The 60,686-nt window shown below is 39.0% G+C and overlaps 4 protein-coding genes across 7 annotated transcripts; all 4 read left to right on the forward strand.

The window, feature by feature from the left end:
* The first annotated feature begins 616 nt into the window (after nt 1–616).
* srsf5a (serine and arginine rich splicing factor 5a) lies at nt 617–13,758 on the forward strand. Of its 3 annotated transcripts, none has more exons than XM_041812592.1 (8): nt 617–741; nt 5,484–5,618; nt 5,708–5,778; nt 6,343–6,453; nt 7,743–7,812; nt 10,763–10,836; nt 10,919–11,023; nt 12,558–13,758. In XM_041812592.1, exons 2-8 carry the CDS (start codon nt 5,493–5,495, stop codon nt 12,895–12,897), a joined length of 897 nt encoding a protein of 298 aa, XP_041668526.1. In that variant the 5' UTR covers nt 617–741; nt 5,484–5,492; the 3' UTR covers nt 12,898–13,758. The 3 variants fall into 3 exon arrangements, with proteins under 3 accessions (XP_041668526.1, XP_041668528.1, XP_041668527.1); XM_041812594.1 differs by having other exon boundaries at nt 12,561–13,758; XM_041812593.1 differs by having other exon boundaries at nt 620–741; nt 5,487–5,618.
* Nucleotides 13,759–21,532: 7,774 nt separating this feature from the next.
* Nucleotides 21,533–29,179, forward strand: LOC121526165 (polymeric immunoglobulin receptor-like). Of its 2 annotated transcripts, none has more exons than XM_041812588.1 (7): nt 21,533–21,630; nt 22,992–23,336; nt 23,732–24,055; nt 24,163–24,243; nt 25,732–25,830; nt 26,002–26,042; nt 26,296–29,179. In XM_041812588.1, the coding sequence occupies exons 1-7, from the start codon at nt 21,591–21,593 to the stop codon at nt 26,344–26,346; spliced, it is 981 nt and encodes a 326-aa protein (XP_041668522.1). In that variant the 5' UTR covers nt 21,533–21,590; the 3' UTR covers nt 26,347–29,179. The 2 variants fall into 2 exon arrangements, with proteins under 2 accessions (XP_041668522.1, XP_041668524.1); XM_041812590.1 differs by having other exon boundaries at nt 26,330–29,179.
* An 847-nt stretch (nt 29,180–30,026) lies between these two features.
* Nucleotides 30,027–38,433, forward strand: LOC121526163 (polymeric immunoglobulin receptor-like). Its single transcript, XM_041812586.1, has 7 exons — nt 30,027–30,513; nt 34,264–34,608; nt 35,004–35,324; nt 35,432–35,500; nt 37,636–37,734; nt 37,906–37,946; nt 38,200–38,433. The coding sequence occupies exons 1-7, from the start codon at nt 30,390–30,392 to the stop codon at nt 38,302–38,304; spliced, it is 1,104 nt and encodes a 367-aa protein (XP_041668520.1). The 5' UTR covers nt 30,027–30,389; the 3' UTR covers nt 38,305–38,433.
* A 3,308-nt stretch (nt 38,434–41,741) lies between these two features.
* Nucleotides 41,742–48,970, forward strand: LOC121526164. Its single transcript, XM_041812587.1, has 6 exons — nt 41,742–44,044; nt 44,893–45,216; nt 45,326–45,394; nt 47,646–47,744; nt 47,916–47,956; nt 48,387–48,970. Exons 1-6 carry the CDS (start codon nt 43,642–43,644, stop codon nt 48,489–48,491), a joined length of 1,041 nt encoding a protein of 346 aa, XP_041668521.1. The 5' UTR covers nt 41,742–43,641; the 3' UTR covers nt 48,492–48,970.
* The last annotated feature ends 11,716 nt before the right edge of the window (nt 48,971–60,686 follow it).

A 60,686-nucleotide genomic window follows, 5' to 3' on the forward strand; every position in this document is an offset into this window, starting at 1 on the left:
CCTTAAATATACAACGTCCCATGTCTTGTTCGTGGGTATCGGGGACGTTTAAGTGTTAATGCAAAATAATATGTGTGATATTTTGAAAGCGAGGAGGGCAACGCATTCAACTGTGACCGGGCAATAATTATTAACTCTGGCAGAGAATGGCTAATCCCAAACTGGCAACATGAACAGCAGCGTTTCCTGTAAACATCTTGCGTTGCGTTCATGTACTCCTCAGATACTCGGATTTTACATAATAAAAGGGCGTCTTCGTAGTTTATACGCTTTTAGCCGGAAGGTAAAAGCTAAACATAGACACACACTGGAGACATGTTTAGATTTTTTTTATGAATTGTACGAAAAAAAAAACAATAAGTTGAATTGATCAATATTAACTGTGTTACACTTGAAATATAACCTAAATTATAGCCAAACGTGAAATAATAATAGGCTCTATAACCTAATTTGGTGCAACCTGTAATTTGAAAACATTATGACACCTTGTCTGTGTTAAGTGTGTCGGTTTCCCCCTAAGATTCCAGTCGTTTTCTAATTCTAGAGAGCCTCTACTGGCTGATTATCGTTTTCCCGATTATCAACGTATCACTGAATGCTGCGTCACTCCCCGTTGCTCCTTGGACTCGCTCGCCATTTTGATAAAACGCTGATCGTGGAGAGCTGGAGACAACTCTGTTGAAGTTGCAGCCGATCGACACGTTGTGAAGAAAAATCTTCGACACTGAGGAAGAAAACTTGGTAAGAAATTAAGTCGATGCTTTTAGAACAGCCACGCACTCAGATGAAACATTCAGCAGTAGTTAACCGCGGCTCTCCGACGTTATGTACTTATAAGTGGCCTTTAGCTGCTAGCTTAGCGAACCAGCTAGCTGCTGAAGTCGACCTCGAGGCGAGCAACAACCGTTGGGACTCACCGAGCAAGATATTCATCTGTTTGGAGTTTATTTTCTCTGAAAGCAGGGGTGTTAAATTGTGAAAACCTTTCCCCACGAACAATTTTCCAAGTAACGTTTCTCTTGAACGATTATCGAGTCCAGAGGGCGGTTAACCGACATAAATGAGACATATTTACATCACCACATTGTGTTCTCTAAGCTATCAGCTAGCTAGCTAAAGTTAGGCCCAAAACTTTGATCTTTTACAAAGCTAGATAACTTTGTCGATGTTTTTGATAGTACTTGATAAAAACTATTGAAGCCATACTATTCAGATGATGCACAATGTCGAAAGTGTCTTAAGAATTAAAAGTAAACATCTAGTTAATAAGTCATGTGACCAGCGGAGACTGAATCTAACAAAACTGCAAAAAAAATCCTGACACAGTGTCAGCGAATCGTTGCCAATGTCTGAATGCATTTTGGGCATCTTGCCTGCATTTTTCGACAAATAAAAACAGAAAATTTGCCAGTATTGGGTGTCTGACCAATACTTTATGATCGATGTATCTTGATTTTTTTTAAAAAAAATTCTTAACTCTGGAATGTTTGTTTGTATTTTTTTACAGATAGACCGATAAAATGAATGTAAATGCTTTACTTGCATTTTATTGCACACAAAACTAACGGGGTAAAGCACTGATTAAATTCAGAAAAGGAGGAAAAGAAGATGTTGTGGTTTTAAGTGTATCCTTTGGTTTTAAATGTCTGCAGCTGTTAAATCCATCCACAAAACAATGAATATTGAAATAGTTTTAGAATAACATTTGAGCTGTTTTACTTTCATAATTATTAGATATTTATGAAAAGGATAAGGTTGGCTGAAGTGCTGCAAAAATGACTAGATAAAGTGGTGAAAATAGGTTAGAGAGTAGCAAAAATAAGCGTTGGAGTGGCACAAAGGGGCAAAAATTGGTCTAAGAGGAGAAAAGAGGCAAAGAGTATCAAAAATTGTTTACAAATGACAAAAAATAGTGCAGAAAGCTGATGAAAGGGGGTTAAAAGTAGCAAAAATGGATAAAAGAATGTCAAAGGGGATAAAACATGCAGGAAAAGTGGTTTGAATGGGTTAAAAATGGCAAAAATTGTATTAAAGAGGCAAAAAATATCAAAAATTGGTTAAAAGTTGCAAAAATTGATGAGAAAATGTCATGAAAAGTGGTTAGAAAGTGGCAATAGAGGAGAAAAGTGGCAAAAATGGATAAGAGTGGCACAAAGGGGATAAACTATGCAGGAAAAGTGGGTCAAAAGGGGTTAAAATCTTGCAAAAAATGGTTTAAAGAGGCAAAAAAGTGTCAGAAAGGGCTCAAAAGTGTCTAAAATAGGTTAATACTGGTGCTAAATCACAGTTGTGGAGGGCTCATTCTCTGTTGTCAGGCCTGTCTCCTTGTGTCCTGCTGTGTTATAGATAATAGGGATAGATCTCACTGGTAATGCATAAAAAATTCCTGCGTTTTGAAAGAAAATAAAAATACTACTATAGTGATATTTCAGTCAGACCAAAATATTTATGTAATTTTTGTGTATTTGAAAGTCCGGCCCCCCAGAGTTTCTGTCGAGAATAAATCTGGCTCTTGTGCAAATGTACTTGATGACCCCAGTGGTAAAGTATTGAACATGGTATCAGCTCAAAATTACACCCTTATTTAACTGTTGCATAGTTTACTATTGCTTACAGAGGACTATAATGTGATGATTGACTGGTCAATCGATTCTAGTGGTTCCAAGCTAGTCGTAAATGGGGACACTAAATTTTAAGACTTTTTTTAAGTTAAGCATACAGTTTTATTTAAAGATGCAGTGCAGGAAACATTTGCATTATCAAATAGTCGGATTCAAGATTGCGATACTCACTTCTGGAGGCAACCATTGCTACCTGTGGAAATTTTCAAAAAGGTTTCTGCTATTGTCTCCCTTCTTGTTATGCTATAGAAACATGTAGGATGCAAACATCCAACATGGTGGACTCCATGGAAGGGACCCTCCTTATGTATGATTATAAGGCTCATTCTTAGTTTAAAAATAATATAGTCAGGTGATTAAACAATTATTTAGATTGGCCTGTTTTTATATGTTTTAATTTTAAGTTTGTTTGGGTGAACACTATTTAGCAAAATATTACACACTGCACCTTTAAGGAAAAGTGTTTCAGTTTGGAACCTAGATGAAACAAGGGGACGGACCAAAACATGCACAGTCACAGAAAAATGCACAGTCATAGAGGGACGTATCCTTTCAAACAGGGGTGTCACATCAGATTTAGGTCTAACCTGAGAGCCTACGAGGGTCAACACAACCTTAAACTGCCACACTCATCTTCACCAGTAATAAAATATGAAAAAACAAAAAACAGCACTGATGATAAATCATTAAGAAATTAAAAAAAAAAAAAGATATGTTTAAAAGCTCAAAATCTGAGATAAAAAGTCCTTTTTATTAGTTTAAAAGTTCAGGACACGGTATTAAAATTAGTAAAACAATGTAAATTAAGGTCAAATCAAAGTTAAAATTGAAATCTTGAGTTTAAAAGTTAAAATATGACATAAATTTTTGAATTGTTAGTCTGATAGGTCAAAATATGGGATTAAAAAGCCAAAGTTAGGAGTTGAAAATGTCAAAATATGAGCCAAAATTCAAAAATAATGACTTAAAAAGTTATAGATATAACTGAAATTTAAAATTGAGAATCTTAAAGGTCAAAATATGATATAAAAAGTCAAAATTAGGAATTTAAAATGTCAAATTTGAGAAAAATGTGAGATCATTCGTTTAAAAGGACAAAATATGGGATTAAAAAGCCAAACTAATGAGTTGAAAATGTAAAAATGTGACTTAAAACTTGAAATTAAGAATCTAAAAGATAAAAAATGACATATAAAGTCCAAATGAGTTGAAAAGGTCAAAACATGAAATAAAAAGTCAAAATCACAAGTTTGAGTCATAATCCTGAGATGCAAAATTGAAATTTTAAAATCACAAATGAATCTCTTTTTCCACTTTCCTGACTTTTTACTTAATTGTTCTTACTCCTTACTTTTCAGATTTTTATGGCTTCACAAGGATATTTTTAAATAAATAAAGTCAAGTTTACATTTTTATAAATCTGCAGACCTCATACTGGTGGGCCAGTTAGTAAGAAATATGATATGCTCTCACGGGCCAGATAAAACTGTCCACGGGCCTCGAGTTTGACAGCCCTGCTTTAGAATTAAGGACACCATAGGCTTGCTGCAAGCTTTGTAGGTACACATCTGCAATCCACTTTGGGGTCCAGATTCACCCGTTGAGACCCAAGGCTTTATTTGATACAATTGATGGTCCAGATAACAGACACTGTATTGTTTTTAGCAGGTGGTATGGTTAAATGTCCGAGTGTTTGTTGCACAATGTGCCTTTACAGTCAAGGCAAACCCAAACAGTACATTATGTAGACATTGCATAGATGCAGCAAGCTGCACCAAGAAGAGAAACTCCAAACAGTGAAGCATAATGAGGATTAGAAAGAGAGGCATTAAAAATAACTGAAAGAAACGCAACTATAAATGAATGTAGGTCAATAAGGAGTGTAAGCCATAAAAATAGGACAACACATGAAAGGCAGTCAAATAAAAATGGGCTATAAGGAAGGATTAGAAAATATGTAACTGATTCCTCAAACCTCATCCTCTAGCCACGTCTTTCTCAAATGGTGAAGCAAAAGCAGGTTTCTGTCAAAGCCTAGACTAGTTAAGGTCTATTTAAGGACCTTAAAAGGGCTCATATATTAACATTTCTGCAGTTTGACTCAAACCTAGATCAATAAGTGCTTAAAAAGTCAGCTGAAAAGTCTTGATCAGTTCTTAATCCAAAAGGGCAGGCTTTGGGAAAGACAAATATCTGAGTTTATGCAAAACAATTCAACAGCACCTCAATTTACCATGTGAGCTACATGTTGATGTTGAATTTGCACCTCTGTGTACCAGGTCCAAATTCCTTTTATGCCGTCATCATTCAGGGCATTGGAGCTTTGTGTTTAGTTGTTTGGTTACCTGCAGGGCTAAGTGTTGACTGGAGGCATTAGGGGATTATGAGTTTTAGACCTAGGAAAACAGATTGTGATTGAAACAATACTGAAACTGGTCCGACCAGATTTGCATGATCATTCAGCCTTGATCCTCTTTACTCAGTTTCAGTTGAGTTGCTTTCACCCTGGCTCTGCGTCAATGTGATACTTCTCTACGCTTTCATGACTGTAAAAGTTCATTTCACAGATAAGGAACTGATTTATACACTTTTTGAGATAAAATTAATGTAGGTATTTGGTTCTTCAGCCATCGTAAGACTTACTCCTGCACAGCGACAGAGCAATAAGACTGTGTATCTCATCAGTAACAGATCTGTTACTAATTAAGCTCTGAATGTGACTGTCACTCTGTGAAATGTCTAAAATTAAATTTTGGCAGAGCAGAAGTTAACATGCTGTCCTTCAATCATCAAACATTAAACCATATTTACTCCTTGTTTTTCTATTTCCTGTTTAATGTTAACCAGGTTTTCTTTTCTCAGCAGATAATAATGAGTGGTTGTCGCATCTTCATCGGCCGCCTGAGCCCGCACGCCAGAGAGCGAGACGTGGAGAAGTTTTTCAAAGGATACGGACGGATTAGAGAAATCAACCTGAAGAATGGATTTGGCTTTGTGGTAAGCCTGTTTTTTCCCACACTGTCAGTAATGTGGTCTGGTTATATCCTGACTTCGGTCAATAACCTCTTTGTTTTCTGTCTCCTCAGGAATTTGATGACCACAGAGATGCAGACGATGCTGTGTACGAGCTAAATGGAAAAGAACTGTGCAGTGAACGGTAATAAAATAATCTTTAGATGTTTTCTTTGTGGTCTGATCCCCTTAATCCAGCATGCTCACAGACACTTAACAGCAAATCTCTAAGCAAAGCAGCACAGAAGCCACTGTATGGTGAGCTAATGCTTCAGACATTTCACTGTTCCTCTGGGAAAACGATTTCTCAATGATTGTAGCGTTACAGACCTCCTATGTGTCTGTTATTATGGTCTGCTATATATTTATATTTGAATGCAGCTTTTACACTATGAGTAAGAAAATATACCCACATTGCAGTAAAGTCAGCAGCAGATTTACTGGCATGAATCATTTTTCACCATGGGTGTCTTTGATGAATCACTGCAGTGTTTCTGTTTACTGTGAAGCAGCAGCGCTGATGTATTTCATAGTGTATATCTGCCCCTTTAACCTCAACTGTAATCTAATTACTGATTCGTCAGCTCCCTCACAGCTGTAACAACACTGCTGTACATCTCTGACTAACATCCCACAGGCCACACGTTTGGGTTTGAATTCATTCTCCCTCAGCAGGTTTTATCTGAAGGATTTCTCCCTCTCCTTTCAGGGTCACGATTGAGCATGCTCGCTCCAGAAGAGGAAGAGGTGGCGGACCTGGAATGGGTCGTTTCGGTGGAGGTGGTGGCTATCGTTCATCCCGCCCAGCTCCTGGATCCAGGTACTTTAAAATGTGCCACAGGAAAACCTCTCATGGAAGTTTGAAGCTCTCAGTCAACCAAAAAATTCAGCACTTCTGAACTGGTACCAGAGGGTTCTTCAGGTCTGAACAGGCCTGCTTATAGATTAGCCTGGGCCCCTTTAAAACCCAGAGGATGATATCAATGCATGTGTGTTAGACCAATAGCATTGGTGCTAGCTAGTATTCTGGCTAACAGTTACTTCATTTTGGAGTTGAGAAGTGTGTTAAACTGTTTTTTTGGGTTCTGATGTTGGAATTATTTATTCATGCTACTTTTTAAACCCTTTTCAATATGTTCTCTGCTCATTTTTACTTCCTCTTTTATTAAATTTCTATCCATTTTTACTGTTCTTTTCCCTTTTCAACTTTTTTTTGCCACTTTTGACATATTGTTGTCTTTTTAACATCAGTTTTCCCAACTTTTTTGCCACTTTAAACCAATTTTTGCAGTTTTTAACCTGTTTTGCAGGTTTTCAGTCTTTTTTGCCACTTTAAACCCATTATTGTTTTTTTGCAAGTTTTTTGGCCAGTGTTCTTCCACTTTTGCCACTTGGTGCCCATTTTACCACTTTTTTGCCCCCTCTTAATCCATTTGTGCCTCTTTTTTGCCCTTTTATGCCACCTTTCGCCCATGCTTGGCTCTGCTTTTTGCCAATTTTAACCAATTTATGCTGCTTTTTGCCTATGTTTTCTCTTCTTTCCACTACTTTGTAGTTATTTTCCATTAAATGTCTCTACTGCTTTCTGGCAACCTGCGTTAGTTCACATCCTGGCTTAGCTTGAAGTCTGACATTACTTTCCAAATGGTTGAATTTTATGCATCCATCCACATTCCTATCATTACCAATAAAAAGGTAATTCTGTTAAAAGAAAAGGAGTTCACATTTGGAAAAAAAAAGCCATATTTGCTCTACAGCATGAATTAAAAAATAATTTTTCTTTCTTTGGTTAGAAAGGTTATCATTCAGGTTAAAAATAAAATACAGTTATCACAGCCTAACTTGACAGTGGACAATGATTTTGCTGGCCTCCATGTTTGGCCCCAGTTTGGCTAGGCCCCAGAAAACTCCCCTTTACACCCCCTTGGTTCTGAAATAGCCTTCTGGCTTTATACTCAGATGTTGAGATCTGGACCCCAGTTGAACAGCAATACTACTAAATATTTAGTTATTAGGTTCACAGGTCCATCAGTTTACAGTTGAATGAGTGGTCTCAGGGTTAAGTTAACTTTTGCACTAAGACTCCTTCCTTTGCTGTTGCTTGAACAGGTATGGCCCTCCTGTGCGGACAGACCACAGACTCATTGTGGAGAATCTCTCCTCACGGATCAGCTGGCAGGTAACGGATCATTTGAAATGATGTCTCTCATTACGTAGGCTTTAAATAAATGTATAGTCCCTTTCATATCTTTATAAAGCAGCCTTTTTTTTTAACTGGCGGATGGATTTTTCTATAGTTGGATTTTAAAAAGTCATAGTTAATTGGCCAACAACCATGAAAAGCCCTATTTTATTTCTCTTTACCTCCATCTTTATTTTGGTTCCAGACAAAAGCTCAATTTACTGCTGCTGATGGGCATTTGAACTAAAAACATTTAACTACTTTTTAACAGCTGCTCTGATTTCTCAGAGGTGACTGCACATCCTCCATGGAGGTGTCAAAAGTTTGTAGCGCCCTCTCCTGGTTATTTTTTTTCTGAATAGTGTCCATTTGGTGCCTCTCCTTACACGCAGTTGCCGCCGGTCTAAAGTCTTGGCTGGGCCCCGTAGCGGGTGAAAGTGGTCTAGCGCAGGATACGGTAGCCTTAGGAGGTCCGTAGCCACAGTCTGGAGGTTCTGTGGGCTGGCATCCCCGACTGCTGTAACCCCCCTCAAATCCAGGGTCCCTACACTCTCCCGTTTGGGTCTTTTTCTGTTGCTGATGGAGCTGGGGGGGGTGTTGAGTCGGGCGCACACCCCTCCCCCTACTTGCTCTCTGGTGGTTCCTTACTTGTGGAGGCCGGATGCTGAGTCAAGGCCGAGGTCGTTTCTCAAGGGCTTAACACTGCATTGGTTCCCATTTGGTTTTTGGACAAGTGGCTCTATGCTAATATCTTCCTGGGTTTGGAGCGGTAAGTAGCATAAAACTCATGTGATTGGGTTTGCTCAGGGTCGGGGGGATAGGGGGTGTAGAACCAGTTTCACTATGAAAATACTTAGACAAATAATTTTAGAGGTCATATTAAGAAAGAAAAGAAGCCATAGGGCAGACACAGTGTTTAAGAAGTGGACACAGGCAGCACAACATCAGCCATGATGAGGCTTTAGCTCTCACCAGTTTGTTTGTTTTAAGCCACACGCTGATGAGGGAAAGAAACTTGAGCAAATAAAGTCAGACACATCAGCAACTTTGGGAAACCTGTTTGTTAAAGGCAGGGAGTGGCATCTGGGTGGAGCAGAAGTGGCTGATTCTCATGGATCACTATAATTCTCAATGTATTTATCTAGTAGTCCCAAAGATGTCAGTGAAAATTAGACTCACTTGGCTTAACCTCCAATTTCCACATACAGCAGCCGCATCAATACCCGTCGATCAGAGAGCTCCAGAAGAGGAAGTCACAATCGTACAATATCTGGTTCTTTCAAAATACAACATAATGCACAGACTCCCGATCGTAAATCATCACTTTATCAACATTATTTCTCATCTTGCAGCGAGAGCAAAGGGTCACCAAGAGGTCAGTGGGTCACAGAGCTACAACGGTGCCATTGATGAGGAAAAGTTAATTTTTGGGGATATTTAGCCAAAGAATTTTGCATAAAACCACAGATCCTTAAAGCAAACATTAACCTTTTAACTTTCTTGGGTACTAACCCCATGGTGGATGCAATAATATCATGGACTTGTACCGGAAAGGATGATAAATTAAGCCCTAAAGGTAAAATATTCTGCAGTGCAGCGCTCTAGACTTGCTTTCAGTGGGCGAGGTCGCTCGCTTTCGGTCAGAGCAAACCCGCTGCGCTTCGGTGGGCAGCGCAGTCCTATGTGGAAACTGGAGGTAAGACCTTTGGGCGGGTACTCTATACTCAAAAGGCATGAATCCGTTATCACACAGGGAAGAATGACACGTGGGTGTTTATTACTTTAATTCTTGTTAAATGTTTTTAAAAGTTAACAGGTAGTACTACCAAACAGTAGAGGAATAACCTGGAACTTCACTCTTAGCCCACAATTCCACCAGCTGCTTGCTGGGTCCATCACTGTTTCAGTTTTACTCAATGAGAGTGCTCCCACCAGCTCCACTATGTTGTGTCTCTGCTCTATCTTGCAGAGACACAAAGTACTCTGGTGTCTTGGTCACCAAGACAGTTCAGGAGAAGGTGCAGGTTAACCCTCTTGATCCAAAACCAAAATTGTTTCTGAAGATCCAAGTATGCCTGTGGCTTATAGCACATGTTCAAACAGCTGCAGTAGCTGGTTCAAACCAGAAAAGCTCAATGTTTCCTGCAGAGTTCCTGCAGCTAGGTCAGATCGAGGTTGAGCCATGTTCTTACAACAAACTGCACCTGCAGCCAACGTAAGCGCACCTTAACCTACCTTTAAAGCTCTCTCGGTTCAGTTGTTTTGTCTGCTCTAGGATTTAAGTGACTGTCTTCATACCAGCACAAATAAACCAAAATTGGCATTTTTAAAAATGAATATCTGTATTGAAAATGACTAAAAAAAAGTAGAGACTGAGACAATATGGAGGAATTAGGCTCACGTCAAGGTAAAAATTGGTACAGTTGCTCCTTGCTGGCCAGTCAGAACGAATGTTGGTTTGAGGTACTTCACAGATCTGCGAGCTATGTCCACTTCTTATATACAGTCTGTCCTCCGGGTATGACACTTGTCTTCTTCCCCAACAAACCCTGCATTAACTCATAGAAGAGAGCATCAGGTTTAACACTAGATATTCTTAGCTGTATGACTAATCAGGTGTCTCAGTGTGGTGGTCAATTTGCTTAATGCTTACCAGACAAAAACAAATAAATGTAAGTGAATTTGTGGAGCCAGTTTTAGGGACTTTAAGCGGTTTAGGTTAGGCAGCACTTGTCCAGACAGAACACTACAGCGGCTCTTTGTTTACATGCCCTCCACTGAAATATGACTCCATCGCTAAGTGACTAAAAGTCAGTGTTAGTCGAGTTTGAGTGTCTGCTGGTGTCTTGCTGCCTGCTCACTTCTCTCCCTGCAGGTCTGAAAAGGCTCTCACTGACACCTCAGGTTCGATTCTGCCTCACTAATCCTACATTGTGCTTTGAAACAGGACCTGAAAGACTTGATGAGAAAAGCAGGTGAGGTTACCTTTGTGGACGCCCACAGGACCAAGAAAAATGAAGGGTGAGTTTCCTCTCCAGCTGTCAGACTTCAATGAATTCATCTGTGGAGAGGGTTGGTTATGAACGTTCCTTCTTCGTTGCAGAGTGGTCGAGTTTGCATCCCGCAGTGACATGAAGAACGCCATCGCCAAGCTTGACGGGACAGAGCTGAACGGACGCAAGCTGAAGCTGTTTGAGGACAGCAGAGGGTGAGATATGAGAGAACGCTTTCAAACCACTGGTCCTGAATATAAACATGGAAACAGACGAATGCAGCATCATGAAACTAGTTAAACTCAGATATCAGAAACAGGTTTGCTTAGCATTAAAGGTAGATGCTCAGGGGAACAGATTTAAGGGCTCAGTTACTCACCTGTACCTGTAAGGTGTGTTAGTGCTAGCATTTTAGGAGAGGTCTATCTGAGTTTGCATCTGCGAGAAGAGAATGGTTCAAAGTTTAAAATGTAACTACTTGAACTCACATTTTTGTGTTTTTATACAAGGCAGATATGACGCCAATGAAAAATTAACTTTTTAGGTTAAACTTTTGTACCCAAAAAAAGTAATGAGAATTTGATTGTAGGAATTCAGAGTTAAAATTCAGAATTTTAAGGGGGGGTGGGGGGTCTAAATTCAGATTCAAAGGTCAGAAATTTGCAAAAACAGAGATAAAAGAAAGTCAGAATCCTTTCTCAGCATTCTGACTTTTATGGCTTAAAAAAGTCAAAGCATTGGCGTAGCTTTTTTGTCCCCCAGAAATTTGACATAAATCTGCGAATTTGGACATTTCTCCCTCAGAAATCTTTTTTTTTTTCTTTAAAAAGCTGACTTTAATCTCTGAATTTGATTTATTTATTTCCATTTTAAATCCCAAAATAATGACTTTATTCAGATATGCTTCTTTATGTGGAGAAGTCTTTTTTTTTACGTTTTATTAGATTTTTTTAAACAGTTGTCTTAGATTTTGTTTGGTTTTTCAAATGATTGTCTTAGATTTTTTTTTTACATTTTATTAGATTTTTTTTTAACTATTGTCTTGGATTTTTTTTTTTATAATTGTCTTAGATTTTGGGTTTTTTTATGTTTGAATAGAATTTTTATTTAACAATTACCTTAGATTTTTTTTGTTTTTTAATGGTTGTCTTAGATTTTTTTTTTAAATTGTCTTCGATATGGTTTGGGTTCTTTTTATAATTGTCTTAGATTTTGGAGTTTGACTGTTTTTCATTCTTCCAAATTCTGACTTTTTCAGAAATTTGTCTTTAGTCTTGGAATTCCAACTTTTTTCCGTAGAATTCGGACATTAACACATTGATTCTTATTTTTCCCCAGAACTCTGACTGTAATCTCTGAATGCGGTTTTTTTGTTTGTTTGTTTTTGTCGAATCATGACTTAAATCTTGTAACTCTGCCCTTTTTAAGAATTCTGACTTTTTTTCCTCAAAATAAAGAGATATATGTTTTTCATAATTATGATAAACCTAAAAGGAAAGTTATCGTTCAGTATGGAGATGTTTAGGACAGCTTAACACATAACAGGTTCTCACCCTTTCGTAATGAAGGAGCAGCCTTCATTTTACTTTTACTTTAGAATAGAATAGATAGAATAGTTCGTGCCTTTCATTTGGAATGGCTCAGAGTTGTGTTGAGGTCTTACTCCACTGTATCTGTTATTTCTGAGCGTCACAGTTAAATGATTTGATTCCAAAGAATGACCATTAAGGATGTTTTTCTCTCTTTTAGCAGTCGGAGCAAGAGCCGCTCCCGCTCCCGCAGCTACTCCCGCTCAAAGAGCCGCTCCAGAAGCCGCAACCGTTCCAGGAGCCGCTCAAGATCCGCCAGCCGCACCCCAGAGAGAAGGTCATCAGGCGGGGGCAAGGCCGCCGACAGATCCCCCTCCAGATCCAAGTCCCGTTCAAAGTCTCGTTCCAAGTCCCGCTCAAAGTCCCGCTCCAGGTCTCGCTCCCGTTCTCCAGCTCCCGCTCAGACCACACAGTCTCGCTCCCGTTCCCGCTCCCGATCCCACTCCCGTTCTCGATCCCACTCCCGTTCCCGCTCCGCCTCAGCAGACAGCAAACACTGAGATGAGTCAGAGACTGACGAGGCTCAGCATTGCCTCAGAGGTGGTACGTGGTTTTTCTTTTTTTTTTTTTTTTAAGGGGTGGATCGCTTTTTACATTTTTCTTTAAATAAGATGGTTATCGTGCCCACATCCTCTTGGATTTCTTATTAAATTCTTTTCATTACTTTCAACATGTCTCAATAAGAGAAAAAACAACATGGCTTCCTGTTAATCAATGATTTGAACATTTCTCTCTTAAAAATCCCCCTAATGTGATCGTTTTTTTGTCATTTTGAGTGTCAGGAAACTCCTGCAGCGCCCCAGCTGTCCGCCTTGTATTGATTCCATCCACTCGTCTGAGCCTCTCCTGAGTGGAGAGTTCCCAGGTCATGGAGGTTTTTTTTTTTTTTGTTTGTTTCTGTCACTCTGAACGTCGGCGTTTCTGTTTGAACACGAGCAAGCTCCTGGCATTTCCGTGAAACTGTGATTCTGCTTTTCCGCATGTGTTGCATTCACTGCCCTGATGTGTAACGTAAAATACAAACATCTGCTGGTGGTTTATTTCTCATATTTTCAATTTGGAATCCGGCATTAGTTGTGACTTTTTTTTACGATGCTGTTTCAGGACATTGTCTCGTAGATTTTTGTTTTCTCTGATTTTGTGAACTTTATTTTCAGTCCTGCATTTGTGTGGCGTCAAGTTTCTGAACATCAAACTTCTTTATCAGCAGAACAATGTCTGTTAAGTTAATTTACAAATAAAACACTCACTATTTTCATGTTGTTTTTTTAGTTAAGATTTTTTAATTATTGTGAATGTGTGGGGCTCTCATACATGTCCAATAAAATCTGCAGTTTAATCAATAAAGCTTTCTCAAACTATGTTGTCTCCATTCATCATCTTTCCTTGTGTTTCTGTTAATCTTTTTCCTACCTTTATTTTTAGCATCTTATGAAGAAGATAGGTTAAAAGAAATGAAAGTTCTGAATCTAAACTTGATTATTTAAATTAAAACAAAAAGAGGCTGTCAAATACATGAAATAAATGTTGCAGCCTGACGCTACAAGAAAAAAAACTATTTGTTCTCACTGACCTACACTCAAAGTGAAAGCAGAATGACTTTTGCAGATGCATCAAAAATGAAAACTAAAAATATCACATTAGTCACTTCTACCCTTCTACTTCTACCCTTTTTAGTTTTAGTCGACAAAAACAAGACATTTTAGTCTAGTTTTGGTCCATAAAATTCCTTACGTTTTAGTCTTTACTTTTAGTCCAAGCATTTATTTTCTTGCCTAAATCTGGTACCGAGTCATGGTAGTGTGTTCTATGCCAAACCTGGGGTCCCTGCTTTCTACAGCTGAGAGGCAGAATAGCTAGCGCAGTTGTTTTTTGTTAGATTTATCACCAGTAGAGAAATAAAACAGATATTGAATGTCTGACGAAAACTACACTACTCTACTTAGTCTAGTTTAAGTCATCTTGACGAAAACTAAACTTACTTTAGGCAGTTTTAGTCATCCAAGATCTATTTTTGTTAGTCTAGTTTTCGTCATGGGGAAAAAAAGCTCTCTACAAACATTTTTAGTTATAGTTTTGGTCAACGAAATTAACACTGCTCTATAGAAGGTCTCACAGCTAACAATGATATCAGAGCAGAAACCAAGCCATGAGGTCAAAGGAACAGTAGAGCTCAGAGAAAGGATTGTTGGACCAACAAGGACTCTCTCAAGAGTTGGTCGCCCAGCCAAACTGAGGGGGGTCAGAACCTGATGGTCACTGACAGAGCTCCAGAGATCTTGTGTGGAGATGGGACAAAGTTCCAGAAGGACAACCATCATTAAAGCCTTCACACAGATATACCCATAGACATAAGCAAACGCCTCATTGACTGTGTTTACCCGCTGCCACTATACATAAATGCAAGCCAATGAGGGATGAAGAATTTTCTGATTAGAAAACACACTCGTTTACATTTAAGTGATGGTAATGAGTCGTTTGTAAATAAAGTGGTTTACAGGTATATTATTTTGTTATTTAAATTATTCAAAATGACTATCAGAGAGCCAAAAATGTAGATAATTCAAGCATTAATAAACTACAACTGGGGGTGCATCTGTGTTTCTTACTTTTTAGAACTTAAATGACACATACTGTACATGTCCATAGAATATTTTAGTAAATTATTAGATTCACAATAACATGACTTGGTTAAGTTACTATACAGTATATATCTTATAATAACAATAGTATTCTGTATCTATACAGTTACATTGTTTATTTGGATACTTTCTTCTTTCTTTCTAATATGTTTTACTGACAGCGATCAAGTCATCCTTCTCTGCTGGAAACAAAATAACCGTTAGGCAAAACGTTAAAAAGCTAGCTTTACCGCAGATATTAATCCACTTAACAACAATGTTAGGGAAACTGGCTCAAAATGTGTCGGTATTCTAGCTAAATACGATGAAAACAGCTGTTTAATTTACCCATGAAATGTTATTTCACGCGATCTTGTCTCTTCTGTGCATCTATTAGTGCAGACCCACACAGCACAGGAGTGAGGCATCTTGCCCAGGAATGCCTCTGGCAAAAAGGCGGCGGCGTTGACGTACGGCCCACTGGCCAATGCGGCGTCTACGTATTTTATGTCTATGTATATACCTGCCCCTGAGACCTGAGGACCCTAGAAGCCTAGCTGCTGTTACAGACTGTCTACATGATGTCAACTGTTGGATGGCTCTGAATTTTCTTCAACTCAAGAACTCAAAATCAGAAATAATACTATTTAACATTCAAAACTCCACTCAGCTCATACAGTCCAATCTCAGTACCCTCTCAGAAAATGTCAGACCCACAGCCAGAAATCTTGGAGAAATATTTGATTCAGACCTCACCTTCACATCCCATATCAGTAAAGTTGTCCAGGCATGTTTTTTCCACATCCAAACCATCACCAAAATAAAATCAGAACTCACCGAGTCAGACCTTGAAAACCTCATCCATGCCTTCATCTTCTCCAGACTCGATTACTGCAACTCTCTTCTCTCCAACATCTGTCAAAAATCACATCACACCTATTTTAGCAACCTCACACTGGCTCACTGTATGTTTTACAATTGATTTTAAGATTTTACTCATCACTTTTAAAGCACGAAGGGCCTGGCTCCAAGTTTCCTAACAGGACTTCTAACTCCCTACAAGCCAGGCCGCGCCCTTAGATCCTCAGGCGGGGACTACAGGTCATTCCAAAGTCGAGGCTCAAAGACCCCGTAAAGTGAAAATACTATAAATCTGTGTTTAGGTTTGTTGTATGACAGGTCAATGTGTTATGAACCACCAGGTCAAATTGCAGTCAAATAAAACATCTCCAAGTTTATAAAATTAAGCTTGAAAATCATGAAAAGTGAGGCAGTAAAATCTGCTCCAGGATAGTGTGGGCGTGTCTGTTGAATGAGCCAAAGCCACGCAAACTCAGGAGAAATACGAGGAAAGCTCTCACACTATAGAGTGGTGCAGTCGTGACGTAATTTTGTTGGCAAACCTGGAAGTTCGCGTTGCTTTGGTTCCCTCAGCGTCGAGCCTGTGGGATTTTTCAATGTTTTTTTGGATTATTGCTGAAAATAAGCTCTGTGTCCAGTAAAAGTTTATGAAACTTACATGTTTTGTTCATAAAGATAATCTTAACGAAATGATAATATAAGCGTCATATCTGGTTTGTTAATCTGACGAAAGTAAAAAGCTAACGTCATGCTGTATTGAACTACAACACAGTCAACTGAATTTAGCGTCATCACACGCAGATACAAGTGAACGGCGGGCTCTGTTTCTGCACTTCGGAGGATGACGTATAGTGTTCCTGACTATCTCTTTAGTCCTTGTTAGCTGTCTTTTGGCAACCACATTTATTAAGATGTGAAAAGATACACAATTCAAAGGTGGGGCACGTTTCAGATTTATTTTATGTTGTAGGATAAAAGGTTAAACTCTCTTGAGCTTGTGTTCACCACAGACCTTATTTCAGGAATTTACCCGAAAACTCATTCAAAAATCCCAGAGACTTTCAGACGAGGGAACAGGAAGTGCTAAAATGCTAACTCACTTCCTCGTTTTAGGACTCATAGCCTGCCTCTTAACCTTTCGTTGACCTCAGAAGAAGAGAAAGTCTGTAGTCTTGGTTTCCCCTTTTTTCTTGAATCTTACATATCTGGGTTTTGACGATGTCTTTCCAACTTGACATGGTTTTGTGTTTATAATGTTCCTCTGGGTTTTTATGATGTTGGAGTTACATTGCTGGCTGAGTTTTTCATGGGTTCTTCTGTTGTCAGGGTTTTGTCTTTGATGCTTTGTTGTAATTGTAATTCTGCTTATTGTCAAAGCATTTTGTAAACCTCTGTTTTAAAGGTGCTATACAAATAAAGTTTATTGTTATTGGTGGGGATGCTGACAAGCATCCACACTATTGATATCCACGTCGGCCATTTTGTTTATTATTATTCCTCTTCTTCCGCGCCGGCTATCTCCTCCTTCATACTTTGTCCTATCGACACCATTCAAACTTCAAAAAATCACATTTCTCCGCCATTCGACTGCTATGACTTTTCTCATTTCTAACTTTTATAATTTTTAAAGTATTTAACTTTGTTTGACAATGTTAAGCAGATGGCAGCAATTTCACTAAATCTGCCCTTTTTTCCAGTGCTCATAACTTTGGGTCCCCTTGGGCTATTTTCACTATTTTACTCTCATACACTTCAGCTTCTTGTGTAGAATTTTGCGAACTATAATACTCTTTTCTACTATTTATACTTTTTGAACTATCATGCTTTTTGCTGATCAAACTTTTTCAAAATTTTGGCTCTCTCAGACGTTTTAGAGTGAGACTTAGAGTGATGACATCACCGCCAGAGTGAGAAACAGACTCTTCAAAACTAGAGGCAGCTCTGCGAACAAACTGCTCTCCTGAGACAAATATTGGCTCCAGAGAAATAATTTTAACAGCAAAATGTAGCTACACGTCTCCTCTTGCTCACAAAAAAGATTTGAGGTCAATAGGATTAACGGTTTTGGCACAGTGATCTTCAAAGCGTGACCAACTCCTCAACAGCTCCTAATCTGCAGTAATGCATTTTTTGATCAAAGACTCCTGGGTGAGAGCTCTCGGTACCACTGTTTTTAACTCGCTCTTGTAGCATGATTTTTCACTTCCCACACATAAAAAACATATCACTGCATTCCTCAACTTCTGCTGATTCTCACGGTACCTTTGATTTTCTGCTAGCTTTCACAACAACAGCTTAAATTGACTTTGTTTGAGTGCATGTTTTGGCCACTAAACTGAGCTTTCTGAGCACTTTTAACAGAAACTGTCACAGGTGTTTCTAATTATGCTTTGATTTCAGCCTTGATTAAGCAATGATGTCATGCAGGCTTTGATCACCATAGCAACCCTGGAGCCCCTACACAGACACAAGGATTAACTCCCCTTAACTATCACATACATGTATCTCCACATAGCTCCCATAGTTGCACCTATTCACCATTTTTGATGCCATTTCTCACCCATTGAAGCTACTTGTTGCATTTAAATACCACTTGCTTCCTCTTTTTAGCTTGTTTTTGCCACTATATCCTATTTATGCCCCTGTTTGACCATTTTTTCCACTTTTCACCCATTAAAGCTACCTTTTGCAATTAAATAGCACCTTTTCCTACTTTTGAACCCAATTCATTTTAAAGGCTACTTTGAGCTATTCATATGCTATCTTCAGCTCATTTCAGGCTACTTTCAGCTATTCTGATGCTATATTCAGCTAACATAGGTTACTTTATGCTATTCTTAAGCTACTTTCAGCTATTATAGGCTACTTTGAGCTATTCCTATGCTACTTTCTGCTATTATAGGCCACTTTGAGCTATTCCTATGCTACTTTCAGCAATTATAGGCTACTTTAAGGTATTCTATTTTTTTCTTCAGCACTTTTTGGCTCCTTTCAGCTATTCCTATGCTACTTTCAGCTAATATAGGCTACTTTATATTATTCTTATGCTACTTTCAGCTAGTATAGACTACTTTATACTATTCTTAAGCTACTTTGAGCTATTATAGGCTACTTTAAGCTATTCTTATGCTACTCTTAGCTATATATAGGCTACTTTGAGCTATTCTTATGCTACTTGCAGCTATTATAAGTGACTTTTACCTATACCTATGCTATTTTGAGCTAGTTTAGGCTACTTTAAGATATACTGATGCTATTTTCAGCTATTTTAGTCTACCTTGAGCTGTGCTTATGAACCTTTGAGTTATTTTTAGGCTACTTTGAGCTATTCTTATGCCACTTTCAGGTATTTAAGGCTCAAGGCTCTGTTCTTGGACCTCTCCTTTTCTCCATCTACATGCTTCCCCTTGGACAGATTATTCACAAACATGGTCTCAGCTTTCACTCTTATACAGATGACACCCAACTCTATCTCAGCACCAAACCATCCACTCAGCTCCCTCCCCACTCCCTGGTAAACTGCCTCCACAACATCAAAGCCTGGATGACCTCTAACCAACTCAAACTCAACAGCAATAAAACAGAGCTCATGGTGGTGGCCCCCAAAGTGCTGCTGCAGAAGGTTGGAGATCTCATGCTCCATGTGGACGGGACCGCCATCTGTCCATCCTCCGAGGTCCGAAACCTGGGCGTCATCCTGGACTCCACCCTCTCCTTCCAGTCCCACATAAAGTCTGTCACCAAATCTGCCTTCTATCATCTCAAGAACATCTCCAGACTCCGACCATCACTCCCTGATTCTGTGGCTGAAACACTCATTCATGCTTTCATAACCTCCCACCTGGACTACTGTAATGGAGTCCTGTCTGGAGTTCCCAGCAAAACCCTGGACAGGCTTCAGTACGTCCAAAACTCTGCAGCTAGAGTTCTCACCCGCACTAGACCCTGGCAACACATCACTCCGACCCTCATCCACCTCCACTGGCTCCCTATCAAGTCCCGTATCAACTACAAAGTCCTCCTCCTCACATACAAATCTCTCCATGCTCTGGCTCCCCAGTACCTTTCTGATCTCCTCCATCCATACACACCATCCCGCAACCTTCCATCTTCAGACACCGGCCTACTTTCCATGCCCAAAACCAAACTCCGAACCTATGGAGACAGAGCCTTCAGTGCTGCAGCTCCCACCCTCTGGAACACTCTTCCTGCAGACATTCGTAGCGCTCCATCTCTGGACATTTTCAAAAAACGTCTCAAGCACCACCTGTTCACCACAGCCTACAGTCTTCACTAAACCACCCCTTACACTCATCCTACCCCTCACATAGTTTGTCCATGTCTATGTGTTCCTGTAAAGAGTCCTTGGGTTTCTTGAAAGGTGCTATATAAATTCAAGATATTATTATTATTATTATTATTATTACTTTGAGCTACATTGATGCCACTTACATCTATTAAAGTCTACTCTGAGCTGTGCTTATGCTAATGTCAGATATTTTCAGATTACTTTGACCTTTATTTAGGCTACTTAAAGCTATTTGTATGGTACTTTAAGCTATTCTTATGCTACTTTTAACTATATTTAGGCTCTTTCTGGCTATTTAAGGCTACTTTGAGCTATTCCTACGCTACTTTAAGCTATATTTAGGCTCTTTCTGGCTATCACAGGCTAATTTGAGCTTTTCTTAAGCTACTTTCAGCTATTTTTAGGCGACTTTGAACAATATTAATGCTACTGTCAGTCGTTGTAGGCTACTTTGAGCCATTCTTATGCTATTTTCAGCTATTCGTATGCTACTTTGAGCTATGTAAGGCTATGTTCAGCTATTCTTTTGCTATTTTCAGCTATTTTACTCTACTTGGAGCTGTGCTTATGCAACTTTCAGCAATTTCTAGACTACCTTGACCTGTTTTTAGGCCACTTTGACATTTTTTTATGCTACTTTTAGCTTTTTAGGCTATTTCTGGCTATTCAAGGCTACTATGAGCTATTCTTGTGCTATATTCAGCTATTTTAGGTGACTTTGAGCTATTCCTATGCTACTTTCAACTATTTTAAGGCTATTTCTTAAGCTACTCAGAGCTTTTCTTTTGCCGTTTTCAGCTGTTTTGCTCTACTTTGAGCTGTGTTTATGCTACTTTCAGCAATTTTTAGACTACTTTGACCTTTTATTAGGCTACTTTGAACTATTATCAGGCTACTTTGAGATTTGCTTATGCTACTGTCAGCTATTTTACGCTATTTTCAGCAAATTTGTTGCTTTTTCTGCGATTTTTAGTAGTTCTTCCACAGTTCAGCTCTCAGTTTCAGCTGAAATTGCAATCTTTATCTAGTTACTAATCATGTTGTTTAGTTCAGTTCAGGTCAGTTTAAATTAGCTTACATTAGTGTAGTTCAGCTTAGTTTTTCAGTGTAGTTTAGTCTACTTTAGCTTATTAATATTGCATGCATGCAGCAGGGAGGAAGAAACTATAAAACCTTCACATTCAGTTTCAGGATGATTCTAGTAATTAAACCCACATTATGATTAGGCTACTTTTTTGTCAGTGCAAGCAAAATCTCTGTTTCCCTGTTCTGAAACGTTTCAGTTTACTGGAATTAAATGCAGAAGTAATACTTAATGAAATCAGCTATTAATTCTGACTAAAGCAGAGGGACAGAAGTCTTCAGTCAGTTTGTTGATCGTCTCCATCAGAGCAAACTCAGGATGAAGATCCAACAGGTCGTCTTCTTGGTCTTGTTGTCAGGTAAGGATTCATTAACTGAATCTGCCTTAATGATAATAATGATGATGATGATAATGATGATAATAATAATAATAATAATAATAGTCATTATTATTATTAATCCTGCAGTACTTTTCCTGTATGTCGTGGATTAGTGATTTTGTTTGTACTCTGTGTTTATGTCATCTGCATTTCTGGAAGATTACAGATTCAGAACAAACATAACAATTATAATGTGTTGTAATATCAACAGCATTACGTCTGTACTATCATATTGTAGTACACACTTTATGCTGATGATACAGTTCTCTGACACTGCACAGATGACCACTGACTTACTCCAACAAGAGCTTCACAAACTGAAAAATGCACTCTTCAATCTGAAATTAGTATTTTTTTTTAAATTCCAGGTTAAACTAAATATGTGCTTTTCACTAGATGCCTTATTTTGTAACTGAGATGAAGCTAGTGGACTTCCTGTTCAGATGTGAGCTTGGGTCCAAGAGGCTTTTTTGTAGCTCTTATGATGGCCCATATGCAGATTAAAATTCATAAACCTAGGGTGAATGGTGTGCAGGGGCTGAATGTTTAAATGGAAAATTCAAAAAATCAAAGGTGAAAATGTTCAATTGCAAGAGTAATGATACTGATGTATGAATGTATTCAGGATCAATGTGTGATCATGCCTATGAAGTTTGGTGATGACTGACAGAAGCATTAAAATGTTATAAGGCATTCTTGGTGAATTTTTACAGTAAAAATGTAGAAAATACAGTTTAAGTTTGGGCTCTGGTCACAGCCCTGCCCTGTGATGAAATCTCACAGTTTGCACAAATTTAGATCCCTAGGTTGTCTAGAATAAACAAAAACAATCTTGAGTCAATTGGATGAAATCCCCCGGACTAGTTTGTTAAAATATGAAACTTGTGAATCGATTTGTGACTCATGTAGTGCACTTCCTGTACATTTTAGAGGATGGCCCCAAAAGACTTTTTTCCCCGTCTTATCCTGATACGTGTGTGTACTGATTTTCATGCATGTATCTTTTACCCAGTCCCCTATCTTACGTTTGTGGCCCCTGCTGGGCCCCTGCTTGATGGGCTTGAACAATTCCACCAACAAATAAGCAGAATCAATCTAAATGAGAGGAGAATGGTTTAATCAGGAAATGTGATCATCAACTAAAGATTGGGGATCAAGCAGATATTTAGAGTACAGAGAAAATCTAAGAACAATGAGGCAGTTTAGAGCACAAAGGCAGGTTTGGATGGAAAGTTTGAAGAAAAACCTGAGACCAAAATCAACATGTCATGATCTTCAAAGATATCGTACTGATAGTTCTGGCAGTCAGCACTGATGTTGATCTTCTGATTCTCCCACAGCTCTGTGTCCTGTCACCGCCAAACTCAGCATCTTCTCTGGAGCTACAGGAGGAAATGGGACGATTTCTTGTAGATTCACAGTGCATGATGACAAGAAGTTCTTCTGCAAGGATGACTGTAAAGGAGAGAATATTCTTGTTCAAACGGATGGTGTCATTGCTGCAAATGGCAGATACAGCATGAGTTACACAGAGGTATCCAAAGCAGGAAGTAGCTCTGAGAAGAGCAAATTGGCAGTGACCATCAGAAACCTGATGAAGTCTGACTCAGGACGCTACAGGTGTGGGATCGGAGAGACCAACGCTCCACGGGATTTCTCAGATTTTGAGGTCAGAGTTGTTGATGGTGAGTTTGAACTCAGCCTTAAAATGTTAAAATCCTTCATAATAACATGTTAATATAATGAGTGAGAGTAGAGGCTCAACAGCTGTGTGCCTTGTAGGATTAATGACTCGTAGAGCGATCTGAATCTCAGTCGATGGGTTTACCTCCAAAGCTTCAAACTGATTCACTTGTTCCTGGTCAGAGAATGACCGGACTAATCAGCTTCATTTAAGGAGAAAGAGGCGGTAGCTACATATGTGGTTGAGTTGAAGCGACTCCAATCCTGTAAACGATGCCCTGTTTGATAGAAGACTTAGTGTTTTAGTATTAGCTATACTGAATGACTCAGAGGATTATGTTATATCTAGGTGTTAGAGGAGCTAATCACAGCTACTGTTCATCTTTTCTCTTCTCAGATCCGGTTCATGGAAACACTTGGTTTGCTTATACCAACCTTGAAGGAGAAAACATCACACATGGATGCAGTAGTGATCCAGTCCCTGGAGGCTGGAAGTTCCTCTGTAGAGACAACTGCAGTAAAATAGAAGATGTTCTCCTTGAAACCAATAATGCTGCTCAGAGCAGCCGATTCAGCCTTGAATTTAAAGAAAATTCAGTGTATGGGCTGTATGTGACGATCTCAAATGTGACCAGGTCTGACACTGGATGGTACAGGTGTGGATACGGCAGAGCGCTGTCTTCAGCTTCATTCAACACCTTCCCTCTCATCGTCATCCCTGGTGAGTGTTGTGTGATTGTTGGGAATTTGTGATGTGATGGTTAGGGAGGGATTTTTGTGCAAACTGTTCATAAATCATAATTCAGTTTTTCATAATTATGGTTTCAGATCCCAGTTCCACTGAGAGTCCCCCAGTGACAACAGAGGAGGCCTCTGACACTGAGGAGCAATGCAGCAACTGTCCATCAGGTGAAACTGCAACTAGGATATAGATGGTTATATTTACATGTTTCAAGAAATCTTTTTTTTTTTTTCCCAGTTTTACTGAATAATCCTGATATCAGACTAGAGCTACACCTTGTTTTGGACCCAGATCTAACTTTGGAGATACTTAGCTCATGGGCAAAGGAGAGAAACTCATGGTGTGGCCCCCATCCTCCCCTGACCTCAACCCTACTGAGAACCTTTGGAGCATCCTCAAGCTAAAGATCTATGAGGGTGGGAGGCAGTTCACATCAAAACAGCAGCGCTGGGAGGATATTCTGACATCCTGCAAAAAAAAATTCTAGCAGAAACTCTCCAAAAACTCATAAGTTCAATGGATGCAAGAATAGTGAAGGTGATATCAAAGAAGGGCTCCATGTTAACATGGAACTTGGCCTGTTAAGATGTTTTTGATTTCAGTAAATATGACCCCCTGATGCTGCAATTTCTACAAATGACCATTTTCAGTTCTTTACAACCTATAAAATGTTTTAAAAAGCTGTTGTGCTTAATAATGTGGAACAGTGCATTTTGAGTTTTTTTTTTTTTTTAATAATTTTTGTCATTATGAAGTTTGTTCAAAAACATTTGAATTATGCTCTAATGGCTGATGACTTGAAAAATATTCTGACTGTCCTTTGCATTAATATTTAGGAAAATCAGAGAAAAATATCATTTGCATAATAATGTGGAACGCGGTGTGGACACACAGGCAACAGCCAATCATAAGAGACTAGTTCCGTAACCAATTACATTTAGAGATACGATGATGACTGGGTCCGCCCACTTACTGTCAAAAAGAAAATCTGCCTGCGGGCAAGCAGGTTGAGGTTTCATGAGCAGAAGAACAATGACAGTAGTTGTGTGTTCTCTCAGATTCTGAGTGCACTCAAGGCATAATTTTGCTCTCTCAGGCCACAATAATGCTCGTGTGGGTGGAGATACTCTGCCCACGGTCGCTGCGAAAGCTCTCGCAAAAGTATTTGCATGCGCGAATGTTTGACTCATGCGCGCGGCTCCTCTGCAGCTGTGCACGCATGGTTCTCATTTTCACTCTTGAATTTTGACAGCATTATGCCGCCATACCCACGAAACTTAGGAAAGCCAAACCATGAAAGTTCTGAAAGCCAACCTACAAAAGTTAAGAAAGCCCACTGAGTTAAGTTAGGTAATACAGTCAACAAAGTTTAAGAAAGCCAACCCGTGAGAGTAAGAAAACCAACCCATACAAATTAATTAAGCCAACCCATGAAAATTAAAACGCCAACTCATGAGAGTTAAGACAGCCAACCCATGAAAGTGACGACCACCATAAGACAATACATATGTATTAAACAAGCATCCATGTGTTTATATAATCAGTCATCTTTATATATGGTTCCAGGTGTTTTATTTCGCAGCTCTGTATCTGTTGTAGTAATTTCTTCATTGAGTAGATGAAGCAGCATTTGTCTTGTCTTTAATGTCTCACAGACGCTATGCTGTACGTCGTCGTGGTTCTGGCCGTCATCATCATCATCTTGGGGCTGGCGCTGACTCTCGTTTGTGTTCAGAAGAACATCACACCCCATGGTAAGGAAACAGGAAGTACATACAGTGTCTGGCTTTTAGTTTAACCCTAAACCAGGCTAAAGTCAGGACACTAAGGTTACAACGGCTCAGTGAAGGTTTCTGATCTTTTCTATCAGCTGATAAAGTTATTAGTGAGTTTAAATCTGACTAAAACAGGATTCTGATTCACAGATTTGAACAGCAGAGGATGCAGAGACGACGTGAACATGGAGGTGACCTTTTTAACTCTTAATTTATGAATCTGATCACTGAAATAAACCAGGATATTATTGCTCATGTCCTAGGTTACAAACAAATCCCATCACATCCTCTGGTCCTTCAGCAAACTGCTCCCTACACCCTGAAACATTTAAGTCTAGCAAATATCCAAAAAATCACAAATCAGGAAGGAGGACAACACTTTTTCACATCATTGCATATCTTCATTCTCTATTTTGACTGTGTGATAAAACTTGACTGTTTCAGGTCCGGTCTAATGACTACCATCCTCTTGTCCCAGGCTGTGAAGTGAGATGAGGATCTACGAGAATCTGGATCTGGCCAAAAAGGACCAAACCTACTACAACTTGGGCTGAAAATCACAGGGTGCTGCTGGGTCTAGTCCCGAAGATACTGAGTCCTATTCAGCCAGTTTACACAGAAAGACATCAGACAGAGCTTCAGTCATGAGGAGGGGGATTCAGTAAAATCTAGACCTGATTAGCTACACAAAAAAAAAAAAAAAAAAACTACCTAAAAAGTCTCAATAGGTTAAACATCTTTGATCAGTCATGGTCCAGATCTCTGTTCAATAATAATCCAGATCTCTGTTCAATCGTGGTCCAGATCTCTGTTCAGTCATGGTCCAGATCTTTGTTCAGTCATGGTCCAGATCTTTGAGCAGTCATGGTCCAGATCTTTTTTTCAGTCATGGTCCAGATCTTTGAGCAGTCATGGTCCAGATCTTTTTTTCAGTCATGGTCCAGATCTTTGATCAGTCATGGTCCAGATCTTTTTTTCAGTCATGGTCCAGGTCTTTGTTCAGTCATGGTCCAGATCTTTGATCATTCATGGTCCAGAGGCCTGTACGACGAAGCTGGATTAACAAGTCCAGGATATCTCTCCGTTAGCAGGATTGATTTATCAAGACATTTGCAATCCGGATCAGCTGTACGACGAAGCCGGCTATCAACTCGCTAATTGCAGCCAGAGTTTTCCAAGCTGGATCAGTGCGCGCTCACGTAAAAGGGGTGGTGTTTGCAGCGTCTGACCAATCGCAAACATGGAGAAACCCTGCATTTCTCAATGGAGGAACAGACTATCATTCTTAAAAATATGAGGAATTTAAATCAATCATCCAGGCCAGAAGCAACACTGTCGCTGCAGCAAAGGCAAAGAAAACTGCCGACTCTGTTTATACGTTAATTCGTCAGATTATACAATATTAATTCATCTGACAATATAAACGGACAGCACTCTGATCACTCAGTTTCACTTTATTACAGCACAGATGTTTGAGGCAGAGCTTCCTCAGTGAATTTTTTTTAAGATTTATTTTTGGGCTTTTTCATGCCTTTATTTGACAGAGGAAGGACAGTGGATAGATTTGGAAACAGGGAAGAGAGTGAGGAGAGACATGTGGTAAAGGGCCACAGGCCAGACTCGAACCCAGGCCACCCGCATACATGGGTAGCGCCTTAAACCACTCAACCATCTGCGCTCCCTCCTCAGTGAATTTTGTGTTTTAATGTTAATTCCTCACCGTGACGACACAAGTAGTTGTGCATTTCATTAATCCATGTGTCTGCAGTAAAGGTCTTTTCACACTGGGTCCGTGATTTTCGGATGCGTTTTTTTCGGATTAATCCGAAAAAACGTCACGCACTCGGACCTTGCACACTGGGTCTGATACGTTTTTATTTGCCTTCACTGTGAAAATTCGTAAAAGGTGGTAAATAGTTTCGTACTGCGAGCCTGCGTCTCTGTCACTTCTTTAAAATCCTGCTGGATCCATCCTGAAACAGAGCTTCATTCAGCTCCCATTCATGCGTCAGAGAGCTGAGACAAGTTGGACAGATGGAGGTCAACTTTTAATTCAGTCTCTGAGTAGGCAACAAATGTAGCCTGTGCCTTTATCTGTTATATTTCCATAGCTGATATCCACATGACACACCTGCAAACTACGGTGTTTTAAGTGAGGTTTCGGGAGTGGGAGAGAGGGAGGAGTTGGACGGGGGTGAGTGAGCGAGAGAGAAAGCAACAGGTGCTGATCTGAATCACCTATCACCCATCTATCAGTTATATTTCCATGGTTTATATCCACATAATAATTGAGTAAACTTTGGTGTTTAAAGTGAGGTTTCAGGGTGAGAGAGAGGGAGGAGGGGTCCGGTGAGGGTGAGCAAGCCGAGGAGGAAGTAGTGGAAATTGTTTTGAATCATCACTCACCCATTTAAATAGCTTGGACTGATGTGAAATTTCGCATAAAATTGAGCCTGTTCCGAACAAAAAAAAAAAAAAAGACGGATGAAAATTTCAGCATGACCATTATTATTAACCCCATTATTTCAGATGCTACCTTAGTGGAGCAGAAAGGACTTGGGAACAAGTGAAGATCAAATATAAAAACATACATCAAAACAGGGAGGGACAAGGCTTTATTTCTCCACACTGTCTCTGTTGTATGGATGAAATCACCAGAATTTATCTATCATCCATCCCTAAATATTCTTTCTCTCTTAAGCGCTCTTCTCTTCTTCCGTGCACCAACCAGGATCTTCTAAGAATGGGCAGGCCATTTTCCCAGAGAACTGATTGGTCAGGAGGCGGTGCTTTTATTCTCGCTGATCTCTTATCCAGAACATAACCTGCTCTGGAGCAGGGTAGCCATTCAGCATAATTTACCGCGGTGATTTATCCCAGTAAGAAGTGGGCCAGCTTCGTTGTACAGAAAATCCAGGGTTAATCCTGAAGTTGTCTGGATAAAAGAAAATACAGCTTCGTCGTACAGGCCTCAGGTCTTTCTTCAATACTTCCATACTTTTTAGGTAAATGACAGAAACAGAAACAGCTACACATCTGATTTTATGAGATTCTGAGTATAAAAAGCACCGTTAGTGCTATCTTCCTCTTACACTCGTGTTTTTTCATTTTCTGTTTTGGAATGTTTTTAGGAGAACCCCATCACAGTGTTATGATCATTTACCTACCCAGAGTTCCTTGTTTTCGTTTAAATTAAAAGCAGCTCTCTCTGTGGGTTGTTTTGCTTTTGGTCTTGAGCTTTTGTTTCACTGATTGATTTTCTGATTGTTTCTGCACATTAAAGAACATTGTAGACCCTTGTTTTTTAGAGTGCTGTACAAATAAAGTTATTATGATGATAATTATCATTATTATTGTTGTTGTTGTTGTTGTTGTTTGTACTATCACATGGTCGTACACGCCTTATGCTGATGATACAGTTCTCTGACACTGCACAGATAACCACTGACTTACTCCAACAAGAGCTTCACAAAATCAGCTCTGTATCTGTTGTAGTAATTTCTTCATTGAGTAGATGAAGCAGCATTTGTCTTGTCTTTAATGTCTCACAGACGCTATGCTGTACGTCGTCGTGGTTCTGGCCGTCATCATCAACAGGCATAATGTGATTGGCTGGTTGGCCAGACGTCACCAGAGGGAAGTTGCTGCATCATTCAATACAGTAGAGAAGGACTGAGCAAGTTTTCTGAATAAAAAGCTCAAAAGACGAGATTGCATGGATTTTAATGAATCATTTCTAACAAATGATCCATGTTAAAATAACAACTGACAGTGAAACATAAAAGCAGAATCTTCTTTCTTGTATTTTCTCAGTTAAATGAAAAGCTGAGTGGCCCTGTGTAATTTAAGTTACACCTAAAACATTTAAAACCACAGGTTTTCTGCTCAAAGAAGATGAGAGAAAATAAAAAATCTAGATGTTTATAAAAGGTCATTAAACATGCTCACTTTAATATAATGTTATACTGGCCCTTTAAGTAGTTTGTTTGCAATGTACTTGGCGAACATGAAGTAAAAAACAGTGCAACGTAGGCTGTTTTATTTTCATGTATCTGATTTGTTGTTAATGACTCCTGTCAAGTTTTCTGTTTGCTGATTGGCTGTGGGGGTGGGACTTAGCGCAGGAGAACGTCTGTGAGAAAAAGAGAGAGAAGCTAGCTAGAACGTCTGCGGAAGCAGCAGCAACGACAGAGAAACAAAGAGATAAGTAACTAAAGAATATGACTTTTATTTTCTGTCCAGCTCGGTTAGAGAGAGGTTATAAGTGTTTTTCACCATCTGCAGAGATGAGAAACGGACTTTTAACGTGGATTTGGACTGTGGTAAGGGAGTTGCAGCCAGTTGCTCAGCTCAGACAACGGAAAAAGGTTTTTCCTCCTCATTGTCCGCCGCCATAGCCGTCTTCTAGTGCAGTAGTCATCCCTTCAGCTCCGAGGAGTGTTTGGTCTGTTGCTGTTGGACTTTCTGGGAGGGAGAGCGGCGGTCTGCTGATCTCAGAGAGGTCTGAGTGGGAAGAAGATTTCCGCCACCGAGGGTCCATGGTCGTCCTGCATGCCGCCTGTCTGCCATCTACCCGCCATCAGCTCGTCATCATCCCGCCCACGTGTCCCGCCAGCATCGAGGTGCATTTCTTTGGATGCTTATTGCCTGAATCAGGACACTGTGAGTACCTACCTGTGTTTCTACAAGTTAAAGTAAATCTTATTCAGCTACAACGCTCACCATCTTCAATCAGGCCTGCAACGTGTTTTATTTTTACTATTTTATTTTCTTATTGGCGGCTTGTGTGCCTGTGTGTTTGTGGGCCCACAAGGTTATTTACCATTACTGAAAGTTACCACAGAAGCTCTTTAAGGTGTTCAGTAATATTCCTAGCTGAATATTATCCTTAAAGGTATTAAGTTTGTTTAAGGTAAACATTAAGAGTTGAGGTAAATCACAGTCAGGTTAAAGGAACATTTCACTGAATTCAGAAAAACTGATTTTGAGAAAGGTCAGGAAACTGAAAGGTTAAAAACTCATTTCATTGCTGATGAATTGTTTGGTTTTATTGTATTAATAAATTTGGCATTTAATTCATTAAGACATAGTTCTGTAGGGATTCTTTTTAAGTGTAGATACCTTAAGCAAAAATACATCACCGAAGGCACAAAGCCAGCTTTAATGTTCAGTTTTAAGAGACAGAGTAACACAGGTGAATGTGCCTAAATACAGGAAAAAAGATTAACTAACTTCATAAAGGGAATTAAAGTTTAGGAACCAAGGGCACTACCTAGTTGACAGGGTACAGAAAGCTCTACAGATGTACTCCATGATTTGAAATACAATAATTTTATATATGATGCATTTTCGTATATGTATAGATATTTTTTATTTTGAATCTATACATATTTATATATTAATCTGATCATTTGCCCCCTTTTGTGATTTTTTTTGTGTTTTTGAGTGTCAGGAAACTCCTGCAGCATCCCAGCTGTCCACCTTGTTTTGATCAGTCAAATAAAACCTCTCTAATTTTATAAAGCTTGAAAATCATGAAAAATGAGGCAGTAAAATCTGCTCCAGGATGGTGTGGGTGTGTCTGTTGAATGAGCTGAAGCCACGCTCACTCAGGAGAAAAACAATCCAGCGGTCCATAGAACACTGTGGCTGATAGATTTGGTAAATTTACCTCACAATGAACAAAAAACAGTATTTAACTGACTGTTAACTTTCAATAAAGGCAGGGACATCAGCTAACAACAGACTGGACTGAGATGAACTAATCTGTGATTTAATATTGTAGAATTAGAGGGGCGGAGTCATTCCCCACTCATGATGTCAGAAGCCCACACTTTGGCCCCGCCCACATTAAACCAAGCCAGGAAAGAGGTGAAAAACTTCAACAGTCTCAACACAAGATTCAGTCAGATGTATCTCAGTGTTTTCACATGTTTGCAGCAACCATATTCCAACATATTTAGTGTGTTTAGACAAAAACTTTGGATTTAACTTTACAGGGTCTTTAAGACTAAAGGTGACAGGGCCTTCTCTACTTTGAAACGACCTGCCTTAGGAGATAAGGCATGCTGAATCAGTGGCATCTTTTAAATCACTTCTTAAAGCTCATTTTTACAGACTTGCTTTTATGTGATGCCGTCTTCTGTCTTTTACTTTCTTCCCTCCTTTTGTCATTTTTCTCCCTTAGATCTTCTTCTCCTTTAAATTTGTCCTTAAAGCCTCTGTGGCTGTTTTCTCAGCTTTGTATTTTAAGCTTATTGATTGTTATCTCCACTTCTTCTATTTTGTTTTATAACACCCCCATTATGATCAATATCTTTCACTGTCTAGTACTTCAACTTCAGTATTATGACTTCTTAATCTCTAGACATTTTAATTGTTTTTATTCTGTTCTTACTGTTTTCATTTACATTTATTTCTGTCTCTTCCTAATATTTTAAATGCTTTTACATTTCTGGTTCTTAGGTCTCTATTTATGTAGTTGGGTTCCTGTGTTGCCTGGATTGGTCTAGGTCATTTTGGGCTTTTAGTCTTGGTTTCCCCTTTTTCTTGAATCTTACATATCATTTTTTCATGGGTTCTTCGGTTGTCAGGGTTTTGTCTTTCTTTTTGTGTTCTTTTTGTTGCTGTGATATCTCTATCTAATCAGTATGATCCATAAATTAGATATATATGTAAATTTTATAGAAATTTGGGTTTTTTTTAATTTCAGGAGAAAATGAGAATTTTCTGGCTATAATTTGTGTTTTCAGGCTTTAAGGGGTTAATATTGCATACATGCAGCAGGGAGGAAGAAACTATACAAAGTCATGTTGCATTTCTGGGTGGTTCTGTTAAATAAACCCACAATATTATTAGGCTATTTTTGTCAATGCAAGCAAAATACTCTAGTTATTATTTATCTCTGTTCCCCTTTTCTGGAACGTCTCAGTTCATTTGAGTTAAATGCAGAAGTAACACTTACTGAAAACAGCAATTCATTTTGGCTAAAGCAGAAGGACAGAAGTCTTCAGTCAGTTTATCGATCGTCTCCATCAGAGTAAACTCAGGATGAAGATCCAGCAGGTCGTCTTCTTGGTCTTGTTGTCAGGTAAGTATTCATTAACTGAATCTGCCCTTAATAATAATAATAATAATAATAATAATAATAATAATAGTAATAATAATAATAATTATTATTAATATTACAAATACTGCAGTGATTTTGTTTGTACTCTGTGTTTATGTCATCTGCATTTCTGGAAGATTACAGATTTAGACCAAACATAATAATTACAATGTGTTGTAATATCAACATTACGTCTGTACTATCACATTGTAGTACACACCTTATGCTGATGATACAGTTCTCTGACACTGCATAGATGACCACTGACTTACTCCAACAAGAGCTTCACAAAATCAGAAATGCACTCTTCAATCTGAAATTATTTTGGATTCCAGGTTAAACTAAATATGTGCTTTTCACTAGATGCCTTATTTTGTAACTGAGATGAAGCTAGTGGACTTCCTGTTGGGATTTGAGCTTGGGTCAAAGAGGCTTTTTTGTAGCTCTTATGATGACCCATATGCAGATTAAAATTCACAAGCCTAGGCTGAATGGTGTGCAGGGGGTGAATGTTTAAATGGAAGATTAAAAAAAATAAAGGTGGAAATGTTTAATTGCCCGAAGGTAATAAGTAATAATACTGGTGCATGAATGTATTCAGGATCAATGTGTGATCATGCCTATGAAGTTTGGTGATGACTGACAGAAGCATTAAAATGTTATAAGGCATTATTGGTGAATTTTCACAGTAAAAATGTAGAAAATATAGTTTAAGTTTGGGCTCTGGTCACAGCCCTGCCCTGTGATGAAATCTCACAGTTTGCACAAATTTAGATCCCTAGGTTGTCTAGAATAAACAAAAACAATCTTGAGTCAATCGGATGAAATCCCCCGGACTAGTTTGTTAAAATATGAAACTTGTGAATCGATTTGTGACTCGTGTAGTGCACTTCCTGTACATTTTAGAGGATGGCCCCAAAAGACTTTTTTCCCCGTCTTATCCTGATACGTGTGTGTACTGATTTTCATGCATGTATCTTTTACCCAGTCCCCTATCTTACATTTGTGGCCCCTGCTTGATGGGCTTGAACAATTCCACCAACAAATAAGCAGAATCAATCTAAATGAGAGGAGAATAGTTTAATCAGGAAATGTGATCATCAACTAAAGATTGGGGGCAAGCAGATATTTAGAGTACAGAGAAAATCTAAGAACAATGAGGCAGTTTAGAGCACAAAGGCAGGTTTGGATGGAAAGTTTGAAGAAAAACCTGAGACCAAAATCAACATGTCATGATCTCCAAAGATATCGTACTGATAGTTCTGGCAGTCAGCACTGATGCTGATCTTCTGATTCTCCCACAGCTCTGTGTCCTGTCACTGCCAAACTCAGCATCTTCTCTGGAGCTACAGGAGGAAATGGGACGATCACTTGTAGTTTCACAGAGCATGATGACAAGAAGTTCTTCTGTAAGGATGACTGTAAAGGAGAGAATATTCTTGTTGAAACAGATGGTGGCATTGCTGCAAATGGCAGATACAGCATCAGTTACACAGAGGTATCCAAAGCAGGAAGTAGCTCTGAGCTGAGCAAATTGGCAGTGACCATCAGAAACCTGACGAAGTCTGACTCAGCACGCTACAGGTGTGGGATCGGAGAGACCAACGCTCCACGGAAGTATTCAGATTTTGAGGTCAGAGTTGTTGATGGTGAGTTTGATCTCAGCCTTAAAAGGTTCAAATCCTTCATAATAACATGTTAATATAATGAGTGAGAGTAGAGGCTCAACAGCTGTGTGCCTTGTAGGATTAATGACACATAGAGCGATCTGAATCTCAGTCGATGGGTTTACCTCCAAAGCTTCAAACTGATTCACTTGTTCTTGGTCAGAGAATGATTGGACTAATCAGCATCATATGAGGAGAAAGAGGCGGTAGCTACATACGTGGTTGAGTTGAAGCGACTCCAATCCTGTAAACGATGCCATGTTTGATAGAAGACTTAGTGTTTTAGTATTAGCTATACTGAATGACTCAGAGGATTATGTTATATCTAGGTCTTAGAGGAGCTAATCACAGCAACTGTTCATCTTTTATCTTCTCAGATCCAGTTCATGGAAACACTTGGTTTGCTCGTACCCACATTGAAGGAGAAAACTTTACACGTGGATGCAGTGATCCAGTCCCTGGAGGCTGGAAGTTCCTCTGTAGAGACAACTGCAGTAAAACAGAAGATGTTCTCCTTGAAACCAATAATGCTGCTCAGAGCAGCCGATTCAGCCTTGAATATAAAGAAAATTCAGTGTACGGGCTGTATGTGACGATCTCAAACCTGACCAGGTCTGACACTGGATGGTACAGGTGTGGATACGGCAGAGCGCTGTCTTCAGCTTCATTCAACACCTTCCCTCTCATCGTCATCCCTGGTGAGTGTTGTGTGATTGTTGGGCATTTGTGATGTGATGGTTAGGGAGGGATTTTTGAGAAAACTGTTCATAAATCATAATTCAGTTATTCATAATTATGGTTTCAGATCCCAGTTCCACTTGGAGTCCGGAAGAGGCTTCTTCTGGTGATGAGCAGCACAGCAACTTCCCAACAGGTGAAACTGCAACTAAATCAGTTCTACTGAATCATCCTGCTATCAGACTAGAGCTACACCTTGTTTTGGACCCAGATCTAACTGTGGATACATTCAGCTCTGCTAGGAGACTAATGCTAACCAGGAGCATAATGTTAGCCAGGAGGCTAGACCAACACTACTGAGCCATCACACATTCTCTGATATTATTAAATCACATCTGGGGAGGGCCAGTCCACGAGACTGTCCAGGGACCCAGACATTTCAATGGGCACAACCACAGATTGTAAACTGCAAATTACACAAACTTGTTCCCAAAAAAAAATGTCTAACATCATTGGATGGCAATTGACTGCCCTCAGCTGTTGATCTAGACAACACACTATTGTCAGGTAAGGCTACCCACGTATGGCGGCATAATACTATCAAAATTCGAGAGCCAATATGAGATCCACGCGAGCAAATATGAGATCGACATGAGCAAATATGAGATCCACACACGCGAGTCAAATATTCGCACGTACAAATTACTTTTGGGAAAGCTTTCACAGTGCTCGCACGCAGAGTATCTCTACCCACGCGAGCCATATTGTGGCTTGAGAGCACAAAATCATGCCTTGAGCGCAGTCAGAATCTGAGAGAACACACAACTACTGTCATTGTTCTTCTGCTCAACCTGCTTGCCTGCAAGCAGATTTTTTTTGTGGCAGTAAGTGAGTGGACCCAGTCGTCATCGTATCCCTAAATGTAATTGGTTACGGTCCTCGTCTCTTATGACAATGACTGGTTAATTTTCCTGTAGCCTTCCTACACTTTCCAAACTCGTAATGCCCCACATGCTGCCGTGTAGACTGAACGTTTATAGATTTTCTTTAACCAAACATAACCAAGCATGGAATTTATCACGAGTCAACAGGCTATCACAGGTTAACACAGCCTGTCTTTCTACTCGACTTACCTGCTACATTTGAACTAATAATAAAGTTTATAAAGTTTGTGTCCCATTTATACTAAGTACAGACATTCCTTAATGCATCCGATTCATAACCACAACAGTCCTGTATAAAAATATTCCACTTAAAACAAGAAGTTTTAACAGTGTGTCACCTCTGCTTGCATTGTTTTTAACAGGCACCTGCAGTCACTCATATTTTCTTTCCAGGTATTAAAGTCTTTAAACGTACTTTTTGACGCCCCAAACACTTACCACGTGACGTTAATATCCCCACAAGCACCAATAAATTGTTATAATAGAAACAAACAGGTGATAATACTGCATTTTCAGCGCTATTTGGAAGGTAAACACAAACTGGTGTTGAAATAACCGTCAGTTAATTCAACACCAGTTAATCTGTGACACCGGCCGACACACAGACAACAGCCAATCATAAGAGACGAGTTCCGTAACCAATTACATTTAGAGATACGATGACGACTGGGTCCACCCACTTACTGTCAAAAAGAAAATCTGCTTGCAGGCAAGCAGGTTGAGGTTTCGCGAGCAGAAGAACAATGACAGTAGTTGTGTGTTCGCTCAGAGTCTGAGTGCACTCAAGGCATGATTTTGTGCTCTCAGGCCACAATATTGCTCGTGTGGGTGGAGATACTCTGCCCATGAGTGCTGTGAAAGCTCTTGCAAAAGTATTTGCATGCGCGAATGTTTGACTCGTGCACGCGGCTCCTCTGCAGCTGTGCACGCGGACCCTATATTTGTTCGTGTGGTTCTCATTTTCGCTCTCGAATTTTGACAGTATTATGCAGCCATACCCACGAAACTTAGGAAAGCCAAACCATGAAAGTTCTGAGAGCCAACCTACAAAAGTTAAGAAAGCCCACTGAGTTAAGTTAGGTAATACAGTCAACAAAGTTTAAGAAAGCCAACCCGTGAGAGGTAAGATAACCAACCCATACAAACTAATAAAGCCAACCCATGAAAATTAAAAACGCCAACTCATGAGAGTTAAGACAGCCAACCCATGAAAGTGACGACCACCATAAGACAATACATATGTATTAAACAAGCATCCATGTGTTTATATAATCAGTCATCTTTATATATGGTTCCAGGTGTTTTATTTCACAGCTCTGTATCTGTTGTAGTAATTTCTTCATTGAGTAGATGAAGCAGCATTTGTCTTGTCTTTAACGTCTCACAGACGCCATGCTGTACGTCGTTGTGGTTCTGGCCGTCATCATCATCATCTTGGGGCTGGCGCTGACTCTCGTTTGTGTTCAAAAGAACATCACACCCCATGGTAAGGAAACAGGAAGTACATACAGTGTCTGGCTTTTAGTTTAACCCTAAACCAGGCTAAAGTCAGGACACTAAGGTTACAACGGCTCAGTGAAGGTTTCTGATCTTTTCTATCAGCTGATAAAGTTATTAGTGAGTTTAAATCTGACTAAAACAGGATTCTGATTCACAGATTTGAACAGCAGAGGATGCAGAGACGACGTGAACATGGAGGTGACCTTTTTAACTCTTAATTTATGAATCTGATCACTGAAATAAACCAGGATATTATTGCTCATGTCCTAGGTTACAAACAAATCCCATCACATCCTCTGGGCCTTCATCAAACTGCTCCCTACACCCTGAAACATTTAAGCCTAGCAAATATCCAAAAAATGAGAAATCAGGAAGGAGGACAACACTTTTTCACATCATTGCAGATCTTCATTCTCTTTTTTGACTGTGTGATAAAACTTGACTGTTTCAGGTCTGGTCCAATGAGTACCAACCTCCTGCCCCAGGCTGTGAAGTGACCATCTATGAGAATCTGGATCTGGCCAAAAAGGACCAAACCTACTACAACTTGGGCTGAAAATCACAGGGTGCTGCTGGGTCTAGTCCCGAAGATACTGAGTCCTATTCAGCCAGTTTACACAGAAAGACATCAGACAGAGCTTCAGTCATGAGGAGGGGGATTCAGTAAAATCTAGACCTGATTGGCATTAAAAAAAAAATCCTTAAAAGACTCAATGATTAAAACATTATTGATCAGTCATGATCCAGATCTTTGTTCAGTTGTGGTCAAAATCTTTGTTCAGCTGTGGTCTGGATCTTTTTATCAGTGTAGTTTTTTGAGATTTAATTCTTTGTTTGTTTTCTGGTTAATTCCTATTATTTTGTGTTAGAGAACATTAATATGATGATGAAAATCCATGAAGTAATAATGAGAAGAGGTTTGGTTGTTAAAATGTTTGAATGTGTTATTATTATTTTTTTTAAAGATTTATTTCAGGTTTTTTTGTTCCTTTATAAGATAGTTTGATAAAATAGTTTGAAAGTAATATTTGTGTGTCATATGTATATGTATATATAGATGTTACTAATCATTGATATATCCCAGACTGAAAGTCCCTTCGCAAAAAAAATCCACTTTATATTCATCAAATTGAATAATGGTTATTTGTGTATTAAAATGTGGCATTATGTAAAATAACTGGCACTTAGAGGGTTAAAATTATGAAAATGAATACACATTGGTTATACATGATGAGGACTGGACTTAATGACCAAAAAACAAACAAGTTCCCCCCCCCCCCATGTTTGATATTTCTGAATATATCCAGGGACCTAAAAGGGCCTTCAGGGGAAAAGTGTGATTGTTTTTAAGGGAGCCTGAGGGTTAAACTATTTAATTCCTAAACATCTTTGTTTCATCTGTCTTTGTCTAAATCTTTTTAAACACATTTGATTTTTACTTTTGCATATTTATTTGAGATTAAAAACTACAAAAAAAACAAAACAAAAAACATTTCAGCCATGCTACAGCCTGTACAGGAGTTAAACTCCGGCTAAATAATTCATGATCATCAGAGATCATTGACACTGAGCACAGACATAATATGATTGGCTGGCTGGCCGGACATTGCCGCCGTGTTGCCAGAGGCCAGTCGCTATGTCATTCAATACAGTAGACGAGGACTGAGCAAGTTTTCTGAATAGAAAGCTCAATCGGCGAGATTGCATGGATTTTAATGAATCATTTCTAACAAATGATCCATGTTAAAATAACAACTGACAGTGAAACATAAAAGCAGAATCTTCTTTCTTGTATTTTCTCAGTTAAATGAAAAGCTGAGTGGCCCTGTGTAATTTAAGTTACACTGAAAACATTTGAAACCACAGGTTTTCTGCTTAAAGAAGATAAGAAAAAAATGAAAAAATAGATGTTTCTAAAAGTCATTAAACATGCTCACTTTAATATAATGTTATACTGGCCCTTTAAGTAGTTTGTTTGCAATGTACTTAGCGAAAAAACATTGCAACGTAGGCTGTTTTATTTTCATGTATCTGATTTGTTGTTAATGACTCCTGTCAAGTTTTCTGTTTGCTGATTGGCTGTGGGGGTGGGACTTAGCGCAGGAGAACGTCTGTGAGAAAAAGAGGGAGAAGCTAGCTAGAACGTCTGCGGAAGCAGCAGCAACGACAGAGAAACAAAGAGTTAAGTAACTAAAGAATATGACTTTTATTTTCTGTCCAGCTCAGTCAGAGAGATTTTGTGGGTGTTTTTCACCATCTGCAGAGATGAGAAACGGACTTTTAATGTGGATTTGGACTGTGGTAAGGGAGTTGCAGCCAGTTGCTCAGCTCAGACAACGGAAAAAGAAGATTTTTCCTCCTTTTTGTCCGCCGCCATAGCCGTATTCTAGTGCAGTAGTCATCCCTTCAGCTCCGAGGAGTGTTTGGTCTGTTGCTGTTGGACTTTCTGGGAAGGAGAGCGGCGGTCTGCTGATCTCAGAGAGGTCTGAGTGGGAAGAAGATTTCCACCGCCGAGGGTCCATGGTCGTCCTGCATGCCGCCTGTCTGCCATCTACCCGCCATCAGCTCGTCCTCATCCCGCCCACGTGTCCCGCCAGCATCGAGGTGCATTTCTTTGGATGCTTATTGCCTGAACTAGGACACTGAGTACCTACCTGTGTTTCTACAAGTTAAAGTGAATCGGATTCAGCTACAACGCTCACCATCTTCAATCAGGCCTGCAACGTGTTTTATTTTTACTATTTTATTTTCTTATTGCTGGCGTGTGTGTGCGTGTGTGTGGGCCCACAAGGTTATTTACCATTACTTAAAGGGATACTTCAACATTTTGGCAAATTCGCCCATTGCCATAATTCCTATAGTCTTAGTAATTGGTTTGTTACCTTTAATTGTCGGTGCAAGCTATTTTTAGATCGGCGGGCCTGAGATACCAGCTGCTCTTCCTATCCTATGGCGTCTTACGGTGGTCTGGCTTTCCTTCATCAAACTCTTCAAATACACAATCCAACAACTCCAAAACGCTCCTGTGGACAAGTTGTGACCTGCACATTCACCACGCTACGAAATAATCATGGAACATTACAAGACGGAGCTGTTTAAAAGTTAAATGCAAAGCCGTAACAACCAAGAAACTATGGCACTGCCACAGGTGCTATTGTGTTACTCCGCCCAGTGGTTTACTTGGAAAGTAGTTCCGAGTATTTGCTTCATGTGTTGTAATGTTACATAATTATACATTAATATTTCATAGCTCTCTCAGACTTGTAAGAGAGAGAGAGCACCAAAACAGGACTTAAATCATGAAGCCTGATGGTGTTTTGTGAAACCGTCGGGTCAATCAGAGAATTTTATCAAATTCCCTGACGTCTGCAGACACAAACTGAGCACTGTCTCACACCAGCAAGTCATGCAGGTGAGATCAACTCGGAGATCGGCATAGGTTCACCGGTGCAGGCATAGTGCCATATATGCCATAAAGCTGCGACCAGTGGCTGCGTAAAAAGGCAAGACAAGTACTTGTCTGCTTCTCTTCCCTCGTGATTTTTATGCCTCAAATCATGCATGTTACGTTATAGTAACAGCGAAAACAAATGCATTGTGCCACACATATAGCGTCTGTGCGAAACACAGCATGCAACACACGGCGCGATGTCCCGGCTACCGCATGGGTGTATATGGATACGGGACTGATTTAATCGAAGCCTCGAGGCACATAATTTGCCTTGAGGAATTTTTTTATTCGAATCACCCGAATAATTCAAGGAACCATTTCAGCCCTACAGATGAGTGGGCATAAATACAGGAAAAAGGGTTAACTTACTTCATTAAGGGAATTAAAGTTTACGAACCTAGGGTGCTACCTGATGGACAGGGTACAGAGAGCGCTACAGATGTACTCCATGATTTGAAATAAAATAATTTTAAATATGATACAGTTTCATGTAAGTATCTATATATACATATTTATATATTAATCTGATCGTTTGAGTTTTTTTTTTATACGGATCATTTATTAAATGAATTATTAGAATCCATGTAATCTCATCGTCTGAGCTTTCTATTTACCGAAAACATGCACAGTCCTTGTCTACTGCATTGGATGATGTAGTGGACTTGCCTCTGGCACCATTTCAGGCTTTAAGGTGTTATTATATCATGCATGTAAGAGGGGGGAAGACACTATAAAAACTTCACACTCAGTTTCAGGGGATTCTGGTAAATAAACCCACAATATAATTAGACACTTTTTTTGTCAGTGCAAGCAAAACGCTCTAGTTATAATTCATTTCTGTTCCCCTTTTCTGAAACGTCTCAGTTCATTGGAGTCAAATGCAGAAGTAACACTCATCGAAAACAGCAATTCATTTTGACTAAAGCAGAAGGACAGAAGTCTTCAGTCAGTTTATTGATCGTCTCCATCAGAGTAAACTCAGAATGAAGATCCAACAGGTCGTCTTCTTGGTGTTGTCAGATAAGGATTCATTAACTGGATCTGCCTTAATGATAATAATAATACTAATCATTAATATTATTAATCCTGCAGCACTGTTTCTGTCTATCATGGACAAACTTTTCTGTTTGTACTCTGTGTTTATGCCATTTGCATTCCTGGAAGATTACAGATTCAGACCAAACATAATAATTTTAATATGTAGTAATATTAACAACATTACATCTGTACTATCACATAGTAGTACACACTTTATGCTGATGATACAGTTCTCTGACACTGCACAGATGACCACTGACTTACTCCAACAAGAGCTTCACAAAATCAAAAATGCACTCTTCAATCTGAAATTATTTTGGATTCCAGGTTAAACTAAATATGTGCTTTTCACTAGATGCCTTATTTTGAAAATGAGATGAAGCGAGTGGACTTCCTGTTGAGATTTGAGCTTGGGTCCACAAGGCTTTTTTGTAGCTCTTATGATGACCCATATGCAGACCAAAATTCATAAACCTAGGCTGAATTGTGTGCAGGGGCTGAATGTTTTAATGGAAAATTCAAAAAATCCAAGGTGGAAATGTTCAATTGTAAGAAAGGGGCACAATGGGATAAATATGACACTGGTGTATAAATGTATTCAGGATCAATGTGTGATCATGACTATTAAGTTTGGTGATGACTGACAGAAGCATTAAAATGTTGTAAGGCATTATTGGTGAATTTTCACAGTAAAAAAAGGTAGAAAATATAGTTTCAGTTTGGGCTCTGGTCACAGCCCTGCCCTTTGATGACATCTTGCAGTTTGCTCAAATTGAGATCCCTAGGTTGTCTAGAATAGGCAAAAAAAAAATCTAGAGTCAATTGGATGAAATCCCGCAGACTAATTTGTTAGAATATGAAACTTGCAAATCAACTTGTGTAGTGTGCTTCCTGTACATTTTAGAGGATGGCCCCAAGAGACTTTTTTTTCCGTCTTATCCTGATACATGTGTGTACTGATTTTTACTCTTACCCAGTCACCTATCTTACATTTGTGGCCCCTGTGGGGCCCCTGCTTGATGGACTTGAACAATTCCACCAAAATACAAACATTTCCACTGGGGGACAATTTTATGTAAAGTTTGGTGAGTTTTTGAGCATGTTAACGCCCCCGAATTAAACTCTTCTGACAGAAGCATACAGATACAAGAAGGGTCCTCGTCGACCCTAAGTCGATGCTCGGGCACAAAGAAAAACCGGAGTGTCAGTCTGACAAACAAGCAGAATCAACCTGAATGAGAGGAGCATGGTTTAATCCGGAAATGTGATCATCAACTCAAGATTTTGGGGCAAGCAGATATTTAGAGTACAGAGAAAATCTAAGAACAATGAGGCAGTTTAGAGCACAAAGGCAGGTTTGGATGGAAAGTTTGAAGAAAAATCTGAGACCAAAGTCAACATGTCATGATCTCCAAAGATATCGTACTGGCAGTTCTGGCAGTCAGCACTGATGCTGATCTTCTGATTCTCCCACAGCTCTGTGTCCTGTCACTGCCAAACTCAACATCTACACTGGAGCTACAGGAGGAAATGGGAAGATTTGTTGTAGATTCACAGGGCGTGATGACAAGAAGTTCTTCTGCAAGGATGAAACGCATTGTTGAAACGCATCATGTCAGGGCTGTGAATGGCAGATACAGCATCAGTTACACAGAGGTATCCACAGCAGGAAGTAGCTCTGAGAAGAGCAATTTGGCAGTGACCATCAGAAACCTGATGAAGTCTGACTCAGCACGCTACAGGTGTGGGATCGGAGAGATCAACGCTCCATGGGATTTCTCAGATTTTGAGGTCAGAGTTGTTGATGGTGAGTTGGAACTTGGCCTTCAAATGTTAAAATCCTTCATAATAACATTTTAATATAATGAGTAGGGCTGGGTATTGCTGCTGATTTCCTGAATCGATGGGATTTCGATTCACAAGGTCCTGATTTGATTCGATTTCTGATTCGATTCAATTCCATATCGATTCATTGAGGAATATTTCAGCTACAGTACCTGTTTTGCTTGAATATGCAAGGGGGTCTTAGAGAACAAATGACAGAAATTATACTTTCAGTCGAATTATTAGTAAGAAACCTTCTAACTAGGCCCAATATTTAAAATATTAAAGTTCACACTAAAAACTGACCCCAAACTTGTTTCATGAAAATACTTTTTATTGACCAAGACATTTGATCCATCAACATAATAAAGTGCAACATAGACTAACAGTCAGCAATAAAGGATTGATCTTTGGGAAAATTAATCGATATCGACAACTCAAACAAAAAATCGATCTGAATCGGAAAATTTATTTTTTGAACCCAGCCCTAATAATGAGTGAGAGTAGAGGCTCAACAGCTGTTAGCCTTGTAGGATTAATGACTCGTAGAGCGGTCTGAACCTCAATCGATCGGTTTACCTCCAAAGCTTCAAACTGATTCACTTGTTCTTGGTCAGAGAATGATTGGACTAATCAGCTTCATTTAAGGAGAAAGAGGCGGTAGCTACATATGTGGTTGAGTTGAAGAGACTCCAATCCTGTAAACGATGCCCTGTTTGACTGAAGACTCGGTGCTCTAGTATTAGCTATACTGAATGACTCAGAGGATTATGTTATATCTAGGTGTTAGAGGAGCTAATCACATCTACTGTTCATCTTTTCTCTTCTCAGATCTGGTTCATGGAAACACTTCTTTTGCTTATACCAACATTGAAGGAGAAAACATCACACATGGATGCAGTAGTGATCTAGGCCCTGGAGTGTGGAAGTTCCTCTGTAGAGACAACTGCAGTAAAACAGAAGATGTTCTTCTTGAAACCAATAATGCTGCTCAGAGCAGCCGATTCAGCCTTGAATTTAAAGAAAATTCATTGTACGGGCTGTATGTGACGATCTCAAATGTGACCAGGTCTGACACTGGATGGTACAGGTGTGGATACGGCAGAGCGCTGTCTTCAGCTTCATTCAACACCTTCCCTCTCATCGTCATCCCTGGTGAGTGTTGTGTGATTGTTGGGAATTTGTAATGTGATGGTTAGGGAGGGATTTTTGAGAAAACTGTTCTTAAATCATAATTCACAATTCTTCATAATTATGGTTTCAGATCCCAGTTCCACTTGGAGTCCGGAAGAGGCTTCTTCTGGTGATGAGCAGCACAGCAACTTCCCAACAGGTGAAACTGCAACTAAATCAGTTCTACTGAATCATCCTGCTATCAGACTAGAGCTACACCTTGTTTTGGACCCAGATCTAACTGTGGATACATTCAGCTCTGCTAGGAGACTAATGCTAACCAGGAGCATAATGTTAGCCAGGAGGCTAGACCACACACATTCTCTGATATTATTAAATCACATCTGGGGAGGGCCAGTCCCCTAAACTGTCCAGGGACCCAGAGATTTCAGTGGGCACAACCACAATTTGTAAACTGCAAATTATACAAACTTGTTCTTCAGAATACCTTATATATTCCTTAAATGCCTTAAAAATGTTTAACATCAGTGGATGGCAATTGACTGTCCTCAGCTGTTGATCTATTCCACCCATGAAAGTCAGGGAAGCCAAACCACATAAGTTGAGAAAGCCAACCACATAAGAAAGCCAACCCACGTAAGCTAAGAAAGCCAACCCACGTAATTCAAGAAAGCCAACCCACATAACCTAAGAAAGCACACCCATGCAAGTTAAGAAATCAAAATGCCACAAGATTTCTTGTCGCGGAAAAATCAATCTCACGAGATCAATATTGTGCAGACGCTTGGAGTAGCAGCTCTCCTTACAGAAAACAATACCAAGCTAGAAGTTATAAAAGATCACAAACATGCCGTAGACACTTTTAAACTGTAGGCGAGAGAGCAAATGAGGAAACAGAGCTGATACGGTATCCATTAAGATGACCGCTCCAACCCCCCCCTCGCATGCGCTACTTGGGCCGTACATGATCCGCCTATGCATCGTCATAATGGTGTGAATTGATGAAATTCTGCTAGTGAAAGCCTGTGCAGTCTCCATGAGGAGAATACAGCATTTATTTAGTTCGTGTATGCGCGCAGACTCAGTTGTAGTGCCGCTATTTATGACTTTGTAACTTTGAGACGCGGCTTCGTCATGTCTCCTTCTTATCTCACCGTCTGTCAGTCACACATCCATCAGCTGTTGGCTGTGCGTATGATCAGTCAGAAGCTTAACATGTGTAGCACAACGGGTCTGCACACTGCAACGATAAACTTAGCAAAACTAACTCTGTTTGAGCACCATAGAGTCCACTCTTAGCTCCATAAAGCGAAGTTAGAGCTTCAGTAAAACGCACCCTGTTTGTTGTATGCAAGCAGACAGACACACTCACTCACCAACGCACACACATTAACACACACGCTCATCTGTGCGTCTTGTCCAACACTGTTAAAGCTCATATGAGAAAAAAGACCACAAGATGATAAAATAATCGGTGTCTTTAAATTACGTGTTATTGACTTAAAGATGTATTTTGAGTGTTTTAAATATGGATGTCCATAAAGAGGATAAAAAATAGTTTGATTTTACTGATGCAGCTCTTTATATTTCAGTCTTTTGTAAACGGTGCTTAAAATACTTTTAAAATAATCTAAATGCTTTTACTATATATAATTAAGTATAATATTAAAAATAGTTATTGTAATTGTAGCAATGAGTGCATAGTGTAGTAAATTAAAGATTTTGTAGACTGTTTAAATGAAAGGTTTGATTTGAAGAGCATTAAATTGTACAGTTTGAGTCAGAGTTAGACAAAACACTCTTTGGAAGCATTGATAGCCTATTCAGTACTTAGTTCAAACATTTTTGAATAGACCTAAATGCGCTGCAATTATGACTTTCAGTTGTATCAATGACATATTATCCACCCATGTATTTTTTTTTTCCCAAAATTAAAAAAAAGTGTAATATCTCGTCTCAACTCGTGTCTCGTGGGCCCAAATCTCATCTTGTCTTGTGAGATAAGTGTCTCATCACAACCCTACACATAAGTTAAGACAGCCAACCCTCATCAGCTAAGAAAGCCAACCCACGTGAGCTAAGAAAGCCAACTAAAAAAGCTCAGAAAGCCAAAGGAAAGCCAAGGAACGCCATCCCACCAAATTTAGGTCAGGTGCAACCCATTAAAGTTAAGAAATCCAACCCATGAAAGTTAAGAAAGCCTGCTGACTAAAGTTAGATAATCCATCCAACAAAAGTTAAGAAATTTCACCCATGAAAGTTAGGAAAGCCAACCCATGAAAGTGACGAACACCATAAGACAATACATATTTATTTAACAAACATCCATGTATTTATATAATACTTACAATCATTTTTTTATGTGGTTCCAGGTGTTTAATTTATCTGTCATAGTCATGTCTTCATTGAGTAAATGAAGCAGCCTTTGTCTTGTCTTTAACGTCTAACAGGTGCTATGCTGTATGTGGTCGTGGTTCTGGCCGTCATCATCTTCGTCTTGGGGCTGACGCTGACTCTCGTCTGTGTTCAAAAGAACATCACACCCCATGGTAAGGAAACAGGAAGTACATACAGCGTCTGACTTTTAGTTTAACCCTAAACCAGGCTAAAGTCAGGACACTAAGGTTGCAACAGCTCAGTGAAGGTTTCTGATCTTTTCTATCAGCTGATAAAGTTATTAGTGGGTTGAAATCTGACTAAAACAGGATTCTGATTCACAGATTTGAACAGCAGAGGACACAGAGACACCGTGACCACGGAGGTGACCTTTTTAACTCTTTATTTATTAATCTGATCACTGAGATAAACCAGGATATCATTGATCATGTCCTAGGTTACAAACAAATCCCATCACATCCTTTGGGCCTTCATCAAACTGCTCTCTACACCCTCCTCCCCCTCACTTTTTTGCATATTTGTCACACTTAAATGTTTCAGATCATCACAATAATTTTATGAGGCAAAGATAACCTGAGTAAATACAAAAGTCTGTTTTGAAATGATGATTTATTTTTATTAAGGCAATAAAGCCATCCAAAACTCCCCGGCCCTATGTAGCTAGATGATCTGAAACATTTAAGTCTGGCAAATATCCAAAAAATGAGAAATCAGGAAGGAGGACAACACTTTTTCACATCATTGCAGATCTTTATTCTCTTTTTTGACTGTCTAATAAAACTTGACTGTTTCAGGCCCGGTCCAATGAGTACCATTCTCCTGCCCCAGGCTGTGAAGTGACCATCTATGAGAATCTGGATCTGGCCAAAAAGGGCCAACGCTACCACAACCTGGGCTGAAAATCACAGGGTGCTGCTGGGTCTAGCCCCATATTAATTGAGTCCTATTCAGCCAGTTTACATAGAAAGACATCAGACAGAGCTGTAGTCATCAGGAGGGGGATTCAGTAAAATCTAGACCCTGATTTGCAAAAAACTACCTAAAAAGAGTCAATAATTAAAACATCTTTGATCAGTTATGGTCAAGATCTTTGTTCAGTCATGGTCCAGAACTTTCTTTAATACTTCCATACTTTTTTTAGGTAAATGACAGAAACAGAAACAGCTACACATCTGATTTTATGAGATTCTGAGTATAAAAAGTACTATTAGTGCTGTCTTCCTCTCACACCCTTTTTTTTTTCATTTTTTTTTTTTCATTTTCTGTTTTGGAATGTTTTTAGGAGAACCCCATCACAGTGTTATGATCATTTACCTACCCAGAGTTCCTTGTTTTATTTCAAAATAGCTTTCAAAAAGCTCTGGTGTTGATTGTTTTGCTTTTGGTCTTGAGTTTTTGTTTCACTGATTGATTTTCTGATTGTTTCTGCACATTAAAGAACATTGTAAACCCTTGTTTTTTAGAGTGCTGTATAAATAAAGTTATGATTGTGATCATCATCATTGTTATTATTATTATTATTAATATTATTAATATTATTTGCAACCGTGTCAGCATCAAAAAAAAAAAGTTTGGGAACCAAGAATCAGCCAACCCCTGCAAAGCAGAATGTAAACATCACAGCCAGGCGTCTTAGGTTCACCTGCTAACAGGTAGAACTTTAGCCAGTGACAGAATAGTACAATTCTACCTGTCTGCAAACAAACAGACAAAAAACATACATGTTTTAAATACATTTAATTTCAGATTTTAAAAAGTTGAAATAGATAATATTTGTGTCATTTGTTTATTATCTATGAAGGTTTTTTTTTTACGGTATCTTTTAGGGCTGCTGGGGGGAAGTGTGAGGGTTTTTCTGTTTGTTTGTTTGTTTTTTTTTTCTTTTTTTTTTTGTAACTGTACAAAAAGTAATAATGAAATTTAGCGTTGTTGCTAATCATTGACATATCCCAGGCTGAAAGTCCTTGCACAAAAAAGAAAAAGTTTTTTCCTATGTTTAATATTTTTGTATATATCCAGGGATCTAAAGGGGAAAAGTGTGATTGTTTTTAAGGGGAATCTGAGGGTGAAACTACCTCATTCCTAAACATCTTTGTCTCATCTGTTTTTGTCTACATCTTTTTAAACACGTTATGTTTTCTGTTGCATATTTAAAAACCCAAGTGAATAGAAAAGATTTTCTAAAATTGCAAGACCCTTTATGACAGGAGACCAGCACGTCAATTTTTGTCCTCTACCTTTATGTAATCCCAGAAGCTGTCCCAAGGGGTCGCCCCCTCCCCACAATGATCACTTAGCCTACCCAGCATGCATTCATAAGATGCAGTTTCAGTCTTTTCACTGACCCATTCCTTCACTTGTGGGACCTTTGATGTCTCCCAGTGTCTCAGAATAAGCCGGCAGGCCGTTCTTGTGCCCACAGTAATGACAGAGAACTCACGTTTGGATATTTTAGGTGTTTAGATTTATCCCCAATAAGAAAATCCTGGGTTCAAAGGAATTTCTAAACTGTACCAATTACTTAAAATGTTTAGAATCTGAGTCCAGAGAGGACCAAAGAGCATTCCCAAACACAGTGGAAGAATGTTCCAGTTTCAAGTTTACATTTCCAACATAGGTCATCATTCAGCAGTTTCATTCTGTACAGTCTGGATGGTGTACACAGAGTTCCATATTATAATGCAAATGACATTTTTCTCTTATTTTCCTAACTATTAATGCAAATGAGAGAATAATTTTCAAGTCATCAGCCGTTAGAGCATAATTCAAATGTTTTTGAACAAACTTCATAATGCTAATTATTTTTTAAGAAATAAAAACCTCAAAATGCACTGTTCAACATTATTAAGCAGGCCACAGGTTTCAAGCAGTATGGGAAAGAACAAGGATCTTGAAAAATATTCTGACTGTCATTTGCATTAATATTTAGGAAAATAAAAGAAAAATGTAATTTGCATAATAATGTGGAATGTGGTGTATAATAATATATATGTAAATTCTTGTACCGTGTAAGCTTTCTCCTGGCCTTCCTTACATAGCTACCACAATTGGCCACAGCTTTTTCCCATTTAGGGCCTCCAATATCTTCCTCGAAGTCCTTCTGCCAAATCACTTTTATATGATCATCATTATTACTAAGCTTAGCATTTGCATTCTTATAAAAGAGTGAGGCTTTCTGTTTTTCTGATGATAATTTCTTATAGTTTAACACGGTATTATCAGCAAAATCAAACAATTTTGAGGTAATGAAACTCCTTATCTGCAAGTATATCCAAAAGTTACCTTCCCTTCCCAAGTTGGATTGCTCTGACAATTTGGTGTACGACAGAAACACTCCTCCCTCAAACAGATCACCAATGGTGCGCAGACCCCCGGAGGACCACTGTTTCCAAAATTTTTTTTTTTTCCTGTGCGAACATCTGGATTATGCCACAATGATGAGTATTGTTGTATGGTGTGTTTTATTTTCAACATTTTATGGACCTTGACCCAGACTCCCTTTGAATGTAGAAGCACAGGGTTTGCAATATTAGATGTTCTTTGAGATAATACTTCGATTGGGGTAAAAGGTGAACATATCTCGTATTCGACATCGATCCAAGCTACTTTGTCATCTGTGTCATGAAAATATTGAGCTATCTTAGCCATTTCAAAAGATAATGGAAAAAATCTCAGATCAGGAAGGCCCAACCCTCCGTTTTCTTTATGTGCACACAACTTTCTCAGCTCATTTTTTTCCCACTCCACAAAAAATGTTTTATTATACCATCAAATTGCCTAAATATAAAAGAAGGTATCTTAATTGGCAGCATCATTGCAACATAATTAAACTGTGGAGCAACGATCATTATTATAACACTAAATTTTCCCCATAGTGTAAGTTTGAACTTCTCCCACTTCTCAAGGCTTGTTTTAATCTTTTGAAGTATGGGGTTAAAGTTTAATGTTGCTATTTCCTCTATAGCCTCAGAAAGTTTAAGTCGTAGGTATTTTATTCTCCTCTGTGCCCATCTAAATCTCACCTTCTCAATCATAAATGAGTGGCATGACTTAGAAAGGGGCATCGCTTCAGATTTATCCCAGTTGATGGAATAGCCTGAAAATTTTGAGAATGACTGAATAGTATTCATCAGATGTGGTAATGATGTTAAGGGGTCAGTGACTACTGCTAAAATATCGTCTGCATAGAGTAATAGTCTGTGTTGTTCATCCCCTCTTTTAACTCCTCTAATTATTAGTGGGGATGCTGAGTAAGCATCCACACTATTGATATTCGCATCGGCCATTTTGTTCATTCTTCTTCTTCCGCGCTGGCTATCTCTTCCTTCATACTTTGTCGCATCAACACCATTTAAACTTTAAAAAATTCAGTTTCTTCGTCATTCGACTGCTATGACTTTTCTCATTCTAACTTTTATAATTTTTTAAATATTTAACTTTGTTTAACAATGTTAAACAGATGGCAAAATTTCACATATCTGCACTTTCTTCAGCTCCTCATAACTTTGGCATTTCTTGGGCTATTTTCACTTTTCTACTATCATACTCTTCAGCTTCTTATGCTCTTTCAGCTATTTATATTTTTCTATACTATGAATACTTTTTTAACTACTTTGCTTTGTCTAAAACTAACGTAACATTATCTCAGATGGGCCAGCTCTTTCAATCCTCTAAAATGGTTTCAACCTCTACGGCTTATAACTTTAGCTCACTTCCACATACAGACTTCATTTTAATTTAAAACGTAGACAAACTCTTCAGCTATTTAGGAATGATTCACATAATTGATATCTTTTACAGATTTTGTATAGCCTAGTCACTGATCAAACTTCATGAATATTTGAGCTCTCTCACACGTTTACAATGGAGTGAATGGAGAGACTTGGAGTGATGATGTCACACTTAGAGCACAGATGCTGTGTGAAATAGAGGCAGAACTTCCCGAACAAACTGCTCTCCTGAAAAAATATTTGGTCCCATTTCTGTCCATTTTCACAATTTTTTCTCCCAATTTTCACCCATTGAAGCTACCTTTTGTCATTAATACCACTTTTTCCTTGTTTTTGCCCATTTTAGCCACTTCTTGTTGCCAATTTTATTCAATTTTTGCCCCTTTTCACCATTATTGTTACCATTTTTCACCCATTGAAGCTACCTGTGGCCATTAAATACCACTTGTGTCCTCATTTTTTTTTGCCACATTTGGACCATTTATGTCACCTGTAACTCATTTTTTTTGTCACTTCTCATCCATTTTTTTGCTACTTTCTGACCCCTTTTCCACTTTTCCTCCCCATTCTCACCCCTTTTCACTCATTTTTGTTGCTTTTTGACCATTTTTGCCACCTTTAACTTACTGTCATTGTACTTCAAGCTGTTTTTGTCTGATTGTGGCTCTTGCAAAGGTATTTTTCAACAATTTGGCTCTTTGGTTGAGCAGGGTTAAATAACACTACTGTGAACGGTCAGTGTACCTTCTGGCAGTTCGTTTTTCTGTTTGAAACCATGACTGAGGAAACAGGAGAAACGGTCCTTAATCCGTTTTTTTTGTTTTAGACCATAAATGGAAAAAACAAAAAAACAAGCTGTTTTTCCGGTTTCTTGTTTCTGACCACAAAACAAAAAAACGGGAAAATGAGCCATTTTCCTGTTTTTTTGTTTTTCCGTTTCTGACCACAAAACGAAAAAGGCTCGTTTATTCTTTTTTCCATTTTTGTGCTTTTCAATTCTGTTTCTTTATTCCTTGTTTTAATGAAAAACATGAGGAAAAGGAAGTCATGTGACCAATGGAAAAGGTGAGCATTTCAAAATAAAAGCCTCCATGTCCAAACAAGAGCAATCTATTGTGTTTAACAGTGGGATAATTGCCCAAATTTCTTTATATACAAGTTATTCTTCTAATATATGACTGTATTGTTTGATGGAAAGGTTTATTTATTGTTGTGTGTACAAATAAATTATCAAGTAAATAAAAAAATTGATAACAGACAAGAACAACAGTCAGAGGAGTGCATACAGAGAGTGGGCCAGGCTGAAAAAGCAGCCAGTAGATGGCGGTATGGGTATGACACTTTTTGTTCAGCCTTCTGGCACATATATGTAACTAGATCTCTGTATGTTATCATTATTATGTTGTCTTTGGGTTATTCCAAGAATTAGTTATCTAATTAATTTTTCTTCTCATTTCAGGCCTTTTATGGCAGAACATGCATTTGCACATTGGCTGATTGTGTGTCCTTTACTCTTATTGCTACACGCACACACACACACACACACACACAGAGGCTTATGACTAGGAGAAGGGGGGAGAGAGAAATAGCGCAGAAATACCACATTTACATACATACATACATATATGTACCAATGTATCCTTTTTTTTAATTTACTTGATCATTTATTTGTACACACAATAATAAATATTATATATATAGATATTTGAGCAAATATACTGTTAAACACAATAGATTGCTCTTGTTTGGACATGGAGGCTTTTATTTTGAAATGCTCACCTTTCCCATTGGTCACATGACTTCCTTTTCCTCACGTTTTTCAGTAAAACATGGAAACAAAGAAACAGAATTGAAAAAACAAAATTGGAAAAAAGAATAAACGAGCCATTTTCATTTTTTCGTTTGTGGTCAGAAACGAGTAAATGAGAAAAAGGAAAAACAGCTCGTTTTTTCCATTTATGGTCGAAAACGAAAAAACGGATTAAGGATCGTTTCTCCTGTTTCCTCAGTCATGGTTTCGAACAGAAAAACGAACTGCCAGAAGGTACACTGACCGTGAACAATATATCCTTCATTTTTAGCACAATCTCACACACCTTCAGCCTTTAGACTCAAAAGGCTACTCTGTCAATGAGGCAGTGTTCAATTTTTTTGTTAAGTAAATTCTACATTCTGAGCAATGATTACACATTCTTCACAAATCAGGTATTGCACTCACTCTTCAGCTTTTATGCTATTTTCAGCTATTTTCATGCTATTTTAAGCTATTTCTTTGCTTTTTCAGCCATTGAATGCCACTTTCAGCTACTTTTATGCTATTTTCAGCTATTTTAGGGCTACTTTCAGCTGTTCTTAAGCTATTTTCAGCTACTTTCAGCTTTTTTTAGGCTGTTCTGAGCTATTTTTATCCTCTTTTTAACTATTGAATACCATTTTCGGCTACTTTAATGCCATTTTATGCTATTTTTATGCTATTTTCAGCTATTTTTGTGCTTTTGGCTATTTTCATCAGTTCTTCCACAATTCAGCTCCTAGCATCCCCACGCAATTTCAGCTGAAATTGCAATTTTGATCTAGATCCAGATGTGCTCTAATAGACACTGCTAATACCTCTAAATAGTAATGGGCTTAATGAACACCTCTTATCTCGGGATAAACTAATAAAGGTGGATACCATCCCATTTATCATGACTGCAACTTTGGGCTGTTTATACAGAATTTTTATCCATTTAATGAAATTTGAGTTAAAGCCAAAATGAGACAGGCTGGAGAGCAAAAAAAATTGCCACTCCACCCTGTCAAAGGCTTTCTTCGCATCCAGGGAAATAGCAGTGACAGAGGCATCCTGGGACTTTCTCAACCACATTAAATGTTAAAGAAGTCTAACATTGTCAGCTGAGGTTCTGTTTTTCAAGAAACCTACTTGAATCGGATGAATGATACTTGGCAATACCAACTGCAAGCAGGTGGCCAATATTTTAGTCAGGATTTTGCAGTCGAGATTTAGTAGACTTATAGGTCTAGAATTGGAGGGGTCATTAGCATCTTTACCTGCCTTGGGAATCAATGAGATTATAGCTCCATTAAAAGTTGGGGCTACACGTCCCTTATCAAACATCTCCTGGTAAACTCTGGTGCAAGAATATCTATGAAAGCTTTATAGAACTTCACCAAAAATTCACCATAACCAGGTGACTTCCCATTTTTCATTGAAGTAACTGCTTCCCTTATTTAAGCTTCTGTTATAGGTAACTTTAATCGGTCTGCACCATCAGGCTTTAGTTTGGGCACGTCAATGTTTATGAGGAACTGTTTTATATCCTCCTCTGAAGTGTTAGGGGATACCGATCAGTGTTAATTTTGGCAGCTATATTTAATTTTAGTTTTAGTCTTTAAATGAAATGCATCTTAGCTTTAGTCCCATTTTAGTCATTTCTACCCTTTTTAGTTTTAGTCTAGTTATAGTCGACGAAAACTCAAAACTTTTTAGTCTAGTTTTAGTCCATAAAAAGTCCTCACATTTTAGTCTCTACTTTTAGTCCAAGCATTTATTCTCTTGCCTAAATCTGGTACCAAATCATGGTAGTGTGTTCTCTGCACCCTGTCAAACCTGGGGTCCCTGCTTTCTACAGCTGAGAGGCAGAATAGATACAGCTGCATTGTTTTTAGACAGATTTACCCACAGTGGAGAAATATCACAGACGTTGAATGTCCGGTGAAAACTAAATCACATTTTAGTATAGTTTTAGTCATTCTGACAAAAACTAAACTTAGTTTTTGTCAGTTTAAGTCATCACAGATCTATTTTTGTTAGTTTTAGTCTAGTTTTTGTCATGGAAAAAAGGCTGTTGATGAATAGTTTTAGTCATAATTTTAGTTGATGAAAATAACACTGATACTGATGATGTTTATAGCTTTTTATAATATTGTTGAAATATCCTATTGTTTATCCCTTCTTTTATTACTGGTATAGTATTTGCAGAATTTTTCTACTTAAGCTGTCTAGCTAAAAGTTTTTTCTTCCCCTTTAAGACAGCTAGTTTTAAGTGGACAGAGTGCGTATTCTGCTTTCTTGTTGTAGATCTCATGTAAAGCAAATTTAAGCTTGCAGAGTTCCTGATATTTCTCATTAGTAAAGTGCTTTGACAGATCCTGTTATTTCTCCTCAATTTCTTTTTCTAAATCTTGAGACCTGCCTAGACTCTCTCTTTTATTTTTAGTTGCCTGAGCTGTAAACTTTCCCCAGATGTATGTTTTTGATGCTTCCCAAACCACTGTTATTTCTTCAGTACGGCCAATGTTGTTTTCAAAAAATGCTTTAAGGTCCTCTTCAACTGTTTTTCTGAAGGGTGAATCTAACAATAAAGGAGTATTTAATCTCAACCTACCTCTCCTCTCAGAACCTAAATTTGCCTTGATGAATAGTTCAACAGGTGCATGATCTGTGATGGATGTTGTTTTTGTGGTGCAGCTTGCCACACTATCTGCTTGTGAAGAACTTCTTAAAAAAAAATCTATCCTAGAATATGTTTTATGACAGTGAGAGAAGAAAGTGTAGTCCCTAACAGCTGGGTTGGTCAGTCTCCATACATCTGTAAGTCCTAAATCACTTCTAAGCATGTAAACCTCTCTCTCTCTTTAGTCATGAGAGGGGCTTGAAATGAACTCTTATCCAAAAGGGGGTCAATAACCTCATCAAAGTCCCCAGCTAGAATAATTTGACCCTCTGTATCCCCTAGAGACTTATTAACCTCATGAAAAAACTGGGGTCTCCCTTGTTACATAGAACAATAGGCTTTCCTTCTGATATTGATTTAATGCTCAAAATTCCTCCTTCTTTATCTTTAGTTTCCTTCAAAGGAATAAAGCTTAAGTTTTTTATGAATACGGATGAGTACTCCATTACGTTAACTTGAGCATGAACTATGGAAAAGATGTCCTAACAAGCCCACTAATAAGCCCAATTTCCACCTCAAGTTCCCGCATGTGGATTTCCTGCATGAAAACAATATCTGCTTGATTATTTTTCAAATAAGATAATATCTCTATCATTTTAAGAGGGCTACTACATCTGTTTATGTTCCATGATATGAACTTGACTAACCTACCAGACATTTTTTAATTTGAATATCAAAAAAGATGAGAAATTGTATTTAATCATGTTTTGTTTTAACTTGGAGTCTGCCTGTACCTGTGCACTTTTAACAACCGTCCTGACATTTCTGAGTTCCTTAAAATGGTCATTTGATACCATGTACCTTCCTGTTTTTGAACATGTTCACCGCTTTCCAAATTGTTATTATTTAAATTGGATTTTAGTGTCATAAACTTTTTTGTTTTTGTTTTTGTCAGTTAAACTCATGGATGGTGTTGTGTCTCAGGGCTCTTTGGATCACTGAAATCAATCTCAGACACCTGTGATCATTATTTTGCCAGGTGAGCCCGATTAAAGGAAAACTACTAAAGAAGGACGCTCCACATTATTAAGCAGGCCACAGGTTTCAGCAATATGGGAAAGAAAAAGGATCTCTCTGCTGAAAAGTGTCAAATAGTGCAATGCCTTGGAAGAGGAATGAAAACATTAGATATTTCATGAAAAATTAAGCTTCACAACGTACTGTGAAGACATTTGTGTCTGATTCAGAGCACAGAAGCTGCTGGTGCCTCTGGAGTCCCACCAACCTCAAGGTGTAGGATCCTCCAGAGGCTTGCAGTTGTGCATAAACCTACTATTCAGCCCCCCTTACCAATGCTCACAAGCAGAAATGGTTGCAGCGGGTCCAGAAATACGTGAAGACTCATTTTCAGACAGTCTTGTTGACTGATGAGAGCCGTGCAACCCTGGATGGTCCAGATGGAGGAGTAGTGGATGGTTGGTGGATGGCCACCATGTCCCAACAAGGGTGCGACATCAGCAAGGAGGGGGCGGAGTCATGTTCTGGGTCAAAATCATGTGGAGAGAGCTGGTAGGCCCCTTTAGGGTCCCTGAGGGTGTGAAAATGACCTCGGCAAAGTATATAGAGTTTCTGACTGACCACTTTCTTCCATAGTACAAAAAGAAGAGCAGTGCCTTCTGTAGCAAAATTTTCTTCATGCATGACAATGAACCATTTCATGCTGCAAAGAATACCTCTGTGTCATTGGCGGCTATGGGCTAAAAGGAGAGAAACTCATGGTGTGGACGTTTTTCCAAGACAAACCCGCGCTTCTCTTTAACTGCATGTATCACCTTATCCCTCGCCGACTGCCTTTAGAAAGCGAACCAGCGCTGGTCTTGAGAGCTGATCTGTTGTGCAAGTTGCCTATGCACCCTTTCTGTGGTGATGTGGTGGAGAGATGCACACTGAAGAAGGTGGAGGTCATTCTGAGGAACATGGATCGTCCACTTCATATCACCTTAAATGACCAAAAACACAACGGTGGTGGACGGCTCATCTCTCTTCGCTGCAGGACAGAAAGATATAGAAGATCTGTTATATCCTCAGCAATTAGACTATACAATTCTGCTATAAACAGATGAGACTCAGGACAAATGAATTTCCCTCTGGGGATAAATTATTATTATTATTATTATTATTATTATATCTCGAACTCCTCGTTCATTTCAACACCAAGTCCCTCCAACAGAATCTTTTGTACACAGTCGTGCAGCGTACCATTAGTGCCAAAAGTTTCCCTCAGTCCAACTATTCTTACGTTATTCCACCTGCTATGGTTTTCAAGGGCTTGCACTCGATTCCACAGGGCCTCAGTGTGCTTATCCCTGCTTCCCCTTTCACTCAGCAACTGCTCCAATGTCTCCTCCAGGTGTGTGACGTGTGCTTCGGCCTCGCCTAGCCACTTCTGCATAGCCGCCACCGTTGTGTTCAATTCCACCATAGCTTTTTAAATTGCAGAAATATCAGTTGCCACATTTTTCAGAGTTTCACTCATCTTCGAAATTTCTGTGAATAGCTTTTCAAAACTATCCGGCATATCTGACGAAGCGGTTGATGCTTCGACACGCTCCTCCTCGTGTGCAGGGCTGCTCCAGGTAGACATGCGAGTTGGATTCTTGAAATACTTCGATGTTTCCGTATCGTCTGCCTTCTTTCACCACAAATTTTTTGATGTGGGCAGTAATAGTACTCAGATAAAGCCTTAAAATCAATAACAGATGTGCATTTTTTTTACATTAAATACTCTAAATTAGCATGTGCAGGATAAGACCCCACTTAAGTAGGAGGCGTCTTGGATGCCGTACCCATGTGACTCTCTTTGGAATTATTTTAAAGACTTTACTCATTACTTTTAAAGGAGACATATTTTACCCTTTTAAGACAAGCTTAAATTGGTCTCAGAGGTCTCCAAAACATGCCTGTGAAGTTTGTTGCTGAAAAAACACTCCAGTACAGGATTTTTGTATGTCTAAACCCCCTCTATTTCAGCCCTTCTCAGAACAAGCCGTTTCTGTGTCTGTGGCTTTAAATGGTAATTAGCTGTCTGACTCTGCCCCTGACCACACCCCTCTCAGGAAATGGATGCAGTACTCCTGGTACTACAGACACTTTTATCCAAAGTTTAGAACTTGACTGGGAGTTGAACCATCAACCTCCCAGACCATAGACAGCAGGATAATCAATTGAGCTATCCAGCATCTCAGCTGGTAGCTGAGAGGATCAGTAGAGGAGGGCGGAACTTTCCTCCAAGTAGGGGAGGGCCAACCAAACCTTGGGGGCGGGTGCTTACGCTCCTGGTGAGGTCACCAGGAGCAAAATCTGAGAATGGCTTGTTTCAGCACACATTTTCTGAAAGGTTGAGAAAGAGGGGGTAAAAGGGAATGGATTTTTCTGGTACTTGAGGGGATTGTGGACAGGCCAGGGGCACATATTTGTGTTAGAAAAGCCTGAAAAAGGGATTTTTGTATAATATGTCTCCTTTAAAGCACTTAAGGGCCTGGCTCCAACTTAGCTAACAGGACTTTAAACTCCCTACGAGCCAGGCCGCACCCTTAGATCCTTGGGCGGGGGCCTCCAGGTTGTTCCAAAGTCGAGGCCTAAGACTAAAGGTGACAGGGCCTTCTCTGTCCGGGCGCCTCGACTTTGAAATGACCTGCCTGAGGCGATAAAGCATGCTGAATTAGTGACATCTTTTAAATCGCTTCTTAAAACTTATTTTTACAGACTTGCTGTTATGTGATGTCGTCTTCTGTCTTTTCCTGTTTTCCCTACTTTTGTCATTTTTTTCTCTTAGATCTTCTTCTTCTCCTTTAAATTTGACCTTAAAGCCTTTATGGCTTTCTCAGCTTTGTATTTTAATGCTTATTGATTCTTAGATTCTTATGTGATATCTTCACTCCCCCCATTATGATTAATCTCTATCAAT

This window comes from Cheilinus undulatus, linkage group 18 (assembly GCF_018320785.1).
Source record: "Cheilinus undulatus linkage group 18, ASM1832078v1, whole genome shotgun sequence".
NCBI classification, from domain to species: Eukaryota; Metazoa; Chordata; class Actinopteri; order Labriformes; family Labridae; genus Cheilinus; species Cheilinus undulatus.

Excerpts from the sequence above, each read along its gene's own strand:
- LOC121526165 (XM_041812588.1), top strand. The coding sequence starts at position 21,591 with ATGAAGATCCAACAGGTCGTCTTCTTGGTCTTGTTGTCAG. Across the intron at positions 23,337-23,731 it reads TGAGGTCAGAGTTGTTGATG|ATCCGGTTCATGGAAACACT; the intron begins GTGAGTTTGAAC and ends TTCTCTTCTCAG. Across the intron at positions 24,244-25,731 it reads ATGCAGCAACTGTCCATCAG|ACGCTATGCTGTACGTCGTC; the intron begins GTGAAACTGCAA and ends AATGTCTCACAG.
- LOC121526163 (XM_041812586.1), top strand. The coding sequence starts at position 30,390 with ATGGTCGTCCTGCATGCCGCCTGTCTGCCATCTACCCGCCATCAGCTC. Across the intron at positions 35,501-37,635 it reads GCACAGCAACTTCCCAACAG|ACGCCATGCTGTACGTCGTT; the intron begins GTGAAACTGCAA and ends AACGTCTCACAG. Across the intron at positions 37,947-38,199 it reads GAGACGACGTGAACATGGAG|GTCTGGTCCAATGAGTACCA; the intron begins GTGACCTTTTTA and ends TGACTGTTTCAG.
- srsf5a (XM_041812592.1), top strand. The coding sequence starts at position 5,493 with ATGAGTGGTTGTCGCATCTTCATCGGCCGCCTGAGCCCGCACGCCAGA. Across the intron at positions 6,454-7,742 it reads CGCCCAGCTCCTGGATCCAG|GTATGGCCCTCCTGTGCGGA; the intron begins GTACTTTAAAAT and ends TTGCTTGAACAG. Across the intron at positions 11,024-12,557 it reads CTGTTTGAGGACAGCAGAGG|CAGTCGGAGCAAGAGCCGCT; the intron begins GTGAGATATGAG and ends TCTCTCTTTTAG.
- LOC121526164 (XM_041812587.1), top strand. The coding sequence starts at position 43,642 with ATGATCTCCAAAGATATCGTACTGGCAGTTCTGGCAGTCAGCACTGAT. Across the intron at positions 44,045-44,892 it reads TGAGGTCAGAGTTGTTGATG|ATCTGGTTCATGGAAACACT; the intron begins GTGAGTTGGAAC and ends TTCTCTTCTCAG. Across the intron at positions 45,217-45,325 it reads CCCTCTCATCGTCATCCCTG|ATCCCAGTTCCACTTGGAGT; the intron begins GTGAGTGTTGTG and ends TTATGGTTTCAG.